Source organism: Eucalyptus grandis, chromosome 8 (assembly GCF_016545825.1).
Source record: "Eucalyptus grandis isolate ANBG69807.140 chromosome 8, ASM1654582v1, whole genome shotgun sequence".
NCBI classification, from domain to species: domain Eukaryota; kingdom Viridiplantae; phylum Streptophyta; class Magnoliopsida; order Myrtales; family Myrtaceae; genus Eucalyptus; species Eucalyptus grandis.
Genome location: NC_052619.1, coordinates 70,186,945 through 70,259,033, shown reverse-complemented (window position 1 = coordinate 70,259,033; position 72,089 = coordinate 70,186,945). Strand labels below are relative to the sequence as shown.

Genomic DNA, 72,089 nt, shown 5'->3' with positions numbered 1-72,089 from the left:
CCCGAAATTATTCTACTGAGACTCGATGATAGTTTCCTTAGAAAATTGCTGTCCCAATCAATCTGCAAATGAGCCAGTAAACTATATTGAACATGTTGAGCTGTCCAGTAAAATCAATGCCCTTCTGTCCGTTCAGGTCCCTAACCTGAGTAAACAATATTTTAGCCAACAATATGAAAATTAATTTGATGAAGACTTCATCGGTGCGGAGATGCCAAATAATCCAACTGAGACTCAAACCGTCTCTACCCTAGCATATTGCCGACCCGACAGTAAAATTTAAGTAGACATGGCCAATTGCTCTACAGAATGAATACCTTCTACAGTTCCACACTTTCATAACCCAACTGAACATATTTTGACCAACAATGTCTAGATCAACAAAGATTTAAGTTTTATTGGAAAGCACTTGAAAAGGTCACCCAGTTATGTCATTCTCGCTCTTCAAATCTGTCATGCAGAAGTTTCAATTTTGATGAGTATGCTTGGTCAGTTTGTTGTCAAACTGTACCAGCTTGAGCTTGGATGAACAATAGTGTGTATCGGTAATGCCACCAAGATAAGTCATTATTCAGGAAGAATAAACTCTCTAAAGCAAGTGATCAGATTCTCTTTCCAAAGTTATACCCAGCTTCTTACCACCGAATCAGTTTTATCATTCCTGTCATCAGTAAGAAAGCAGCTAGAATCAAGCCAATCATACCAAGAGCTTGAACATATCAACGATTGTTAGCACACAGTTACACCTTGGATGTATTATTCAACACACGACAGTCATGCAAATATAGTTTGCTGATAAACCAACCAGTTATTTTTTAATGCAAAAAGAGATAACGAATGTATAAAACGGTGAGATTTAAGTTTTCAAGGACTTCTTTCAAAGTCTAAAAATCATACATCTCACTTCCGCGTTCAAAATAGCCTTCCACCAATGGAAGGAGAAGGCCATATTTCAGAAAAGGCACAATAACTTATACATATGATACAGACTAAAAGCAAACTGAGGACATTGTTATGAAGGGGGGGTCCGGCGTATCCTTGGTGCCTTCCAACATCAATATTACATCTTTGATTGAAGGGCGAAGACTTGGATCATCTTGAGTGCAAAGCAGTCCCACTTTCACCATCTTTTCCAGGCTTTTCATGTCCACTTGTGCATCATCCATAATAAGTTTTTTCAACTCTCCGGCAACATAACACTTTTGCACCCACGTGGAAAGAAGCACTTCATCTGCCGTTGGAGCATCAACCACGATGTTGCTTCGGCAGCACACGGTTTCCAATAGCACAACTCCAAAGCTATAAATATCAACCTTTGTGGACAATAAGGCATGCTTGTGCTGTTCAGGTGCCACACATGTTCTCTTACCTTTGATGTTATAGAGGATTCCTGTTTGATTTGGCATTAAAACCTTTGCTAACCTGAAATCTGAGATCTTTGCCGTCCATGATTCATCGATTAGAATATTTCGAGTCGAAATAGCACCATGAATTATTTGAAGATCACATTCTTCATGTAGATACAGGATTCCTCTTGCAACTTCCAATGCAATTCTCACTCTCTCTCTCCAGGCCAGCTGGTTTTCAACATTGAACAGAAGATTCGCCAGGGATCCATTTTTCAGGTATTCATAGACAAGAATTTTCCTAGAGTTTTCCTTGCAAAACCCGAGCAGCCGAACTAAGCTTTTGTGATGAGTACGTCCAACTGTAGTCATTTCTGCTCGAAACTCCTGTTCTCCTTCTTCCACTTCTCTTTCTAGCCTCTTCACTGCTACAGGCCTTTTACCGTCAGATATAGCCCCTTTGTACACCGTCCATAGGGAGCCCTTGTGAAGCTTTTCCCTGAACCCAGCAGTGGCTTTCTCAAGCTCGTTATATGAAAAAGATTGCAGGCTAAACTCTTGCGCTGGACCCAAAGTAGGAACTTTTGCCAGCCTTTCATACTTACGAACTTGGTGATGATACATCAAGAAGCTGAAGACTGCTATCAGGCAACACAGAACTGCAAAGGAACCCAAGCTGATTGATAAGAGCAAAATAAGCATCTTCTTTCCCTTGGTCACATGTTGATTGGGCTCCTCTGGTTTTCCAGGAGGGGCAGGCATTAATTTCTTGATCAAAACTGTGGAAGAATTATCTGGAGTTTTAGCTGCATACATGATGGGAAGCTTGTTTTTCTCACAGATATCATTGACGTGCAGAGCAGCTTCACAATGGCAGTCGTCTGAACAAGACCTGCTGCATTCTTCAAGGGAAAGTGGTATCACAGAATAAGGATGGCCCCCCATCGTAGTACTGTTCATTTGGACAATACTAAAAGACAAGGCAGATTCTTCAGCCCTGCAGAGTTGTTCGTAGTTAGACCTCCTGTAACAGCCGAGGAAATCATGACTTTCATCCACAAAATCAAACCCTGGGAAGCAATGACACCCTGCCTTTTCGTCTGTGACTTTGCAGAAGCTGTTTAATCCGCAAAAACCTTTTATATCACATGAGGAATTCTGTGCCAACCACTTTACCGACACATTTGAGTTCAAGGCATCACCATTAATGAAACTGTGCAAATAGAGCCTAAAATTTCCATCATAATCCAGCGTTGCTCGGTAAAGTAGAATGCTCTTCTGATCTGGATCTGAGCTATTAGCTTGAAGCGTTACAAGCCCACCCACAAAGAACAAGGCTACTCTATCCTGGAGCAATGTGTATGTGGCATTGATTTTTTCTTGGGTATTGGTGGACCAATATGCATCGGTATCAACATTAGTGGAATTAACGCCGTATGCAACGAGGTTGCTATCACCCTGCATTACAACATGAAATCGCCCGCTCGAGTGGTCTACTGGGGATTTGCTTGAAACCAATTCCTTATAATTTAACAGATGTTGATCAATTACAAGGGTGTCCGTTGGGGAATCAAAGCTTTGCCAATTTACATTAGACGGATCATACGGGAAATTGTAAATGACAAAATTACCAGAATCAAGCATCGAGGCTGAGTCTGCCGGCTTTTGCCATGAAATGATCGACTTGGCTTTTCCTCCCTGATAGGTTCGAACAATGAGTGTATAGGGGGTGAACTCAATAGAAGAACTAGAATCGACAAGAGGATCATCTCGATTGGCTGTCCAAATGACAGTTTTATTTGGATTACCAACAAGCCAGATTCCCACGGCATATTTGCCGCCTTCCTGATAAAACCCAAAGGCAAAGAGACCAGAAGGCGAAAGCCATGAAGTCTGGTTAGTTCCCGGAGAAAGTGAAGAATCAACAGGTATCCTTTCGGGGGAGGTATTAGAGGTCATTTGTTGGGCACCGACAGCCATGGAAAGCAATAATAGGAGGCAAGCAACTTGCAGAGAGGCCATCAGAGAGAGAGAGAGAGAGAGACAGAGACAGAGAGAGAGGGAGAGAAAGCAGAAAAGTTCTATATGAATCTTGAAAACCTGTTATCAGTTTTGTGATTAAGTAGAGAGTGAAGGAAGAACAAAACATCTGGGAAGGACACTGGAAGTAATACTTCACGAAAGAAGACTCGACTGCATTTCAACGAAAAACAAATTTCAGTTTTTGCCCACTACAATTTTCATTGGAGAGGAACTTTCTTGGTACTTTTCCAAGTCAATGGCTCTTCAATGTCCTCGAATGCGCAAATACATGTTTGTAAGTCTTTATACTAGGAAGATTCAATGTCAGCATACGGGAACATATCCTCCTTCTGTACAACGCTTGCTTAGAGGCCCTTGTGTCGGTCAAGCCAGGTCAACGACGGGGTGTCCAGCGGCATTCATGGAACAATTGCTATAGAACAGAAGATAGTTTCCGAAGAACATTTTGCAGTGTAATCGAATACTATGAGTGTAACAATTGGCTAACAAAATGGAAAATAAAAAAGAAAAAGGAAGGGGAGAGGCGGAGGTCACTTAATTAAAAGATGTCAAACAGTTGACAACCAAAAACGAAAAAAGAAAAGAAAAGAAGAGTTGAGGCGAAAGAAAAATAGAAGAAGAAAAGAACCAAGAACAAAGAGCGTGAAAACAAGCAGAAAAGATAAGAAGGGAGGGAGACAAGAAAGGGGTTCGTGCACTTAAGTTTCGAACGTCCTGACAAGTCGGATTAATTTCAATTCACAAGCCCGGTAAGAATTGAAGTCATTCGTCTGTCTAATCGGATAAATTTTCCTAGTTTAGCCATAAATTCAAAAGTACGTAAATTTTCAAAAACCGGTTCGATTTAGGAGTTATTTAGCTATGAAATGATATAACAATAAAATTCTAGAGTGTCATGAAATCGTGGGATATTACAAAAGTTAATTTAGTCTCACAAATTGGTCGAAATGAATTTTTAAAGTTTAGCGCACAAGTTACGTGGAACTAACAACAATGAATATGAGCATTTCGTGGGTGCATAGGGATTGTTTGCAAAGCTGAAGTAACCTACATTATTTGGTTTCGCAACCTAGGTGACCAGTGTTTATCTCTCCTATGAATTTGTAAGCTTGTGTCTTAAAAGTGATAAGGATTCGATATATTATTAAAGAGCATATTTGCTACATAAAATTTAGATCAAACTTTTATTAATGTTGGTTATTTGTGAATGGTAAAATCGTTCTATGAAGTCAATGTGAAAAAGGTCCTATGCACTATAGTGAATGTATGAAATGAATTCTAAAACAATTTGAAAAATAAATTACGAAAGAATTGACTTAAGAATTGTTATTAGTTTTGCTTATGAAACAAATTTATGAAAATGTTCAATGTAGTTCTTCCACTAATTTAAGATCATGAACAATATTGAATAATTTTATAGTCTAGGGACTAAATTGAACATATATTAAAAATTCATGAACTATATTGAACAAATTAAAAGTTAAGAGATCACATTGCACAATAAGCTAAAGTTTAGGGGATCGCATTACACATTTAGACAAAGTTTAAGTAACATTTGTGTCATCTTCTAAATAAAATAATATAAACCATTTTGTCCTTAGTTGGGCCCTTGTTATCTTTTCCTTTTTGGCTTCGAAAGGAGGGTTCACCGCTCTACGAGGCCCCATTAATTCTCGCCAGTGTAATCGAGGCTAGTAGAGAAAGGAATGGAAGTAATAGTATTATGATTCAAAAGGTCGTCTTTTTATGTATATTCAAAACTGAAAGACCAAATAGGGGCATAAATTTAAGAAAGAATGGCATACACGAAAAATAGGAAAAAGCAACTGTTTGTTAACCAGCTCAAATGGCTTGAACCCCTTAATACCTGAAATTAGCTGGGGGAAAGTGATGCAATATCCAGTGGAATCTTTTTTTTTTATTTAAGGATCAATATAACCAAAAACTCTAAATTTGTACACTTATGCCACATTTACTCCAACCTAATATACCCACGCCACATTTATCTCAAACTAATCTGTATCACAAAAAACCTCAAACGGATACACTCAAATCACATTTACCCCAAATCAATATACATGCGTCATATTTATCCCAAATTATGGTAAATCTAGGATTTGAGGGGTAAATGTGATAAGAGTGCACCGGTTTTAGATAAATGTTATACGAGTTTATTAGTTTGAGATTTTTTATAATATAAAAATTAATTTTGATAGGTGTATTAATTTGGAGTTTTCAGTGGCATTAATCCTTAATTTTATTAGAATCCCGCTTCAAATGCACCTTAAGTTTTCTTCAACACGAAATATCATAAACTTTCACTACAAAAAAAGTATTGACGCGTAAATTCATATACATATTTTCTTATAATCTTTAAAATCTAATTTACATATCAAATTTTGATGGAAAAACTATAGGTTTGAGACATCTTAATAGTAATGTATGAAATCATCCAAAATTCCTTTCATAATTTTAGCACTTCAAATTTCTCGAGAAGTTTAGAGGTCCAGAGAAGTTGCTTACAGCTTGCATGGACGACTTTGCGAGGTCGTCTTTGACTTGCCGTCTCCTCTCCCGCTCCCTGCACACGGACCGACCGAATGTCTTCCAGTCTCCCCATGTGCACGAAAAGGAAGAAAAATCAGCACCACGAAGATCGTTCAATATCCTGCCCCACGCGGGGAGAAAAATGCTTGCAAGGAAAACCTACAAGTGATTTGACAGTCAGACCCAAATTGACCCATTTTAATATAATACAGATTGAACGAGTCAATGTCTATAAAATTGGGTTGTTCCCCTCCTTGAATGTCTTCTAGTCTCCACATGTACAAGAAAAGAAAGAAAAACCAGTACCACAAAGATCGTTCAATATCCTGCCCCACGCGTTAAAGAAATGCTTGCAAGGAAAACCTATAAGGGATTTGAAAGTCGATCCAAATTGACCAATTTTAATATAATGCAGATTTAAGGGGTCAAAGTCTATAAAATTGAGTTGTTTCCCTGACTACAATTTTTACTGGGGAGGAATTAACCTTATCTTTTTCGGTGCTCTTCCAAGTCAATGCAGAAGTCCTTAAATTTAAAATACGCGATTGTAAGTCTTACATTAGAAAGATTCAATGTCAGCATACAGCAACATGTTTCGGTCCTGCTGTACAACATTTTCTTAGATGCCTGGTCAAAGACGGCTTGTATGGGGGCGTTCATCGAAGAATTGCTACAGAAAATACTTTCTCGAGAAAAGATTTTGCCATGCAACAAAAGAGCGTCCACGCCTCTCCCAAGGCTCCGCTAATTCTCACCGGTATGCTCAAGGCTATTAGGGGAAAGGAATGGAAATTAATGCACTATATATGAATTAATCCAACATATAAACGTTTAAACATTATGAAAGTTTTACGAATTTTGCATTTAAAAGCAGCTAAAATGCATGAGTCGGAAGATTTTGTTTAAAGAAAAAGTATAAAATGAAAATCAATCTAGACCGGCAAAGGAAATCTTAAGCCTCAATGCTGATTTGAATTAAGATGGAATGGAAGATGGAAATTACTAACACGTCTAAACTAGGTACAAAATACAAATACTAATGTTCATCTGCTACACAAAATTCAAGACTCGAGAGTGATTCTGAGCACACTGTGACTTAAAATTATTGCAACATTACATGCATTGATGACTAGGATTGCAATGAGATCTGAACTCGAGTTCATACAGTGGTGGCGGCGGTCGGACATGGAGGAACCGAAATTTCAGTTGTTCCGTCCAACATCATCACCACGGATTTCATCAAAGGACGAAGAGCCGGCTCATCCTGAATTCCACAGAGGCTCACTTTCACCAGTTTCTTCAACAACCACTTATCGACTTCCTCGCCTAGGACCAACTTGTCCAGCTCTCCATCCCTGAAATGCCTGTATGCCCAACTGGAAAGGACGATCTCCTCAGAAGTCGATGCGTTGACATCCATGTGCCTGCGACAGAATACGATCTCCAGGAGCATGATCCCATAGCTATAGACATCTGTCTTCACCGATATCGGGGTGCCCTTGTGCCATTCTGGCGCCATATAGCCTCTCGTCCCTCTGATGACTGAAGGTCCTGGTTTGATTCGGCATCAGGAGCTTTGCTAGCCCGAAATCAGAGATTTTGGCTGTCCAAAAGTCGTCCATCAGGATGTTTTGGGGCTTAATGTCGCAGTGTATGATGGGCATGTTGCACTCTTCGTGTAGGTAGAGGATTCCCCGGGCAGTTTCCAAGGCGATTCTCATCCGCTCGTTCCAATCAGGACGCCTTTCAGATTCGCAAGGGAGCCATTGCTCATAAATTCTAGACAAGTAACCTTGTGGATGCCTCAGCACAGAAGCCGAGCAACCGAACTAAGTGCTGGTGATTAGTCGCGCCAATGACACGCGTTTCTGCGTGCAACTCCCTTTCACCTTCGTTGAGCAGCTTCTCTAGTCTCTTGACAGCAACAACTCTTTTGCCCCTGTACAAGGTTCCTTTGTAGAATGCACCGAAAGATCCCTTGCCCAACTCTTCATTGAAGCCGTTTGTTGCTCTCTTCAGCTCCTTGTAAGAAAATGGTCTTAGAGTAAGTTCCTCTGTCAAGCCAAAATTGTCACTTTCTGTGAAAATACTAGAGCACCTAGAGGGGGTGAATAGGTGCGAAAACAAATTTTACAGAGTAAAGATTATAATTTTACTTTTAAACCGACTCTGTTTAGCAATAGATTATGAAAATGAAATTAGACTCTAACAAACAAATATTGTTGCGATCAAAGTAAAGAGCTTAGGGAAGAGAATAAGAACACAGGGTTTATAGTGGTTCAGCTTGATCCAAGCCTACGTCCATTCTTCCGCACTGACAGCCCACCGGCTGGATTTCACTAAGAATCAAAAGAGTTGTTACAGTATAGCACTTCCTTGATTCCACAGTATAAAGACTCTGCTACACTTTCTCAAGGTCTCACAGTAATATAAACGCTCTTTTGAGTACAAATTTTCGCTCAACAATTGAATTTGACAAAGAACAAGGAGTTTTAGTCTTTAGAATTCTTCTATCACGCACACACTCAAATAACTGAAACGACTTCCTTATATACTCCTCCATGTCTTCATACCTGTTGGTACTTACCAAATGAGTTCTTCCAATCTACCCGTTGGAAAGAATCAATTAGGGAGATTTCAAGTTATTTAAAGAATATGATAATAGTCCACCAATCATGCTCGCCCATACAATCAGGATCTAGGTTTCCATAAGTAGAACCTTCCAAGTATGCTTCGTCAATCAACGGATCTAAATTACCCGAATTGAAATTAAACGAATAACAGATTCCAAGATGCTATCTCCAACTGAGAGATCTTCTTCAGTTGATAGAATTAAATCCTTAACAAGATACTCAATTCTGGATAAGTCTTCTTCGACGGTCTAGAAACTGTCAATGAGGATAGACTCTGAATCTTGAGTCTGGCGGTTTGACGATCTTCAGACTTTGACTAAAGAGTTTGCAAGTCTTCAGACTAGATTGATGGAAACGTTTTGTCAGCTTCAAAACACGCAATGAAGTTTTCTCCAACAATCTCCCCCTTTTTGATGGTGATAAAACTTTCCCGTAGATTTGGATATTTTTGACCTACAAAATAGTACTCAAGCAAACATGGATATCTCATAAAAATAATTGACTTAGTAAAGACAACATTGAATCTGCATTCACAGGAAAAAAGTTAGTCTTGTAAATAAACAACTATCTTTGCCACGAAATACCAATAGTGCTTAGAATAACCAAACGATCAGACAAACTAAACCAAATCCAGTTACAACCAAACAAACCAAACAAAAGTCATTCAAAAAGTAAACCAAACAAAAGTCAAGTTTCAAATCTGCACCATCTCTCCTCCTTTTTGTCAACATTAAAAAGGTAGGATAAAAAGATAATGGAATCATGGTTGCCTAGGAACACAAATGAGCTGGAAATCTCCCATTGACTGGACAATCCCTTCCAACTTCTTCAAATTCTCCTTCAGTTGAGCCACATCTTCACCCTTGGCATTTGCTTGAACTTGAAGAGCAAGGGCGTTAACTTGATCATGCAAGGAAACTGAAGAGGCTTGACCTGCATTCTGCAAGTTCTGAACTTCGCATCCTAGGGCATAAATTTGTCCTCGCATCTCCATAAGAACATTAAGAATTCTACGAAGGTCTCTTGAATTTTTAGTCGAGTACTAGCTTTTGCATGATCGGTAGGAGTATTTGCAGATGAAGGCAAGCCAGCATGATCACTCAGATTTGGCGATGAAACCTCATGGCCTTCCTCAGGGAATTGAGAAGCATAGATGTCTTTTGGATCTACAGGTGAGCGACTAACACCCTCATTAGTAACAACAGTTGAAGATGTACCTCTTTTCTCAAAGAATTCCCCCTATTTCAATGCCCTCGGGAGGTGAGTAGTACGCTTCATGCTCGTTTCCGCCTATTCACCACCGCCTTCTTCTTCTTCTTCCGCAATTCTTTCTTCCTCTGCTTCTTTTTGCATTGATTCTCTCTCTTCACTCTTTTCCTCTTCTTCATCTCTATCTTGACTCTCTCTCCCCTCAATCTCTGGAACAACACTTTGAAGATTTCTCAGTGCAAGAGCAGAAATGGTAACATCATCCTCATCATCTTCATCTTCCAGAATGAGTGCTCTTCTTTTCTTGGATGGAGCTATCATGGGCTCCTTTCCTTTTCGCTTTGCCACTGAAGAACTTTGATGTGATTTGACAGGGGTTTTCCCTTTCAATCGCTCCAAAGCTTTGTCCAACTCTTTCAAACGCATTTTGGAAATCATTTTCAGTTCCACTACCATTTGATCACATGATCGAACACATAAGATCCTGGGAAGCTGAATATTAAAATGTCTGAAAAGCTTTGTAACAAGCCCTGAGTAAGGAAGTTGCCCTCTGTCTTTCGCCATCATTATGTACATGTGAAACATGATTGTGTGAGGTAGAGAGAATTTCTTGCCAATGTTGATGGCATACATCAACTTTGCTTCTGAGTTGGAGACATCTATTTTCGAGGTTGACTTGGGTCTGAGGCAATTGATCACAATCTTTTGAAGCAAAATGTTAGAGGCATTCATTCTCAAGTACAAAATTCTTCCTTCAACCATTCCATCCCGAACAAGTTCTACTGTCGCACGACCAACAGACACACTAATCGATTGGAAAGCCCCTCACTCCACTCTAATCACAGCCGCCAATGTGTCCATGTCAACAACATAGTCCTGGTCTCGAATACTAAATGAAAATTTATTCGCATCCAAGAAACTGAGATTAGAATAGAAGTAAGCAGTAAGTTCTGGATATGCCTCAGTAATCTCGGAACAAAATTGCTCAAGTTGAAGTTTAGGGAATTGCTCTCTCAGTTTCACATTCACAGAATCAAGAAAATCAAAGTCTACACTCATTGGATTGATCACCCCTCTTTTTAGCAACTTAGAGTAAAGTTGCCTGTGTTCATCCAAGCGAAACAAGTCTATCATTTTGCTTTGAACATTCACTGCAATACCCATGTTGGAAAAAACTTTCTTGAGTGTTTTGAAGTTGACAAAATGTTTCCATCAGTCTAGTCTGAAGACTTGCAGACTCTTCCATCAAAGTTTGAAGACCTCCGGACTGTTAGACTCAAGACTCAAAGTCTATTCTCATTGACAGTTTTTAGACTGTTGAAGAATGCTTAACCCAAACTGAGTATTTTGTTAAGGATTTGATTCTATCGACTGAAGAAAATCTCTTGGCTGGATATAGCATGATAGAATCCATTATTCAAATTGAAATTGATTCAAGGATTTTGGATCCGTTGATTGGCAAAGTATACTTGGAAGGTTTTACTTATGGAAACCTAGATCCCGATTGTATGGGCGAGTAGGATTGGTGGGCTATCGACATATTCCTTAAATAACTCGAAATCTCACTAATTGATTCTGTCCAACGGGTAGATTAGAAGAACTCCTTTGGTAAGTGCCAACGGGTGTGATGGCATGAAGGAGTATATAAGGAAGACGTTCCAATTATTCGAGTGTGTGCGCGATAGAAGAATTCCAAAGTCCGAAGCTCATTGTTCCTAGTCAATTCAATTGTTGAGCGAAATCTTGAATTCAAAATTGAGTTTTTATCTTTGTGAGACCTTGAGGAAGTGTAGCAGAGTCTCTACAATATGGAATTAAGGAAGAAGCTATATTGAAAAAACTCTTTTGATTCATAGTGAAATCTAGCCAGTGGGCTATCAGTACGGAAGAGTGGACGTAGGCTTGGATTAAGTCGAATTACTATAAACCCTTGTCATCTCAAGATGGTATCCCCGGGGAAAAGGCTTATGTAAAGGCAGCAAATTTTGTTGAACAAACAAGTGGTTCCACTAAGACGGTTATATCATTTACCAGAGAGAAACGAGCAATCGCAGATTGCAACAAATTCCTTGTGAATGCATACAAACGAAGTGTCCACCAAAGCCTACTAAATCTTGGAGGAGTCATGCTTATCATTTTTTTAGTGTTTTTTCTTTGGCAATATGGTACAACATGAAGTTGATGTTAGACAAGAGATATAATAGGAATGCAGTGACTAATGTGATCATGGCAACATTGATTGGTTCCATGTCTCTTAGTCAGGCTTCTTCATGCATCGGTGCATTTGCTATTGGTTGAGCTGCTGTATAGAAGATGTTCGAGACCATTCGCGGGAAGCCGGAGATCGATCCTTTTGACACTAAGGGAAAGAAACTAGATCAATTCAATGAGATATTAAGTTGGCGGATGTTTGTTTCGATTACGCAGCTAGGCCCAATGAGCAAACATTCAATGGGTTCTCTCTTGGCATCCCGAGTGGTACGACTGCCACTCTAGTGGGACAAAACGGAAGTAGGACGTCCATAGTGATCAGTTTGTTAAAGAGATTCTATGACCCCCAAGCCAATGAAGTACTTATCAATCGTATTAACTTTAAAGAGTTTCAGCTTAAAAGGATCAAGAGCAAACTCGGGCTTGTTAATTAGAAGCCTATGTTATTCGTGTGTAGCATCAAGGACAATATTGTATATGGAAAAGGGAGGCACCATATTTGAGATCAAAGCTAATGTAGAACTTGCAAATGGCATGCCTACGAGATAAGGTCGGTTGCTACCTTGTCATGGATTTTCTATGTAAGGAGAAGAAATAAAGAAGTGAGGGAGATGCTGTAGAAAATGGTAAGGGCGGTAAATTATTACCAAACCAAGATTACTTATGATCGTTTGGTCAATGTGCTTGCCAAACATGGTCATGGAGACGAGGCTCTTGAATTTTGAGTGTGGCATCCCAAAATTCAATGTCAAGCCATAAGGTGTGTTAAAGTCCTTAATTAGGTGATAAAATTTCTAAGATTTATGCTTTAGCCATTAGTCTTTTTTTTTTAGAATAGATGATGTGTGCATATGTTTGTGAAGAATTTAAATTTGATAGATTATGATAATAATCTATGCTTGGCCATGCACTTTATAAATTAAATTTCAATAAACAAAATGTCACAAGACTTTGGCCATGTTGGAAATTAAAATTTAAAAATATTTATAGAAGAAATTCAAAAAAAAAGGAGGAAAAAGTTAATTTTTGGGATGGGCCTTAGGCCCATTGGCCGAAGCCTTGATGGGCCAAGTTAGTCGGCCCAATTAGGCCCACTAAAGGGGGCTGTCGCCGGCCCAAGAAGAGGAAGCCCAAGCCCAAAAGCCCAAGGCCCATGATGCATGCAATAGGACAAGTGGCAAGAAGAAGGGCATGCATTGGCTAGTTATGAGGCAAAGCAATCATTACAAATGATGAGCTCTAGGGGGGAATAAAAGGGAAGAGAGAGAGAGGAGTGGCCGGTCCGCCCAAGAGAGTGAGAGAGAGAGATTGTGCGAGAGAGAGGGAGAGCGGCCGAGAGGGAGGAGGAGCCGAGGAGGAGCCGTCGCCGTCCGACCGCCGTGCTCGCCGCCGTGTGCCGCCGATTCGTGTAGTCTAGAGGCAAGTGGGAGTCCTCTAGCTTCTCTTGCATGCTTGAATGTTGTTTGCATGTTAAATTTTGGGTGTTTAAGTGAGAAAAATCGAGGTGTGGTTGGCTTATACTTGAATAGCATGACTGTTCTTGCTCGGATCTTGTGAGTCAGAATGTTGTTTGAGCTTGAATGTGTGTTTAGAGTCCGATTTTGGCTTCGATTTCTTCATGAGAGTTGTAGCTAACATCTTGAAATACAACATAATGAACTTTCGTGGAAAATGATGGAGATTTGAGGGGTTAAATTCTCATCCTACGGAGACCCCAGATCTGGAAAGATTTTACTGACCTTTGATTGGATTTGTGGTTGCAAGTTTGTTTGTGTTGAGAATCTCACTTCGATTTCTTCATGAAAGTTGTAGGAGACATCTTAAAATATAACATACTCAAATTTTAAGTGAAATGAACAATTATAGCCTAGTAAATCAACTAGATCTTGAAGACGATGATTTTTGGTGATGTATTCCGAGACACCCGAGACTTCAAGGACCTAAATGATGACTATATTCTGGTTATTTGACCTATATCCCTTCGTGAAACTTGTAAAGGACATCTTGGTAAATATCATATACAAATTTCAGAGAAAACGAAAGAGAATAGGTAGGTGAAATCTCAATATTTCCGAGATGTGTACACTGGACGATGTGGTAATGGATCCAGAAGCTTCGTGGGACTGTAGAAATTTATCTAAAAAGAATCTGGCTTGGAGTTCTTCATGAAAGATGTACGAAAATGTCTTGGATATAACTCTGTAAAATTTCGTAACTTTTGGAGGCCGTATGGATATTTTAGTCGAATTTCTTCGGAAACCGTGCATTCTGGTTTCTTCCGAAAATCATATGATGTTTTGTGAAAATTGTGAGATTGTGTAAAATTCTATTTGGCCATGTATTTTGTATGTAATTATCATCCTATTGGCTTGTTTGATAATTTCTTTAATTTTTATAATTTTGGGAATTTATAGATATTAAATTTAATATTTATGAAAATGGCAAAAGTTGAAATTTAAAAAATAAATAAATAAAATAAGATGGATTATTTTATTGGCCACAAATTCCATTAAATTTATAAATAATTATACATTGTTGCATGTATGATAAGGTCTTGGTTTGTGCATGACATTTAATTGAGATGCATGTGTGAATTCTATGCCAAGTATGACTTGTTTGATGTCACGTCATATGCCATGCTAAATTAAGACTGAAATTGGTAAACATGGATAATGGTAAACGAGGAGGTGGTTGTGGTGGAGGCTGAGGCCGGAATGTATAGAGATGCATTGCCGGATTTCCCTAGGAGATTCAGGATGCCCGGAATGTGGGGGGCCGGAAGCCCTGTCGGAAGTTTCTGCCCGAAGGGAATGCCTCGTGATGCCAGGATTGGGGTGCGGGATGCCCGGGAGTGTAAATGCCGGAAGCCCTGTCGGAGGTTTCTACCCGAAGGGAATGCCTCGTGATGCCAGTTGGGATACGAGATGCCCGGAATGTGGGGGGCCGGATGCCCGGTGGCCTGGGATGGCTGAATGCCGAAAGCCTCGGAGGTCTTTGCCCGAGGGGATGATGAAATTGATGAATTGAGGAATGGGTGATGTGGTGATCAAATTAAAAGCTAAAAGTGGAAATTAAACCATGGCGTGATATGCATGATGATATATGATATGCATGATGATATGCATGATGATGATGATGATGATGATGATGATGATGATGATATGTGATGTGAAATAATGATGATCACCCATGGCATGACATGCATGATGATATACACGATGATGATAATGATGATGATATATCATATGGCACGGTGACATGTGTAATGTGATGATGCCATGATGATGATGACATGTGTAATGTGATAATGTCATGATGATGATGACATGCATGATACGATGATGATACACATGTATGTGTTATAAATTGATATGATGATGCATGATAGTATGCGCATGGTTTCAAGGTAAGTAACGCCTGCAATGCATGTATGATTTGCATGATGCATTGAGTTGTTATTGGATTCCTTATTTGCTGAGTGGTTGTACTCACCCCTTTTGGGGACCAACATTTCAGATTAGTAGTATGCCGCTTCCTGCCGTCGCGCGGGGTGCATTTTATGGGTTACCGTCTGACGTCGAGGTAGAGTGTGAGGAGTTCAGCTGTCCTTCTGTGTCTGGACTGACATATATACGTGTGCGTTGTTTTGTCTCATACGACATAGGCCTGGCTGGGGGCCCGATTGTCCAGGAGTTTGTCTCTGTCCACGTTCGTCGTGATGGGGTGATGAGAGGGATGCTGCCACCGCCGCTGCCTGACGCACCGGATTGGGTGTGAGACCTATGCGTGACAAGTAGGGCTGTTTCTTTTTGGGATAGTTAGCCGACACTTATGATGGGGGTTGTGCACATGTGATGTAGAGGGTCGAGGGTTCTTTTTGAGGTTTTAGGCTAGACATGGCTGAGTCCTAGCTTTTCCTTTTTGATGTACCGACCCAAAAGTAGTCCCATCTTGAAAATATATGTAAATAAAGTGTCGTGACTTGTCTATAAAAATTATGGTGATTAGTGGTGTGTATTGGTATCATGGTTGGTAGGGGGAGAGATGGTGATGCTTTAATTTGCTTCCGCTAGTGAGTCGCGCTGGGACCGCTTTAAAAAAAAATGCCTGTGAATAACGACGCTTCTTCTAAGTGTAGAACAAAAGGGTTGAAAGATGTAACATCGGTGCTTGTGGCGACCTGCAAAGGGTTCGGGGTGCTACATTGATGGAAGCAAAACGGAGAGGTTTCCAATTGGCAAAGTGGAATATAGTGCCATAGTTCATTCATTTTGTAAGGAGGGGAATCTAGCAAGGCAAAAGAAATAGTGAACGAGATGTCCTTGAAGGGTTGTATCCCAAATGTGTGACATATACCATTATTATCATTGGGTTTTGTCGAGTAAGTAAAGTGGATCAAGCTAGAAAGCTGCTTAAGTAGATGGAAAGGTATAGCTGCAAACTAAACAGTCTACCTTGCATAGCCTTGTTAAGTGGGCTTGGTAGAAGTGGTAAGCTTTCAGAAGCTAGAAAAAAAAAAAAGGAAAGAAAGAAAGAAATGGGGAATTACAAGGCGATGAAAGAGCTTATGCAATTCGGTATCAATCTAGCATGGTTAGAGAAACCATATTTCTACATCATTGATCCTCTTTTTCAAACTCGGCGTTTGAGTTTTTAGTGTACAACAAACTGTTTTATACCAAAGGACCATACATTCATGAAGCGAAAAGTGTGAAGTCAGATTGGCTAATGAAGTATAATGTCTAATTTTCTTCACTTGTCACGGCTTCTAGACTTTATCATGATCCCAAAGCTAACCAAGTTCTCTGTTGGGTGGTCTCTACCTTTGGCTGGCACCTTTGAGAGCATACCTATGGCACCTGATATTTCTACTTGATGAACCCTTCTTGTTTTTTTTTGTAGAAAGCACAATGACATTGAAAATGGGGGAGGATAGGAAGAAAACTCGGTGAGCTTCAGCTAGACCATGATGGTTTCCACGTGTTATTATCAACCCTATATGCTTCCAAAGGAAATTCAGATAATGTGCTTGAAATTAGATGAATTATGGAGCAGCATGAAGTGAACACAAACACAAAAAGAGAGAAAGAAAAAGGCCCAAGTTGTAGCAGGATTGAAGCATGGAGTAATTCATGAATTTCTAGTTGGTGATGAGATGCATCCTCAATGAAAAGATAACAAGAATATATGTGAAGATTCAATAGCGAAATCATATCGAGAGAGGGTCACTTGGGAATTCGAGGAAGAGGTCGACAGAATACTCTCACTTGTTTGGTAATGAATGTATATCTAAATTTCGAGGACGAAATTTTTTAAAGGATGAGAGAATGTAAAATATGGGTTTTGACCCAGTCAAAAAATAAAATAAAATAAAAAGGAGAAAGAAGGAGAGAGGAATCGAGAGTTTTCGGGAGAGGGAAAAGAGAAGAGAGAGAGAGAGAGAGAGGAAGAAAAGCCAGAGATAAAAGAAAAAGGAAAAAGAAAAGAAAAGGGAGAGATAAAAGGGAAAGAGAGAAAGAAAAGGAGGAGAGAGAGAAATGGAGAGCAAAGAGCTCTCGCTCAAAGAAAGGAAGAGGCAGAGAAGAAGGAGAAATAGAAGAAGAAAAAGGGTTTTGTGTGTTCTCGTCATGGGAGCCTTGCCAAGCCACATTAACTACGTAACGCAACGCCCGGTAAGCGCTCGTGCTCCCCCTTCGTTCAATCGGAGTAATTTCGGACCTAGGGCTTGAAATTCGGAATTTTGGAAGAATCAAGCAGCGAAGTATGATTTTGAGTCGTTAAGCTGCATATTTTTATAGAAATGGTACTTTGGGATGTTGTGAAGCTATAGCATCTTACGGATCGTGATTTGAGCTTGCGGTTTGTCCGGAACGGAATTTTGAATTCGGAGGCGCATGCTGGTACTGTAGCGAACAGTAAGCTTCGAGCTTCTTTTTTTTTGTTTTTTGTTTTTGTTTTCGGTACTGTTTTGGGGTGGCTGAATTGGGATTGTTGTTGTACGTTAAGAGAGCTTTCTAAAGACTGTAAGACGGCTTGAAACGGAATTTTGTGGAGGAAGTTATGGCGCAACAAAGTTGGCACATGGGCTGCGCCTTGTGGGAAATTGATGGGTTTTTGATAAATGCGAGTTTTCGTGGTGCATAGGTGTCGTTTTATCGACAAATAGGCTTAGTATAGATGAGTCGTTATGCGAATATCCTTTTTACTCATCATTTTGATAATATTTTTCCGTTAATTATTAGGGATTCGAGTGTGTTGGTTCGAGTGAGCGTCGTAGTTGATTTTCGACTTCCCAGGTGAGTGGTGCTATCTCTTCTAAGAATTTATAAGCTCATGTTTTTAAAATGATAAATGATTGATATTGTATGAGTCATGAATAAACATATTTGTTACATAAAATTTGGATCGGGCATTTACTGCGTTTTGATATTTAAGAATAGTGTGAGAATTTTTGGTGGAAATATATGTTCTGTTTGATTAATGAAGTTGAAAAATATTACATGTTTTGGATTTATCAAAACCATTTCACAAAAAGCTCTACTTTGAGATGATTTATGGAAGGTTATATAGATATTGATATGTGATGAACTTTTTGAAATGTATTTGATTTGAAATTGATTTATGAGACGGGTCTTGAAATTTTTTGAAAATGTTTTATGAAAAGTATTTATGGCGGATAAGTTGGGTTGCGAATCTTTTGGGGATATATGAAATGATTTATGGATTTGGTTCGAGCCGGCAAGCTCAGGATCAAGCTGCCGTTGTTGTCGCTATCACTACCGCTGTTGTCGCTTCACCTGCTGAGATCCAGAGTGGAGATGTGATTCGGGAGCGAGTCATTGCATTCAAGCCGAGGTATAGATCCAGTTCAGGCAAAAATGGAAATCGGTCAGGGAAAAGACCGAGGTCGAGAGAAAAGTATTCTATTCCACTCACGAGAAAGGGTGGGGTAGTCAAGTCAGCACCAAGTCAAATAGATCAGGTTGTTTTCGGACGTGATGATGGAGATTGGTCTTATGTCCTTCCTAGGATGCGAAATTTTTTGGAGTATAGCCAACAAGGATATCTGGTCGAGAATGGTCCTAGCAGACTAATGGGGCAACCAAAAAGAATGCATGCTTTCACCTGACACACCAGATAGGTGTCGGAATGGTAGAAGGAAGCATGTATAAATCCAATGTTCCGAGTATGACTAGAACCTGTTGTGATGATGATCAGCATGGTCATCAGGTGAAGGACTGTCAGTGGAAGTCTAAGGTAGCATAGACATCGCCACTACGGCCAGAACGCCACTAGGATGGTGAAAAGAATGGGAGTAGAATGGACCTTGCATCGATCAGAGAAAGAATCTGTTGGAAGTGATTTTATCAGAGCAGCGCAGCATAGTTTTGTGTTGAATTGGTAGAACTTAAATTGTTGAAGTAAAAGTGAAAGAGAGGAGAATCACTAGCAATAGTTGTGCTTGACTAGTTGCTGAGGTGTGAGTTTGATGCCACATGAATAGTGTAAGTTCATGGAGCATCTTGTGATAATGAAATATGGTCATTACGAGTTTACAGTGATGTCGTTTAGATTGACGAATGCTCCAGCTGCATTCATGGATATGATGTACAGAGTGTTCAAGGAATATCTAGATTAGTTTGTGATCGTGTTCATTGATGACATCTTGGTCTATTCGAGAAGTGATGAAGATCATGAGAATTATCTGAGAGTAGTACTCCAGACCTTAAGGACTCATCAGCTGTATGCTAAGTTTAGCAAATGCAAGTTTTGGTTGACTCGTGTTGCGTTCTTAAGTCATGTGATTTCCGGAGAAGGAATCTCCGTCGACCCGAGCAAGATAGAAGCCGTGATCAAGTGGCCGAGACCGACAACAGTGTTAGAAATCAAAAGTTTTCTGAGATTAGCAAGTTATTACAGACGGTTTGTGGAAGGTTTCTCAGTGTTAGCATTGCCCTTGACAAAGCTCATGAAGAAAAACGAGAAATTTGTATGGTCAGACAAGTGCAAGCGTAGTTTCCAAGAGTTGAAGGAAAAGCTGACTACCGCACCTGTACTAACGATTCCATCTGGTCCTAGAGGATTCGAGATCTATAGTGATGCGTCATTTAGGGGATTGGGTTGCGTGCTGATGCAACATGGCAAAGTTGTTGCATACGCTTCCCGGCAGTTGAGACCTCATGAATTGAATTATCCGATGTATGACTTAGCCATCATATTTGCGTTGAAGATTTGGAGGCACTACTTGTGCAGAGAAAAGTTTCAGATCTTCACGGACCATCAGAGTCTCAAGTATTTGTTCTCTCAAAAAAAGTTGAACATGAGACAGTGCCGATGGATGGAATTGCTAAAGGATTACGACTGTGATATTCTATATCACCCGGGAAAGGCGAACGAGGTCGCCAACGCATTGAGTCAGAAGTCTTCAGTGGCACGGATCTTGGTTAAGGAGTGGAACTTAATCGAGAGAACTCGAGATTCGGAATTCAAATTTGAGGTAGGCCACCTTTCAAGTTTTATGGCCACCTTCAGAATTGAGCCGGATGTCCAAGTCAGAATCAAGCAACTTCAACCGACAGATCTAGACGTACAGAGAATTCTTCCAGAGGATACCGATAAAAGAAAGGCTGATTTTCAAGTTTCTGATGATGGAGTACTGAGACTTCGTGGACGTTTGGTTGTACCTGACGATGTAGAGCTAGGAGAAGAGATTTTATCTGAAGCACATCGTAGCAGCTATAACATTCATCCTGGAAGTACTAAAATGTATCAGAATCTGCGTCAACACTACTGGTGGTCAGGTATGAAGGCGGACATCGCCAAGCATATGGCTAAGTGTTTGACTTGTCAGCAAGTAAAAGCCCAGCATTGCAAGCCGGGAGGAATTCTGTAACATCTCACGATCCCAGAATGGAAATGGGAGCATATCGCGATGGACTTCATGACTGGACTACCAAGGAGTCGAGGGGGAATGATTCGAAATGGGTAGTAGTCGACAGCTAACAAAGTCGGCTCACTTCATTGCAGTTCGAAAGGACCTCAGTCTGGATAGACACGCAGACCTATATGTGCGTCAAGTGGTTCGTATGCATGGAGTGCCGGTTACGATAACATCCGATAGAGACCCGAGGTTTACTGCCGCTTTTTTTTTTTTTTGGAAGAGCTTACAGAGTGCTTTAGGTACAAAGCTTCAGTATAGTACGGCGTATCATCCTCAGACGGATGGCCAGTCTGAAAGGACAATTCAGACTTTTGAAGACATGCTGAGAGCGTGTGTAATAGACTTCAAAGGAAGTTGGGAAGATCAACTTTTTTTTTTTTTTTTTGGTCAGTCCTACTCTATTCCTACTCTACACTCACTTGCAGACTTGTGCCCGCCTCTTGCGGGCGTGGGAGTCGCAACCCACTCTCAAACTTACGCGTCCCTACCCCTATCCCCCGAGAAGGTGGGGATTTGAACCCCTCACCTCCCCCTTCCATGTTGGAAAGGTGGCCACTGGGGCGAACCCCCAGTGGTTGGAAGATCAACTTCATCTGGTGGAATTCGCCTACAACAACAGTTATCAGCAGAGCATCAAGATGGCTCCATTTGAAGTGTTGTATGGCAGAGCATGCAGAACTCCAGTATGTTGGGATGAAGTTGGAGAAAGGAAAATAACAAGCCTAGAGTTGGTTCAACAATCAGTAGATGCCGTGGCAGTGATGAGAGACAGATTAAAGACAGCGCAGAGCAGGCAGAAAAGTTATGCAGATAAGCGTCGAAGGTCTTTGGAATTCCAAGTTGGTGATCACGTTTTTCTGAAAGTGTCACCAATGAGGGGAACTTCATGCTTTGGTAAGAAAGGCAAGTTGAGTCCGAGGTACGTAGGTCCGTTTGAGATTCTCGAAAGAATCGGAAACCTAGTGTATCGTCTTGCGTTGCCGCCAAGATTGGCACAAGTGCATGACGTCTTTCACGTGTCGATGTTAAGGAAGTACGAGCCTGACTCGACCCATGTGCTCAATTTCGAAAAATTGGACGTGGATGACCGTGTGTCATACGTTGAAAGCCCGATCCAGATTGTCAATCGTAAAGAGCAAGTTCTGCGTACAAAGACCATCCCATTGGTCAAAGTGGTCGGCAACATCACGGTCGAAGGAACGACTTGGGAGATCAAGAGTCAATGAGACAGTTGTACCCCCGCCTTTTGATCAAAGTGTAATGATTTAAATTTCGAGGACGAAATTTTTATAAGAGGGAAGAGTTGTGACATCTTGAAATTCGACCACGTTTCGATAAAGTGAAATGGGCATTTCGTCGACGTGCCTATGGCCCTTTTTCCGAGCGATCACTTATGAGTTAACTAACCTATTGGGTGAAGCCATTAAGGGATGTATCTGCATTAAAATCCCTAAAAGCTACTCAATTTGTTGGATTGGACTAAAATCACGTTTGATCGATTTTTAACCACCAAATTGAACTTGATTTCGGGAATCGAATTTTAAGCGCGTCATAATTCTTATTTTTAGGATCCTGTCTCATCGTCCGTCAAATTGTTGACGAGTCCAAAATTTCAATAAAGAAATTATCGGAGGAAAAATTGAAGATCGAAAGGAATTAAAAAGGGAATGAGAAAAGGAAAATAATACAGGTAATAAGAAAATGGTGTTTTCTTATTTAAAATATTATTTTCTTTTCCTTTTTCTTTCTCTCTCTCTTTTCTCTCTTTTCTCTCTTTTTCTCTCCTCTCCCCCCCTTCGTACGGATGCCCCTTCCCATGCCTACTCTCTCTTTCTTTTCCCTCTTTGACTAGTCAAAAGCTTATTCTCTCTCTCTCTCTCTCTCTCTCTCTCTCTCTCTCCTTCTCCTTCTTTCTTCTTCGAACGAACCGAACTAGAAAGCGAAGCTTGAGCGGAAGCCGCAGTGCACGAAGACAAGAAGCCCAGCCCACCCGTCGCCGCCGCACCGGAGCCGGGACTGCCCGTGAGCCCGCCGCTCGCCGCCCCCGCCGTCCACACACGCCCGCGTCCGTCGTTCACCGCAGCGCCCCGCACGACCCGGCCCCGTTCCGCCCCGTCCGGCCAACTCCAACCACCGCCCGGCTTCGCCGGACCTCCACGGCGTCCCCCTCACCCTCCGCCGGTCTCCCCTCGCCGCCCTAGCTGCCAGACGAGCTTCGTCCAGCCAAAAATAGTGGTTGGAAAAATGGGTTTCCAGCCCTGTTCAAGGCCGCTTTGGGCCGTCAAGCGAGCCTCGAACCCGAGACCCGCTTTGGAGTTTGTCGTTCCTCGTGTCGTCCCCGATTGATAAATTTTGCGCGCGATTCTGGTGAGTAATCTCACTAATCCCGGATTAGTTGGCTAATTATGCTTAAGGTTGGTTTAGTTTTAATTAATTATGCTTAGGTTGTTAGATTAGAATAAATTAGCAATTATTAGTCAATTGTGATGCGATTTAGATAAATTGATTGTGCAATTAGTAAGTAGATGTGGTCTACTAATTATTGGAAGTGCCTCGGAATTTTTCCCGACCCTTAGTGGGCTCCAATTAGGATTTTCGGGCCTAAGGGGATTTTTGCTATTTAAATATTAATTTTCGGAATTAAATTAAATAATTATTTATTTTCCGAAAATTCAACTAGGATGGCCTGAGACTGGAATATTATGCTGATGACCGTGGTGAAGTCTGTTTATTTAACTGAGCACCAATTTGAGCTAAATTGGATTTATTATAATTAATTATTAATTCTCGAAATTAATTAATTATTTTCCGGAAATTCAACTCGGATGGCCCATGACCGAATTTTTATGCTGATGATCGTGGTGCAGCCCGTTTATTTAATTGGGCTTTATTTTGGGCTAAATCGGATTTATTGTAATTAATTATTAATTTTCGAAATTAATTAATTATTTATTTATTTTTCGGAAATTAAGACTGAGGTGGCCGACGACCGAAATCTTGTGCTGATCGTCGGGGCATGGTCCGTTTATTTAATTGAGCTGCAATTTGTATGGAACTGATTTAATTATGAATTTTTATGAGTTATTCATATTGACTTGATGGTTAATTATTTGATTGAGCAATCGTTGGGTATTGGTTATCACCTAAAAGGAAATACGTGGGCTCGGTGAATCGGAATATCACCTGGAGAATGCACGTGTATTCAGTGGTTGAATATGTCATCTTGGCGAAGAGGTTGCCTTAGAGAATGCTCGTAAATTGTTGAAAGTTGATCATGCCTGTGTGGCGATAGTTGATCATGCCTGTGTGGCGATAAGTGATCATGCCTGTGTGGCGATAATTGATCATGCCCGTGTGGCAATAGTTGATCATGCCTGTGTGGCGTAGATTGTGCCTGCGTGGCCGTATTTCTGTGTATCGAGTATCGGTTTCTAGTGATAAAGGTATTGTGGTAGACTACCGGTCATACTAGAAATTGTGGAAATGAAAGTGAGTATGTAAGATGTATGCTGACCTGATGACTTGGCATGTCATCTAGAAATTTGGTCATGTGTATCGTGGCTCGATGATCGGTTCCATCACCTCAAAGAATGTACATGGCTCGGTGATAAATAATATCGCCTCGGAGAATGCACGTGGCTCGGTAATTGGTTTTATTAGTTGAGACTGTATAGCAATGACTAGAATGACCTAGAGATGGTCCGGCTGACATGTAATCGACTAAGTCGATTGATCATTGCCTTGAGTCTGATGTTGTAAATTGATTGATTGAATGGAAATGACCGTGAGTGGTCTTGTTGGCTTGTAATCGACTAGGTTGATTTGATCGATGCTTCGATCTGTGAATTGATTGATTGTGCATTGAGATATTTGAAGTATTTGTATATAACCTTGAATTGCAGGTTGAGACTAATGCCAAGGTACGTCTTCTGCCCTATGCGTGTATAGGTAGCCTATAGTATAATGGTTTACTAATCGGGCTTAGTGGGGTAGAACTTGCTGAGACGTAGTCTCATCCCAGTTTGGGGAAAACATTTCAGAACCCCGATGAGAAGCTGAGGAGGAGGAATCTAAGTGGGAGAACTTTGAGGTGAAACCTGAGGAGAAGAATTTTGGAGGAAGAAGATAATCCCGAGAGGGGCCTTGAGTACGGCCTGAATGGACTGAGATTCCATCTTCTTTTGAGATCTCCATTTTGATGTGAATAGAGATAGAGTAAAAAGTTGTGAAGTACTCTGGTTTGCGTTTTGTATAAAAGTTTGGTTATAAGTTTCAATATGAAAAATATGGCCCTGCTTTTCTATCCCATCGTTTTATTGTCTGGGGATTTTAACTGCTTCCGCATGTGCTTAATAAATGAAAGGGTCGGCGATATTAGTCCTGGGATATCGCATTATAAAATCGACCAAGTGAGAAGGATGTGTGCGTGCCCGAGGATCGGGGCGTGACATTGTGACCATGGTTTGATATTGAGCAATGGATTGGTCAATGAAGTGGACCATTGACTTGTGATATGAGTTGGGTCAATGGAATGGAACATCAACGTGTAATTTGAGATTAGTCGTTGGATGGACCATCGACGTGTAACTTCATTAGATTATCGATGTGTGGTTTGATGAGATTAATCAATGGAATAGACCATTGATACATTGTTTATGAGATTGACCAATGGGTTAGACCATTGGCATTTGCCCATTATTATCTTGAATATTTTTGCTTTGAACATATTGTGTTAAAGTAAAAAAAAAAAGTTATACTTTGGCCTTGAAGGTTTGTTAAATTTCTGGGTTTGGTGTGGTATGAGATTAACCTATGGAATGGACCATTAGCATGTGAATTAATGAGATTGATCAGTGGATTAGACCATTGATGTTTAGTTCGATGTTATTATGAAATGATTATTTTTGCTATAAATATAGCTATGTTGAAGCGTATGAAACTTATTCTTATTACTTTATGTTTATTATATCCTAGATTTGGGTTAAAAGAGTTGCGGTTTGATTTTATAAATATGCATAGTGGGTGCTCGATCTGCTTAGAAGAGATGCACTACTCACTCAGCCGTGGTTGCTCACCCCTCTATTTTACAATGTTTTTCAGGTCCCTCGATTAACGATAAGTAGGTACGAGAGCGATATGGATGTGGGGACTTTTAAGAGATGGATTTTGGGAGCTTTGAGGCTGCGTCCTTTGAGTGGAAGGACGGCCGTGTCATCCCCCATTCATGCTGTTTTGGGGTGTAACATGATTAACATGTCGCCCCGAGCAGACCTCCATTGACTTGGTAATCTCTCTCCTGTCTCCCAGACCAACCAGATGTTTTCCAAAGTCTCCCCAGGACTAGGAGCACGTGGGAAGAAAAGGCTTGCCAGGAAAACTGATCAGGAATAAAATGTATGTCTACTTGTCTCTTATGTTCTCGACCTTTACTCAACCAAGAAAGAATCAGACAACACATTATGGTATTTCTCCTGATGCCAAAAACACAAAAATTTAAGCTATTTCCCCAACCAGGCAATCGATATATAATTTGGTTTAAGTCAATCACGTATTGTGCATAAAGATCGCATCCATTTGAAGTTTTATGCCAGAAAACAGGACAGGTCGCTTCTTTTGCGGCCCCAATTGACAGGCAAAGAATTTCAACATTGGCACTGCCGATACCAAACTCGCCCACACATTCTAAATTGGGATCATCAGGTGTCCTGGTCCCATGAATCCCCATTCCTGCAAAGATGGCTCCATAGACATCCCATAATACAAGCCAATGCACAGAAAAGAATTAAACAATAGAGCTCATACAGACCTGGCACAAGCAATTTAGCTTTAAGAGCAGCATAGGCTTAAGGAAATTTTCGTATATTGCCCACTAAAGTTATGCACGATTAGTTTTTGTTTACATCTCAGAATATATACCAGCACGCACTCTATATAACTGTTGACAGATATAACAATCGACATAACAATCTGCTGATAATCACACCAGCAGCAGATTGAAACCATAAGTAAGAAAAACAAAGCAATAGGGTAAGGTCTCTGTACAAAGTAGGGTATACTTCCTCCATGGTGATTCGTCATGTTATAAAGCGAAAGCACCGGTTAGTATTTCCAATAGCAGGTATTAAGTATGTACGGATTAAATATGAACAGTAGGACTCAGCTGCTAACTCAATCTCATGATGCTTGTCTGTACATGTGTAAAAAGATTTGAGGTCGGTCAGCAGTGAATTCCACAGGTACCTCTGCTAAAATTTGACGGTACCTTCACCAGCAGATTCTACAGCAGCAGCATGATTGGTCACACTCTGTGACCTACCCCTACTCCCTTGAGAAAGCAATAAATTCTTCATCTCCTTATAACCCTTAAGTTCTTCCAAGGCATCAGCTGTCGTCTTGGACGCAAGAAAAGCAGAGGATGCAACGCTTGAATTGCCATCCTGAGCTGATATGGATTTAGGGGTCTGGCAATACTCATGAACGGTGTTGCTCCAGGTCTCAGATCCAGAGGCTTGTGAAGCTGTTGCCAAATTTGAGACGTCTTGGTGAAGAGGAGGAGCTTTCTTCAACATATCCACAAGAGCTCCAACAGCAGCACCCTGAGATTTTCTGATTGGCATAAATGAACCAGACTGGAGTGGATCGTGCGCATGTCTTCTTTTATCGAATAAATCCGCTCTGCAAACAATGCACTAATCAGATAACTCTTAACACAAGAAGTATGGAGTTACAAGATCGATTCAGAGGAGAAAGGACATTTATAACAATACATTAGAACAATAGAAAGTAAAAGCGAAAGCAGCATGAGTGAACTTGGATATACTGTTGCACTTCATCAGCAAAGTTTCTGGCAGAAACAATGCAGACATGAGTGACTTATGATCTTGGTAAATCGGTCAAGCTTAGAAGCAGTTTGCAGAAAGCTGCTTCAGCAGAATATTCATCCAATCTAACAACAGCTTATCAAACTACAAAAGTAAAATCATAACAGAGAGAGAAAGTTTGCTAACCTAAGAGAAAATCGATAAAGAAAGCTTTCAGAAACAGTTGGAAGGAATTTCCTCCACTCAAGGATGGAGGAAATTATAGCCCTTAAAGAAAGAAAAATAGTGTAGAAGTTACCGATTAAATAATGTGTTTATTGAATAGTCAAGATGAAGAGACAAATGAGCGTGACAAAGTAACTTCAATAAGAATAAGAATAATTAGACGTTAGTAAATGCATAGCCTATTCACCACATTGCAAGAAACTAATATATAGATCAACAAAAGAATCAAGACTAGAGAGGGCATCTCATCGCACAAGGCCGTCTGCACAGCGTTCTCTAAGGAGGGGTTTATGAACACAGCCTTGCCCTTGATTTTCCAGAAAGATTGTTTCCGCAACTCAAACCTATGACCTTAAGCTCACAATGGAGTAAAAGAAGAATGTAAGGACCGAAGCCCCACCATGTGATATTGTCCGCTTTGGGTCACCCGCCCTGGCTCGGATGAACCGTCATCCTAGTTACGGTATTTTCCCGGTTTTAAAACGCATCACACATATTAAGGGACCCAAACCTTATAAAGGCTCCTAGGACTCCCCCTCTAAGCGATGTGGGATAGGAGAAATGCACTTAGCCTCGTCGGCGTACTGCTGAGGTAATCTTAGTGCATCCCTCCGTATTGTCCCAGGTCTGGGTTGTCACAATGGCAGCTCCAACTCACAATCTCCTAACATTTTTCCAATCATACCTTTAAATTTCAGAAAACATGCATTATGAGAATACACACAGATATAGGCAACAGTAGTTCGCTGTGGGCATTTAAAGCAGATCGCCTATATGCTGAAGTAATGCAAGCAAATTGTTTGAAAACTTGAGGGGGTAGAGAACACATTTACCTGCTACCTGGATCAGTCACAACATCTTCAGCCACATCGAATGCACAAGTGTACTCGGGCTCATCAAAATCATCATTGAAAGACCAAGCCGGAGCTTCTGGAATAGGAGATATTTGCTGAACTTTCAGATGATTTTTTTAACCCAGGAGGTCTTCCTATGTCATCCCTTCGGACAAAAGACATCTACTAAAGAAAAGGGGGAATTTTCAATAGAGCTGCCGGAAAAGAAAAGCTCACCAGATGACTCTGCAGAGGTATTTAACAATATACCTTGTCAACCGTTGCACCATCACGGCCGGGACACATACTTTTATCAGCCATTGAAGGGCCATATCTAGTACCTTTGAGAGGAGGTGAAGGAGGGAGATTTTGGTTCTTGAACAACGTAGGGGAATTAAGAAACTTTGTTGCATGTATGTTAACCGGAGCACTCTCAGATAGTAAAAGAGCCCCCGAAAGATGACTCCCAGGTACATAATGGGCGGGGAGGGTGAGGGAGAAGGAGAAAATGTTGGGGACGGATAGTTTTCATCAAAGCTCGCATCATATTTATGTGCATGAGATACTTCAGGCGGGTGAGCTGGCAAACCTGGAGGCGGAAATCGATAAAAACTAGGGTGAGAAGTTGAAGCATAAGGTTCGGAATGGGTTGGTGAAGGCGAGAAAGTCACGGGAGGCGGAGAGGCGCAGTATTGTTCAAAACTCCAATTGTGTCCCCTTAGAATAGCAATGACGAGGGGGAGCCACGAGATGCAGGAAGCACTGGGAATCTCTTAAGCGGGTCAGCTAATGGGCTGCCCCCATGATCGTGTCAGCTAATGGGTTAGCTAATTTGATGCTTGAAGTTCGATCTAATTTATAATGTTATTTCTGAATTTTTTTAATTTATTTAATGTGATCTCAAGACTTTTGGTACTTGTTTAATTTAATTTCTAAACTGTATGAAAATGTTCAATATTGTTCCTAAATTTGAATTAATAAAAATGACGATTTTGAATATTTTCATATAATTCATGGACTATATTTAAGCGTGTAACAAAAGTCTAAAAACCACATTGAACAAATTAAAAGTTCATGGATAATATTACACATTAAATTAAAGTTTAGAGTCATTTGTGTGGTTTACCCTTCTTATTACTTGCTTTGCTCGTTTATTTACTTGTGCGGAAGCTGAAGGACAAGAAAGCACGTAGAATGGGTAAAGTGACTTGGACTTGGCCCATTGTTTTTTTTTTCTTTTTTAATTTTATAGGCCCAATTCTTACAATCAATGTCATGGTGACTTACTACTTACATTGCTAAGACTTAATATGGAGCGGTAAGTTCTCATAGAAGTTCAATAAATTCCAATTTCTTGAACGACGTCAGTTAGATGGTAACTTACATTCAAAGCGGACCTATGTTGGTATGTTGTTTATTTCACCAGTAACTTGTTATCTGCACCGCTAAGATTTAGTTTCAAGAGATGAATTTATAAAATGAACTTAAAAATTATTATTATATTGATGGTCTTAGTCATTAACAACGTGTGTAAATGACAACTAAGTATTTCATCAGCAAGTTACCAGTTGTACGAATTTACAAACTTAATTTGGATTTTACTAGTAGTGCAAATATTTACTATGTAAACAGTGTTCCCTTTTTTCTAAACGGAATTTCAGAAACTCCATTTGTAGGTGATTTCTTCTTCCTTATTTATTGCGACGTTTGGCCTAAACAAAATGGAAGTCAAACTAAAATACGGTGTCAAGTGGATAATTATATGAGCCTATTGCGCAAACTACTATAATTTTTTTTTTTTTTTTTTTTTTTAGGATAGACGTTAATATAAATGTGATAACATTGCGTCTATAAAAGCTATAGCTTTGTTCATTCACAAAAGTCTGACTCTTACACCATCAGGAGCAAACCAGCTGAAGGGTAAAAAAGGATAGAAAGGCATAGATAACAGAGAATCAATTGGATGATTCTGATCATTGGTCTAGAATGAGAGAGAACCTACATAATACCCATTGTTGCAGTCTTGCAGATGTCCTCTTCTTCCTGAGCTGATAATGTAGCATAGAACACACATAATCCTTATTTAATCCAGAAAATATCAACTTTAAAAGGTACGGCATGTCTCAAGTACCGAGAATGAAACTATGATCTCCTGGAGTGTTGTTAGATGAGACTCTTGAGTAGAGAAAGGTTCTACTTGGGGTGCTCAGTTACGAGGAAGCAGCAGTGGGACATGGAGGAACCGCTATATCAGTTATCCCTTCCAACATCATCACCACACATTTCATCGAAGGACGAAGCGCCGGCTCGTCCTGAATGCACCACAACCCGACCTTGATCAGGTTCTCCAGGGACTTCTTCTCTATTTCTTCGCCCCAAACCAGCTTCTCAAGCTCTCTCGCTTCGAAATGCTTGTAGATCCAAGAAGAAAGAACAATCTCCTCGGGCCTCTGAACGTTGACCTCCATGCTCCGCCGACAGCACACGATCTCCAGGAGCATGATCCCGTAACTGTAGACATCCGTCTTCACTGAAATTGGAGTGTTCTTTTGCCATTCGGGAGCCATGTATCCTCTTGTCCCTCGGACACCCGTGAAAGTCCGGGTTTGGTCGGGCATCAGGAGCTTTGCTAGCCCGAAATCGGAGATTTTCGCTGTCCAAAAGTCGTCCATCAGGATGTTTTGGGGCTTAATGTCACAGTGGATGATCGGGGCGTCACACTCCTCATGTAAGTAAAGAATTCCCTTCGCGATCTCCAAGGCAATTCTCACTCTCTCATTCCAATCTGGACGCCTTTGGGATCGGAACAGAAGGTCTGCGAGGGAGCCGTTGCTCATAAACTCGTAGACGAGAAGCCTCTTGGTTCCTTCAGCACAGTAACCAAGCAACCGGACTAAATTCTTGTGATGAGTCCTTCCAATCACCCGCATTTCAGCACAGAACTCCCTCTCGCCTTCATTGATCACCTTCTCCAGTCTCTTGACAGCGATGATTCTTTTGCCTCTCGACAAACTTCCCTTGTACACTGCTCCGAACGATCCCTTTCCCAACTCTTCCTTGAAACCATTAGTTGCCCTCTTGAGTTCTTTGTAGGAAAATGACCTCAGGGCGAGCTCCTCTGACAAACCGATATCTCCCCTGTCTAATAACCTTCTGTACTCAAGAAACCGCAACTTGAATGCAAAAAGACCAGAAATTGCGAGGGCTATGAATGACCACATCACAAGGCCTAGGGTCACTACGAGGAGGAGAACCGTTGCATCCTTGGTCCTTATTATGACCGTGGGCGGCTCCTGCGAAGTGTTATCACCTGTTTGTTTTTTCTTTACACCCTCAAGCCCCACCTTGAAGAATGCTTTTGATGATGCTTGTGGATCTCTCCTAGCATACTTCAGAGGAAGCTTTTGCTTCATGCAGTGTCCTTCTGAATCCAGGAGTGCTACGTCGCAGTCACAATCCTCCAAGCAGGACTTGTTGCAATCATCCTCTTGCATTTCTGCCTGGAAATATGGAGGGTCATCCCAATCCATGTTCTCCATAGGCACGATGTTCGGAGAGGAGGTGCTTCTTCCAGCATCTTTACACCACTCTTCAGTGAAATTCCTCTCGCACCCGTGAGATTTCTCGTCCATATCAATGAAATCAGTGCCAGGTAGGCAACGACAAACGGGTTGATCATCATCCAAAGTACAATAGCTGTTGAACCCACAAAAGCTCTTCACGCTGCATTTATCATCCGGTTTTGACCACAAGGGCGTGGTTTTGTTCTCATAAAAGCCGTTGAAACTATGAGAGTATAGTTGAAGCATTCCATTCCAGTCCAACACTGCACGGTACATAATTGAATTGTTGAATGCCAAGGAGCCATCATTCAATGTGACATCCACCGTTGAATCTGTAATGTTGATGAGAAGCAATGCGCCTGTCAAATTTAGATGCAAATCCAGATTCTTCTCGCTCCACCTATCGGAAGTATCAGTAGCCCAGTAAGCGTCCACTGATATGTTTGGAGTGTGAATGGGGTAAAGCACAAGATTGCCATCGTACTGCATTTCAAGGCGAAATCGTCCTGTTGAGCGATTACTCTTAGACACGCTTGAAAACAACGCAGCCCCGCGAGACAGAGATTGGCCTCCCATTAATGTATCAGTAGGGAAACTAAAACTATCCCAAATGACACGGTGATCTCTATTGTAGAGTATAAAGTTCCCGGAATCATTCATGGCAGCGTAGGAAGCTGATTCACGTACAGAAGCAATTGGCTTACTGTTCTTAGAGTCAGTCCTCAGGAGGAGCTTACCATCCATTGTTAATTCGAGTTTGGCTGTGGATGGCACTGGTGGATCATCTCGGTTTGCGGTCCATGTGGTTGTGTTTTCTATCTCACCCATCATCCAAATTCCTACTGAGAATCCATTCCCGTTCTGGTAGAAACCGAAAGCAAAGCGGCCGGAAGGCGAAAGCCATGAGGTGGGGTGATTTGTGGGGGAGAGTGAAAAGCCTAATTTGATGATGTTGGTCTGTTCTTGGTCGCATGTTGCAGATCGAAAGTGCAGTAACAGTAGGAGAAATAAAGTATATTTGGAAGCCATGAGAGAAATCTGTGAGAGGTGGAGTTCAGTTTCTTTGGCTAACTAGGAGTTGCTTTTGAATGTTGAATGCTCACCAAGACTTGAGGGGTTTGGAGAAGTTGCTCACAACTTGCGTGGATGACTTTGTGAGGTCGTCTTGACTTGCCAAGTCTATGCCTTTTTGACTGGAAAAGTTGGAGTCGCTTGGAGTGAAAGATGGGGTACGTTTCCGGGACCATTTAACCCCACTAGACGTAATGGATACGTTTGTAGTCAAAATGGCTTATTAGGGGAAATCTTTTGCTGTATCATACCGAGAACCCTTTCCACTGACGTGGTAGCGAAACGTGAATCATTTTCAAGAGCAAGAACAGATTAATTAGGCACCAGCGACTCATGGAGAATGTGCATCCTGGGATGTAATACTTCACAATGGAAAATCTCCCATCATAAAGCTTCATTTGAACATCTGGAAGGGCTGGTTATTTTTCGTTTCATTTAAATTTCTATCTGTTGGGAACCTCAATAGTTATCACCAACTTTGCTCGAATTTGAGTCCTAAAGGTTCGCTAAGCTTCACATCTCTTAACAAAAGTATCAGATTACAACTGGTAACTTTGTCCTCTGCAGATTGAGTCTGGCAGAAGGAATTCTGGTATTACATGGCGAAGCCTTGGCATTGCTCTGTTCTCTGTTCATTTACTGGCATTTTTCTCAATGCTGAAGTTTCTTTGTGGCATGCTAAGGACTCAAAAACCGTATGGAGATATTTTATTCGACCTTGAGTCGGAAAACAACAGTATTCTCATGAAAAAGGGAAACGAAACTCTCATACCTAATGAGAGGTATGGAGGCTTCGGCTACAACGATGCCTACTAAGTTACATTTACAAGATGTAGCTGCGGACATATGACCTGTTTATTCTTGACAGCAGAACAGATGCAAGGAGTACATAGCTGGAGGTGGTTTACTAAGTCTCATGAATGTGACCTGTCACAGTGAATATTTGTGGATGCTCAACAAGTTACTGAGAAGCACCAAACAAAGTCGAAAATCGTCCTTTGAGTGAGGTGCAATGACGTTGTCATATGATGAGTCATGCAAGTTAAGATGAACAGGACGATGGGGTTGGGCATGGCGGGCGTGGCACATCCATAATACCTTCCAGCATCAATATCACATCCTTGATTGAAGGGCGAATCTCCGAATCATCTTGCATGCAAAGGAGCCCAATTTGCACCATTCTTTCAACGCTTTTCATGTCTACTTGTTCATCTTTTACGAGCTTGGCAAGCTCTCCAGCAATGTAGCAGTTGTAGACCCATGAGCAAAGCAGCACCTCGTCTGCTGATGAGACGTCGACCACCATGTTGCTCCTGCAGCACACTATTTCCAGCAACACAACTCCATAGCTGTAAATATCGGCCTTTGTGGATACCATGGCGCTCCTCTGCAGTTCCGGGGCCACATAGCCTCTCGTACCTCTGACTTCAGTTTTGGTACCAGTTTGATTTGGCATTAAGAGCTTTGCTAGGCCAAAATCCGAGATTTTTGCGGTCCGAGATTCATCCATGAGGATATTTTGCGTCGTGATGTCGCAGTGAATTATTTGGAGCTCACACTCTTCGTGCAAATATAGGATTCCTCTTGCTACTTCCAATGCAATTCTCACTCTTTCACTCCAAGGAGGCCGCTTTTCAACATCAAACAGGAGATCTGAGAGTGATCCGTTCTCCATATATTCGAATACAAGAAGCTTCTTCGAGCTCTCCATGCAAAAGCCGAGCAATTGGACTATATTTTTGTGGTGAGTATGACCGATTGCAGCCATTTCAGCCTGGAACTCTTCCTCTCCTCGTTCGGTGGCTCTCTCTAATCTCTTTACCGCTACACGCTTGCTGCCATCGGACATTGTCCCTTTGTACACCGCCCCAAGAGAGCCTTTACAGATCTCTTCCGTGAACCCACCTGTTGCTTCTTCAAGCTCCTTATATGAGAAAGATTGCAGCGTGAACTCTCGTGCTGGACCCAAAGTAGAATCTGTTGACAGCCTCTTGTACTTATGAACTCGGTATCGATACAAAAAGAAACTAAACGCAGCTATCAAGGAGCATAAAATTGCAATAGGACCCAAGCTGACCCCGACAATCAAAACAATTGTATTCTTCTCTGTCACAATTTTTGGCTTTGTTGGGACCAGTGGCGTTCGAGAAGCAATGGGGACAGGCAAGAGTATCTTCACTAACACCGTGGAGGAAACGTTCCCAGTTGCTTTCCCGTAGACAATAGGTAGCTTCATCTTGCTGCACAATCCGTCTCGATGCACAGCGACATCACAATTGCAGTCTTCCAGGCACGAGCTCTTGCACTTGCGAATGGGAAGTGGTAGTATCAAATAAGGATGAGCCCCCAATTCTACCCTCGGCAATGGGGTGATACTCGAAGTAATGTTAGCGTCTTCCACACCACAGTGCTGTTCGTAGCTGGAGTTCCTCCGGCAACCCAAAAATCTCTTGCTTTCATTGATGAAAGCAAAACCAGGAAAGCAATCACACCATGCCCCATCGCTGCTGACTCTGCAGTAACTGTTATATCCACAGAGGCCTTTAACATCACATTGGTGCTCTGGTGCGGACCACGGAATGGACACTTCTGAGCTTGAGAAGTCGCCTTTTAAGAACCGGTGTAAATAAAGCCTGAATGTCCCATCGTCATCAAGTGTTGCGCGATGAACGGTACTGCCTTCTTTGCTAGAAAACGAGCTATGATTGGCGAGAATTTTCTCGTTAATGCCACTAAAGGTCCACAAAGCAAGAGTTCCTTGAGAATCGAGATGTAGCCGCAGAATGGATTGCCTGAGAGTACCACTCGACCAGTATGCGTCCGGGGCACTATTCGAGCAGTTGACAGAATAAGCGACAAGATTCCCATCACTTTGCATGGACATTCTAAACTGACAGCTTGAGAGGTCAAGCGATGATTTGCTCGAGATCAGTTCCTTTCCCACGGAGAGGTTCTGACCGCTCAGTATGGTGTTGGTTGGAAAATCGAAGCTCTCCCAGATGATCACACGAGAATTGTCGCCGTAGAGCACAAAATTACCGGAATCAAGCATGGAAGCCGAGGTAGCGGGCTCCCACAATTCAGAGCCGACAAGGGATGCCTCCTGATCTCCCAGACCGGTTCGGACGACGAGTTTACCGTCCTTAGTGAAATTAATTGTCGCGTCTGAGGAGACCAATGGGTCATCCCGGTTTGCAGTCCACACGACAGTGTTGTTAGGCTTATCGACAAGCCATATTCCGATGCCGTACTTATCACCTTGAGGATAGAACCCAAAGGCGAAAAGACCCGATGGCGAAAGCCACGAAGTGCGTTCGGTTCTCGGAGAAAGCGATGAACCGGTGGTTATCATGCCAGAGGTTGTTTGTTGAGTGTATAAGAACAAGGAAAGCAGCAAGAGAAGCGGGTGAGGACTTGCACAATCGCCATTGGAGAAGGCCGCGTGGAGAGGGGAGAGACAGAGACCAAGACACAAGTGTATATAACTTGGTTGGAATCTCACTAACCTTAGGCAAGTTGTTATGTGACCATTTCCGAGGAAATCCAGGAATTGGCGGGAGGCCTGGACAAAGAAGCAAAACCGACACGAGAAGAAAAGCTGTCCTCCGCTTTTGTTTCCGCGACGAAACATGTGGCCAAAAATGATTGCTTGCCAACTATAAACGTTAAACAAGCATAGACGAGAGACTTTGCTAGTCACCCTTCAGACCTTTTGCTATAATTGTCCATCTTCCTAATTTTCCAAGCACTTTCGGCAAGAAGTGGCTTAGCATCCAGATTAATTTTAAGGACTTGGCGCAAATGTGATTTAATATGTCGCCCCGAGCAGACCTCCATTGACTTGGTAATCTCTCTCCTGTCTCCCAGACCAACCAGATGTTTTCAAAAGTCTCCCCAGGACTAGGAGCACGAGGGAAGAAAATGCTGGCCACGAAAACTGATCAGGAAAAAATGTATGTCAACTTGTCTCTTATGTTCTCGTCCTTCACTCAACCAAGAAAGAATGAGACAACACATTATGCTATTTCTCCTGATGCCAAAAACACAAAAATTTAAAGCTATTTCCCCAACCAGGCAATCGATATATAATTTGGTTCAAGTCAATCATGTCTTGTCCATAAAGATGGCATCCATTTGAAGTTTTATGCCAGAAAACAGGACAGGTTCGCTTCTTTTGCGGTCCCAATTGACAGGCAAAGAATTTCAATATTGGCACCGCCGATACCAAACACAACCACACATTCTAAATTGGGATCATCAGGTATCCTGGTATCCTGGTCCCCTGAATCCCCATTCCTGCAAAGATGGCTCCATAGACCACCCCATAATACAAGACAATGCACAGAAAAGAATTAAACAATAGAGCTCATACAGACCTGGCACAAGCAATTTAGCTTTAAGAGCAGCATAGGCTGAAGGAAATTTTTGTATATTGCCCACTAAAGTTTATGCACGATTAGTTTTTGTTTACATCTCAGAATATATACCAGCACGCACTCTCTATATAACTGTCGACAGATATAACAATCGACATAACAATCTGCTGATAATCACACCAGCAGCAGATTGAAACCATAAGTAAGAAAAACAAAGCAATAGGGTAAGGTCTCTGTACAAAGTAGGGTATACTTCCTCCATGGTGATTCGTCATGTTATAAAGCGAAAGCACCGGTTAGTATTTCCAATAGCAGGTATTAAGTATGTACGGATTAAATATGAACAGTAGGACTCAGCTGCTAACTCAATCTCATGATGCTTGTCTGTACATGTGTAAAAAGATTTGAGGTTGGTCAGCAGTGAATCCCACAGGTACCTCTGCTAAAATTTGACGGTACCTTCATCAGCAGATTCTACAGCAGCAGCATGATTGGTCACACTCCGTGACCTACTGGTACCCCCTTGAGAAAGCAATAAATTCTTCATCTCCTTATAACCCTTAAGTTCTTCCAAGGCATCAGCTGTCGTCTTGGACACAAGAAAAGCAGAGGATGCAACGCTTGAAGTGCCATCTTGAGCTGATATGGATTTAGGGGTCTGGCAATACTCATGGAAGGTGTTGCTCCAGGTCTCAGATCCAGAGCCTTGTGAAGCTGTTGCCAAATTTGAGACATCTTGGTGAAGAGGAGGAGCTTTCTTCAACATATCCACAAGAGCTCCAACAGCAGCACCCTGAGATTTTCTAATTGGCATAAATGAACCAGACTGGAGTGGATCATGCACATGTCTTCTTTTATCAAATAAATCCGCTCTGCAAACAACGCACTAATCAGATAACTCTAACACAAGAAGTATGGAGTTACAAGATTGATTCAGAGGAGAAAGGACATTTATAACAATGCATTAGAACAATAGAAAGTAAAAGCAAAAGCAACATGAGTGAACTTGGATATACTCTTGCACTTCATCAGCAAAGTTCCTGGCAGAAACAATGCAGATATAAGTAACTTATGATCTTGGTAAATCAGTCAGGCTTAGAAGCAGTTTGCAGAAAGCTGCTTCAGCAGAATATTCATCCAATCTAACAACAGCTTATCAATCTACAAAAGTAAAATCATAACAGAGAGAGAAAGTTTGCAAACCTAAGAGAAAATCGATAAAAAAAGCTTTCAGAAATGGTTGGAAGGAATTTCCTCCACTCAGGGATGGAGGAAATTATAGCCCTTAAAGAAAGAAAATAGTGTAGAAATTACCGATTAAATAATGTGTTCATTGAATGGTCAAGATGAAGAGACAAATGAGCGTGACAAAGTAACTTCAATAAGAATAATAATAATTAGACGTTAATAAATGCATAGCCTATTCACCACATTGCAAGAAACTAATATATAGATCAACAAAAAAATCAAGACTAAAGAGGGCATCTCATTGCACAAGGCCACCTGCACAGCGTGCTCTAAGGAGGGGTTTATGTACACAGCCTTTCCCTTGATTTCCAGAAAGATTGTTTCCACAACTCAAACCTATGACCTTAGGCCACAATGGAGTAAACGAAGAATCAACACAATCGTTCATGGGCTATGAATCCGACAAAGCTCACAATCTCTTAACATTTTTCCAATCATACCTTTAAATTCCAGAAAGTATGCATTATGAGAATTAAAAACACATACAGATGTAGCCAACAGTATTTCGCTGTAGGCATTTAAAGCAGATCACCTATATGCTGAAGAAATGCAAGCAAATTGTTTGAAAACTTGAAGGGGCAGAGAACACATTTACCTGCTACCTGGATCAGTCACATCATCTTCATCCACATCGAACGCACAAGTGTACTCGGACTCATCAAAATCATCAGGGAAAGACCTGCAGGAGCTTCTGGAATAGGAGATATTTGCTGAACTTTCAGATGGTATTTTTAACCCAGAAGGTCTTCCTATGTCATCCCTTCCGACAAAAGACATCTACAAAAGGAAAGAGGGAATTTTCAATAGAGCTGCTGGAAAAAAGAAAAGTTCACCAGATGACTCTGCAGAGGTATTTAATAATATACCTTGTCCACCGTTGCACTGTCACGGCTGGGATACATACTTTTATCAGCCATTGAAGGGCCATATCTTGTACCTTTGAGAGGAGGTGAAGGAGGGAGATTTTGGTTCTTGAACAACGTAGGGGAATTAAGAAACTTTGTTGCAGGTATATTAACTGGAGCACTCTCAGATCGTAAAAGAGCCCCTGAAAGACGACTCCCAGGCACATAAATGGGTGGGGAGGGTGAGGGAGAAGGAGAAAAGGTAGGGGACGGATAGTATTCATCAAAGTTCGCATTATATTTATGAGCATGAGATACTTCAGGTGGGTGAGGTGGCAAACCTGGAGGGGGAAACCGAGAAGAACTGGGGTTAGAAGCTGAAGCATAAGGTTCGGAATGGGTTGGTGAAGGTGAGAAAGTCATGGAAGGCGGAGAGGCGCGGTATTGATCAAAACTCCAACTGTGTCTCCTTGAGAATGGCAATGATGAGGGGGAGCCACGAGATACAGGAAGCGATGGGAATCTCTTAAGCGGGTCAGCCAATGGGCTGCCCACATAATCTGGTATAAGCTGGGGGGACATTGGTGTAGATGCCTCAGAACTCACATCAGATAATGATGATCTATACAACACTGAAAGGCAAAGCCTACCGGATGAAGTATCCACAGGGGCAAACCCAAATCGCTGCATTTCAGCCTCTTCTCTACGGGTGAAGGGCTCAACAAAAGAAGAAACCCGATGAGCCAGAGAGAAAGAGCGAATTTGACCAGTTAAATTCAGGTCCCGAAATATTTTATATGCTGGCAAGAGCCGGACAGTTAGGTATAGGGATCTTAAGAGCAATATCGACTTCTTATAAATTGATGACAAGACATTACTGCTCGATCTTTTGCTCCCCTTGCCAGCATCCTTGGCCTTCCTCGCCTCATACTGCACTATCCATCTTTCTATTATCTTTTCACTCCTTCCATTTCCTAGCTCCTCCTGGTCAGAGTTCCAGCAATTTGAATACACTTCTTTTGACGACAAATTCCTGAACAGTTCCGCCTTGGGATAAAAATTGGCTGGATCCCAGTTAATCACTCTCTTCACCAAAACAACATCAACAACCATAGGTTCAAGATTGCTTTGGTGCCAAAAATCAAGATTCTCCAACGCTTCAGGGCATTCTCTAAGAGCTAAATTGAACCATTTATCTCTGGGCCTCACGCTCGATGAGGAAGAAGAGGACGAAGATGGGGAGGACACGATATGTTCACCACTGAAATTCCGCGAGGAAATGCAAGGGCTCCTCGACTCAAGTATTATGTGGAGACTCTTGGCAAAGAATTCAGTGATAATCTGCTCCATCTTCGCAGAATCCGAGTGGGACGATGCCATGTTTGAAGACACAACCTTTTATAGCCGCTGGAAACCACCCCAGAGAGAACAGAACATCCTAGACACTCCAGCTAGAAGCACTCCACCTGCCCCAGAATCCAGAAAACACATCACGAACACATCTCAACAAGAGAACCAGCAATCGAGCGAGAGCAAATTCGCCCGAGAGCACACATTCCACCGAGACGTACAGCAACTCATCACTAAAGCTAAAAAGCTGGCCAGCTCAGTAAAAGATAACTTCTTCAATCATGAAACCGCACTGCCCAGTGACTGATCAAGCAGGCAGAGAGGAAAGAAAGAGAAAAAAAAAAAAACCAGGAACGAACAAAACGCGAACAAGGGCCTAGGCAAAAAGCATGAAGCGGCACATAGACGGTAGGGTTTATAGGATTCGCTCGGCAGAATTCCAACTCCCCATGTCGCCTACTTATCGCCTACTTAAAACCCTAAAGAACACAGACACCATCGAGCAAAACCATCCCACATCAAACAATACCCAACGCTAGAGAGAGAGAGAGAGAGAGAGAGAGAGAGAGAGAAGAGAGAGAGCTAGAGAGTATACAGAGAACGCGACGAGCACTGCGACGAGCGCGGAGGGAGCGACTGCGGGAAGGGCTCGAGACCGAATCGCCAGCATCTCTCTCTCTCTCTCTCTCTTCTTTCTCTCTCTTTGATGGTCCGACCACCTTATCCAGTGGAACGACAACCCGCGACGACGACGACGACGACGACGACGATGATTGATGGATTATGAAGAGGAGAAAGGGGGAGGAGCAGGGGGGAGGGAGAGAGAGAAGAGAGGGGAGGGAGAGAGGGAAGAGGGGAGGGACTGTGTGGGCGCGCCTACGGGATCCCCCAGGACATGGCCCGGCCAGATCTCGCCACGTCAGTTCGGCCGCTGACCGGCTACGGGCCCCCCAGGGTCAATCCGAGCGATACGCTAGCCGTCCCTCGGGCCGAGGCGGCGCCTTCCTTATCCTCCCGTTCAAAACACGGCGGGTTTACTTTGATACTGCGGGGATCGACCGCGGGTTAGCGTGGTTTATACGTTCAATCTTATTATAAAAACGTATATAATAACTATTCTATTTATGATCAGTATTACCTTTCTATTTTTGTGATTAGATTTAAATTAGAAATTTACTTGGTAATATAATTTTATTTTTTATTTCTGAAAAAGGGTTTAGTCTAGAAATAGATTTGAAATGAAAATGGAAAGCAAAATTTCTCTACTTCTCTATTTATACAATAAAAATGAGAAATAAAAATTTTATGATTATCAAATGAATTTCTATTTCGAAAATATATATTTTATATTATTATTTAACGCGTATTTTTACTTCATTTAGGGAATAGAAAATTTAACAAAAAAAAATTATTTCTTTATATTGGATAGAGATAGTTGGGCAAGTGCGGCTCTGCTTGAAGAATCAATTGCTTGGCATAAGACATGTCATCCCTTTGACTCAATAAGATTGATGCTCAAAACAATAGGGGGATTACTCTAGTTAAACTCTTAGATTAGCCTCATTTATCATCTCCATTATGGCCCATTCCGCTGTGTTTGATGAATCATCTGCTATCGCCATCAATATTTCCTACACAAATCAAATAAATATATGCTCTTTTTAAAATAAGATTTACTTCAAATTATTATTTAAGAAAATGAGGGTATTTCAAGTTCTTATTTAGAATTTTTCCTAAAATTTTTTAGGTCAATGGTAAGAAAAACGCTCTGACTTTGATGATGATAAATAGATAGACGCAAGAAGGAACAGAGAATTTCTCACCGTAGCCTGTGCTTTGACCTAATGCGGCGTTGGCAACGGCTTCCCCTACGAATCCATCAACGTGAGAAGAACATCCAGCAAGTCTTGCTTGTCCGTTGATTGTTTGATTCTCTCGTTTATGGTGGGCTCGCGCAACCACCAGGAATGGGAAATAATCGGAAATGCAGAATGCGTACAGAGAGTTTAGGGCGTCGAACAGTGCGTCCACATGTTGTTCCTCAAATGGTTGGTCCTCCATCTTGCATTTGCCAAAGTACCTCTTGTTTAGCACCAACCTCCTTGTCACATTCCCACAATAGCGCCTCGAGTTCACTTGCATTGGTTGAAGGCATGCTTCACTAGGTTATCGGCTTCCTCAGCCCTCTAGTCGTAGAGCCAATTATGTCGTGTCGGGCATATGATCTCCGTCATCAAGACCTGCCTCATCTACTTCCACTGCTCCCCCGAAGGGCGAGACGACGGCGGTCGTGTAGCCGCCATTGAACACCCAAGCCGCCATCGAGATGGGCCTTGACACGAACGTGGCGTCTTGATTCTTGAGGAACTCCTGGGCGATCTTTGGGTTGGTGATTGGAATGACGTGCGGGGTCCCTATGTGAAAGCATGCGATATCGGTGTCCATCTCCTCCATCAAGCGAAGGATCCACCGGCCCGTGGGCTTGTTTCGGAGCATGTCCAGGGCGCAGCCGACCACTGGCCATGGGGCAGGCCCTGGAAGGAATGGGAGCAAGTCGGATTTTCCTTTGAGGCTTTTGCACCTAATTTGTTTGATGGTAAGGTATAAAATGACTAGTGCCCAGGAAGAGTAGGGCATTAGTGGCGTCTGAGGCGGTGAAACTCGCCATTATGGTGGCAATCGGACTTTCGTCAACACGCTGGCTAGTCTTGGGCCATGAAGGTTTACTAAGATTCGCGTTTTGGGATAAAGAGGAACATTGGGGGGTTGGGCACTAACATGCACGCATATATAGAGAGAGAAATGCCTATAAATGGAAGCTGAAATTGACCAATCCATTTAATTGCAAGCTAGCTATTCTCCAAAAGGATCTGATTCTATTTAAATGTGATTAAATGTATTAGCTTTGCAAGGAATCAACAACATCTGTGAATTAGAGTAAGTGTAATCTCTGTCTATGTTATGTCTATGTACATTCTGCCTTGAGCTAAATGGCGTGTGACGTGAACTTAAACGCAATCTATAGGTGAACTAATCCTAATGATGAGCAAGAGAATCATGAACTAAGTTAATATGGTATGCAATTTGATTTATATGAGCCTAAGCATTTATTGATTAGATGACATGGATATTAACTAACTAATTCTATATAAGATATACATGTTATACTTTTTGTGGAATTCTTTTAAAGCTAAAATATGAAATTACTTAAAGTGTATGATGACCTAACTTAAACTAGGAAGTAATTTATATAAAATCCTAATCTAAATTAGGTAATTTACTAAACTAGTAGATGGTTCCTATGATATGCAATTCTAATTTCGGTAACTTAGATATATGCAATCTAACCTAAATACAAAATGATTTTTTTTTATTTTGGTATTTTCATAATAGGAATGTCTTGTGATTAACAATATCAACCGGAGATGATGAATAGGTAATTAAAAAAATTGACAAATTTATGCAGAAATATAAGTGCCCAATTAGGTAGAAGCGTAAAAACTCGATGTTAGCAATAAATCGATACATAGAAGAATAGGTGATGATTGTCAATATTCTATTAGACAGTTATGAAAATAAGCAGAGAAATAGAAAAAAAATGCATGCAAAGCTATATAGTGGTTCAACTTAGTGCAAGCACACATTCACTCTCCTAGACTAGCAATTTATTGATTGGATTCGACTAATAATCTTCTAGAATGTTATGGCAATATGTGTTGCTTATACTAAAGCACTTCTTCCCAAAGTTGATACTACTTATACCCAAGTGGATAGATCTCATTATCGTATGCCTAAACAAAAACTATAACACTGATACACTTCTCAACTAGATTACACTTTCAATACACTCAGAAAATAGTATAAAGATGTAAGGCTTTCTCTATTGATCGGATTGCTCATCACTCTTGATCTTCTTTTATACTCCTCAATATTCAGTCGTCCCTTTGGACAATCATCTCAAGGATCAATCTCCAAGCCATCCGTTGGATAATTCTTGAGCAAATTTATTAGCTATTTAAGTAAATCAATTTGAGATTATGGAGATTTAATCGCCCACACAATCAAATATGAAAGTTTCTATAAACAAAGTAGCTCAAACTTTGGAAATAATCCCGTCTTTGGGATGATTTTCAATCAATCAAGATTTTACGACCAATTAAGATCTTCCTTATAGTCAATCTTTCCATGAAATCAATAATCAATCAACGTCTTCGCTTGGGAATCAAAGCCAGATTACTAGCTATTATAATTGTTAAGATATCAAAACGTCATATGATATTTTTATCCAAAGCACATGGTTGATATTGGCTAGTAATATCACCGAGTGGGAGTGAATAGGTGATTTCAAAATACTTGACAAATTTTGTAGAATTAAATTAGTCAAATTTGATATAAGCTTAACTAGTTGAAACGTAGTATTAATATAAGCACAAACTAGTTATCTCAAGCAATGTAGTGCAGTGCTTTTATCAAGCAGTGAATGAATATAAGTAGAGAGACAAACAATGCACACAGGGCTTATAGTGGTTCAACTTGATATAAACATATGTTCACTCTCTCACACTAAAGATTTACTTGTTTGATTTCAATAGAGACCTTAGATTAGATCGTGTTGCTTATACTCAAGTACTTATCCTTGAAGCTGGTGCTACTTATATCAAAACTGATAGATCTTATTATATAACACCTAAGCATGAACTATAACACTATCAACACTTTCTGAAAGATTGCAATTTTAAACTTTAAGAAGACAAATTTAAGAATGTAAAGCTCTCTCTGAAATTGGATTTTTAAATTCTTGATTAGTGTAGTATATTTAGCATCTCATTTATACTTAGCATCTTATCTCTAAGCTAGCCATTGGATGATTGTTGAGAAGATCGGGGTAATTGTTAGAGTTAATCAATCAAAATTCCCATAGACTTGGTCACCCATATAATCAAATTTTGGTTTCCAGAATTAGAGTGACTCTAGCTATGGAAAGTATATTGCCTTTAGGATGATTGTCAATCAATCAAAATATCTCGTGTGATTAAATATTTTGATTGTTCCAAGCATATTGGCAATCATGGCTCTATCTTGTCATTCACCTATCTACAATACCTCCAAGCTTTATACCGAACTCCTCGTTCAAGGCTTATTTACCTTCTACTCAAGTACCTTTACCTTGTAGATACCTCTACACCCAATGCCTTACCACTGATAGAGAATTCATAACTTCAAATGTCCAATTTATACTGTTTGGAAAATCCCTTATGATGTTTTGAAGATGACAAAATAAATCAAATGCTACTAACATGTTTAATGATTGAGTAATAGACTATGTAGATGATAGAATATGTAAATGATATTGTCAAAGTCTATCCTTGAAAGAATCAGAAGATAGACTCTATGTTGAAGCTAAATTTATTCAGACTGTGTTCAGACCTGAAGGCTAAATATGTTTAGAAGCAGAATATATTCAGACTTACGTCAATATTATAAAGTCTATTTTGGACGAAAGTCACTTAGACTTTACTTTAGACGGAAAACACTCAGACTTTATTTTTGACAGAACACACCCAAACTTTATATACAGAATGAGACACAAGTCCATAACGTAACAAGGTTTGGAACGAGACATAAGTTCAGAATGTAGTAGATTCAAAACAAAACATATTCAGAATAAGACAATTTGATAGAATGTAACACAAGCCCCAACATATAACGGCTAGTGACCTGGTTTAAATTCTACATTAAGATAGATTTGATTGACTCAATCTAATTGATTGACAATTGGATCTTGAAGACAATAACTTTCTAAATGAAGAAGCTCTACTTATGGAAATTAAGATTCTGTTTGTATAGGCGATTAGAATCAATTTGAGATTCTGCTTCTATCACTCAATGGCTACTAAATATTCTAGATACATAGATCTATCCAATAGATAGATTGAAGACGATCCTCTAGATACTATCCAACGGTTAGTTTGAAAGTTGAGGAGTATTTAAGGAGACCAAGGACTAATGTACATGTAAGAGACGGAGCGTAGAATCTATAATTTCAAAGCCTATGCGAATTTTGATCATACACTTGTCTTTCATGAGCTTAAATGTTTGTGATCGTGATAGAAATACCAAAATAATGACTTAGTGAGATAGTGTGATCAACCATTGAGTGTTTGCACTCAAAGTTGTTATCTCTTGTTGATTACATAGTGGAAACTAGCTAGAAGACTGTTAGCGTGGAAAAGTTGATGTAGGCTTTGTTTAAGCGGAACCACTATAAATCCCGTGTACAATTTTCTCTTCTCTTAAATGTTCTTATTTAAGTCTGTTGCGCACTACATATTATTTCAGAAGTTTGTTCTATCGCACAACAGATTCTAAATATCTATTAGAAGTCTGGTGACTCGCTTATCAAACTTTGATCCTTATTAGACTTTACTCACAACTTATTTTATTCTACATTTATTTGTTAAGATTTTTTTTAAACACCTATTCAGCCCCCTATAGGTGTTCGTACTAGCATTTTTAATTGATATCAAAGCCAAGTACTCATTTTATTGAAGTGTTTTTACTTCTAAGCTAAAGATCTTCTATGGCTAGTATCTTGGCATCAAGGTTGGTTGAAGAGCAAAGTAATACTAGGCCACCCTGTTTCAATGGAAATGAATACAATGTTTGGAAAAATAAAATGAAGACATTCATAATATCCAAAGATTCCTTACAATGCGATGTTGTGGAAAAGGGAATCAATTCCACTGCTACGTCTATATCAAATAAGAATGGCAAAGACAAATAAGCCAAACCCCCCGCTCCTATACCTCGGACGGAAATGTCCAAAAGAGAAGCTTTTGATGCAAAAGCTATTTATTCTTTATATTGCTCATTGTCTCCTACTGAGTATAATAGAATTTCTTCGTGTGAAATAGCTAAAGAAGTTTGAGATAGACTTCATGTTACTTATGAAAGGACTGATCGTGTAAAAGAAACAAAAGTAAACTTCATGCTTGGCCAATATGAATCCTTCAAGATGAAGCTTGGAGAGTCTACTGGAGATATGTTAAGTCGCTTTACGAAAATTGTAAATAGATCGGCATATCAAGGTCAACCGATTTCTGCTCCAATAAAGGTCAATAAACTACTACGAAGACTTTCAAAGGATTGGAACCTTGTGAAGACATCAATTTGGGAGATGGAAATAATCATGCCTCTTTCTATTGATGAACTTATTGATACTCTTCAATCCTACGAAGTGGAACAAATCATTAATGAAGATCTTAACGTAAGAAGTCCATTGCACTTAAATCTAATGTTGATTTTGATGATACAGACTCAGAAAATGACATAAATGACGAAGAATTTACTTTTATGATCAAGAAATTCAAAAAGTTGAGTAGAAAAGAAAGGAAATTCATTGGAAGAAGACAATACAAGTAGAATGCGCAGAAAAGAACAATGGAAGAAGATAACGAGCAACTAAATATCTTCTTGATGACACATTCAGATTCAAACTCAAATTCGAAATCAAAATTAGAATTAGACTCAAAGTCTAAGTCTGACTTAGACACAGACTCGGAATCCACTAAGGAAATCGAGGTAAGTCATTTAGAAATTCCTATTAAAGTTTCTAAGTATATAAATGAGATTTGCTTAAATCTCAAATCTTCTCTTAAAATGATTTCTAAACTTAAAAATGAGAATTCATAGCTTAAGCAATAGGATCTTTCTCAAAAATAAAATTTTGAAAATTCGCAAAAAAATAATTTCTACAAATAAAAGAAAGTTGAAATTTACTTGTAAAAAGAAATGATTCTTTAAAGAAAGAGTTTTCAAATATTTTAACAAAATTTTCGAAGGATTCAAAAACATTAGAGCATATCTTTTCCATACAAATACCTTACTATAACAAGTCGGGACTTAACTTCAATAAGGAAAGTGATTCTCTAATAGATTTTCCTAAAGTCAATATGAGACTTAGACAAAGACCTCATAGACTTGGAACAAGAAGCATTTTCAAAAGATCTTTATAAAACCTGTTGATCGAAATGCCTTCAAGTATTCAAATTATGGAGGCATAGAACACTTTGAGAAAGAATATCCTAAAGTCTAGAGACCTATTTTAAAAAATTGGATAAAACAACATACTCTACTAACTCTCATGGACCCAAGAAAATTTGAGTACTAAAGAAAAGATGAGTTGTTTTTGCAAGAAATAAAGGAAAATAAGAAAGAAAATTTGGTAAGGAATGCATTTTTTTTTTCTCAATTTGATTTGGGCAATAATTCTAATTATACTTGATATTCGATATATCCTCAGTTGATTTAGACTTTGTAATGGTCATATTCAATGATTTGTTTTATTAAAGGAAGAATTGTGTGATTTTTTTTTTTTTTTATTCGTGAGTTGAGATTTGATTTGATATCTTGCTTAGTGAAAATCTATTTTACGTGATATTAATTATGCAAGATATTCTTTCTTAGATACTGAATGATCTTATTCCCTCTGATTTTATCGTACTTTGACTAAGTGAGAATTTCTTTTTCAAGATATTGTTGTGCATAATGTTCTTTCCTTAAATAATATGTTATGATAAATTAAGAAAGACTATTTGATTATCTATGGAGATTTTATATTTTGTTTTAATGAAATTGAAGGATCCAAATTGATGGATACCAAAAATTAATTGAGTTCATTGCAGGAAATTCTATAAGGGAAGAATGATTACAAATCTACATAACTTTTGATGCAATCACAATGGTATATTTCAAACATATATCTTGAGTAAGTGAATAATTTTTTTTTTTATCATCCCGCATTGCAAATTTCTATAGGCATTTATCATGATTTTGAATGATTGCTTATTTTCTTGTCATAAATATAAGGCATTGCAATTTTTTTACTTAATTTGGTGCGTGATAGAATTATTTACTTTCTTTTTGCAAAATGCTTCAATAATATATTTTTGAGATTTATGCTTAAGGAAATCCCTTCGATATTATTGCATATTCATGGATACTCTTACTATATTTTTAGAAGATATCTTATATCTAGCAAGTTTGATTTAGAAATTAGAGGAAGATATTACGTGTTATTTTTACAAAAATTGTTATCTATTATACAAGATTTTGTAGGTGAAAAAAGAATCTTTCATATGGATTTTGGAAAACTCAATTAAAAAATTGTGGAGATTCTGTACTATTTTCCGGAGACTAAAAAATTCTCTTCATTGCACAAAGTTTTTGCAAATTATTGAGCAAGCCCCTAACGTGTCATATGAAATGTTGAGTAGCTCTGAATTTAAATATTTGATAATTTTATATATGCTATTCAATTTATTTATTTATAGAAAATGCATTATATATTATGTGAATATTATAACAGCGTATTTGTGCAAAAATTTTGTTGAGTTGATGCATGTTGAATTCGAGACGGGCTTGATTAAAGAAAATAAATTTCTACCTTGAATTTCAAAAAGCAAACGACCATTGCGGATGTTGTTGCTATGAAGGAAGTAATGGAAAAATATTATGTTCAACGTGCACAGGCCGCAATTAGTGCTATTATCAAATTTTGTCCTGGTAACAAGGGGAGAAAGTGAATCCAAAAGAAATGAAAAGAATCGTGATCACCTTAAAATGGCAACTAATTGAGGGGGAGCATTGATCAATTATGGAAAAATATTTTTGAATTGATAATGATCTTGATTATTATGGGAGGGAGAAAAAGGTAAATGTGTTAGAACTTGTCAACTATTAAAAAAATCCGGTTAATGCATCTTTTATTACCTTTTGTTATTAACAAATCTCTTATTTATTTGTTATCGCTTTATATTCTCTACGTGATACTTTTTCCATTGTTATTGCTTTTTGATTATGACAAAAAGGGGAAAGAATATAAATATGCATGTGTTGATATTAGTCATTGAGTTGCGATTATCTTTCCATACATAATTATGCTCAATTTATTTGCTATCTTATGCTATCTTTTGATTTGAATTACATTATCCTTTAAGATTGCCTTGATTTATTAATATTTTTAAAAGCGTGTTTACACATCTACATATTTCGAGATTATTTTGTCATCATAAAAAATAAGGAGATTGTTAGTGAAATCCATTATGATGTTTTGAAGATGACAAAATAAATTAAATGCTACTATCATTTTTAATGATTGAGTAATAGACTATGCAAATGATAGAATGTGGAAAAGATATTGTCAAAGTCTATATTTGAAAGAACTAGAAGGTAAACTCTATGCTGAAGCTGAACTTATTCAAATTGTGTTCAGATCTAAAGGCTAAATATGTTTAGAAGCAGAATATGTTCAGATTTATGTTCAGATTGTGAAGTCTATTTTAGACAGAAGTCACTCAGACTTTACTTCAGATGGAAGACACCCAGACTTTTTTTCCGACAAAACACACTCAAACTTTACATACAAAACGAAACACAAGTCCAGAACGTGACAAAGTCTAGAGCAAGACACAAGTTTAGAATGTAGTAGATTCAAAATGAAGCATGTTCAGAATGAGACAATTTGACAGAACGTAACACAAGCCCAAACATATAACGACTAGTCATTTGGTTTGGATTATATATCAAGATAAATTGATTGACTCAATCTAATTGATTGATAATTAGATCTTGAAGACAAGAAATTTCTAAACGGAGAAGCTCTACTTATGGAAACTAAGATTCTATTTGTATGAGTGATCATAATCAATTTGGGATTCTGCTTCCGTCACTTAATGGCTACTAAATTTTCTAGATACAGATCTGTCCAATAGATAGATTGGAAGAAAATCATCTAGATACTGTCCAATGCTTATTTTGGAAGTGAAGGAGTATCAATAGATAGATTGGAAGAAAATCATCTAGATATTGTCCAATGCTTATTTTGGATGTGAAGGAGTATTTAAGGAGACCAATTACTAATGAGCAAGTAAAAGACATAACGTAGAATCTATAATTCCAAAGTCTAAGCGAACTTCAATCATACACTTGTCTTTCATGAGCTTAAACATTTGCGAGAGATAAATACCAAAATAGTGACTTAGTAAGATCGTGTAATCTACCACTAAGTGTTTACACTTAAATTTGTAATCTCTTGTTGATCACATAGTGGAATCCAACTAGAAAGCTGTTAACATGGGAGAGTGGATGTAAGCTTGATTTAAGCCAAACCACTATAAATCTCATGTGTTAACTGTTCTTATTTAAGTCTGTTGCACACTTACACATTATCTCAGAAGTTTGTTCTATCGCACAACAGTTTCTGAACATCTATCAGAAGTCTGGTGACGCACTTATCAGACTTTGATCCTTATTCAGACTTTGCTCGCAACTTATTTTATTATGCATTTATTTGCCAAGATTTTTTTTAAACACCTATTCAGTCACTCTAATTGCTCGTACTAGCATTTTTATAGGCATCATCTGCATAATGGCTTGTCATCTTTCATCCGAATTACTCAACCATTAACACATTAGTAGCCCTCGATTATTTGCATCTTCAAAACATCATAAGGAATTTGTCCCAATTGTGATAAGCCGTCAATAGTGATAAGCTGTTGTGCACTGATAATACAAGCACTTCACTTGTACCAGCAGTTCCCTATTTTATAAGATTTCCCGACGATATTATGTTGCTTTTCTTTTGGCAACTTTGAGTATGATAGCAATATAGGTTTTATGGTCTAGTTCACCCTAGTACCTCCAAGTCTGTACTTCTCATTACTTTAGACTTGTTCACCCATACATCCTTCTAGTATTTATGAATCTTTTTAATTTGTCTGTCTAAGCTCCTTAGCTATGGATCTAAGTATTTCCTAAAATATAAACAACATTTTCACTTATCAAGCTCGTGAGATATTTATGGATTGTTTTATCAACTTCACAAAAATATAGGAGGTTTTCTTGATAAAAAATTTCATAAACTAATGAGATGTTATACCTAAGCCCCACATAATCAAATATTCACTGAGACCTAAAATAGGAAACGGATTAATCGTGGATATAATCTTTAGTCTCAAAGATTAAAACCTCAATTATCACAAATATGCACGACTAGAAAGATGAAATTTCGTACAAGGAAAAAGCCTAAAATCACACCAAATCAAGTTAGAATTGAATAATTCGACCAAAAAAAAAGTTAGAATTGAATAAACTCAATTTTAGGCAATTATGTATTCAATTTGGACTTAGTTTAGCCAATTACCTAATCCAGACTGATCTAACAATGACCGGTAGCGTGATTCACGGCGACCAGCGAGGCAAGGATGGGATCACCGGCAAGGAGTTCACGGCACGGCAAGACGGGAAGCTGTTGGAAATCGTCAAAGGAACTAGGACACACCAAGGCAATCGCTAGTGGTTATTGTTCTGGTGTTGGCGCCGTTGGGGTACTACGGAGTTCATTGGACACCGGAGGGAAAACAACAGTTTGACTTGGTAATGCTGCACCGGCATTGGGATCACCTGCAGAAGAGAAACTAGGCACAACGAGGATGACAGGACAGCTAGCAGTGGCGTGCGGTACCGGCAGATGTGGACGAAGTACCGCTTTGGTCTGGAGCTTGCCCGGGATCGCTGGTTTCTCGTCAAAAGTGCAGCTGCACATCGGGGTGTTGGATGACGGTCACAGGACGTATCAATGTAAGGCAGAACACGGGGTCAGGTTTGTTATTGTGGGAGGTGTTATTCGGCAGGAACACCGGAGCTAGGCTGCAATCAAGGCGCGTCAAGATAGCGGTCGAGGTGCGGCAACAGCTGGGCGTGGCAGGATGCGGAGTCGAGAGCCTCGTTTTTGTGCTCAGTTTCTGTAAACTTTTCCATAAGGTGTTCTCTCTCAATTGTGAACTTCTCAAATTGTGGACCCTCCTAATTGTGATGTGAACTGCTCTATGTATAGGCTTAGTTTAGGGCATCCTTGCAAGAAGCTACCTTCTTATTTCGAAATCGAGGTATGTATGATATACTAAACAATAGAAAACCTCTTTTATTCGCAAGAACTATATTTTGAGGATATAAAAATTATTTGCACTGCTTGTTTGCCTTAATAAATCAAATTTCCCAATTTGAAGCACCCCATTTTTATTAGTTTCGGCTACTACATGATTAATGGGCTTTTGCCAAATTTTTAATTCACATGGGCTTAGTCCAACAAACTCAATTAAGTTCAGATCCCCCCGCCGGAGTCTATTGATTTTGGTCCAATTAAAATGCGGTTTATGTAGTTTTAATACTATGAAAATGCTCCTAATATGCAGTGGCAATTTGAAAAAAAAAAATTGTTTAGGGTCGAGACCAACTCCTAATTTATCTATGCAATGGCTAATTAAATAGGTTGTCAAAATTTAGATGTCGACAACCATGTTTTTATCTAACTGTTTAGGTTTTTTTAAAATAGTTGATAGTGATTATATAGAATCTCACAGAATAAATGGCTATTTTTATAAATAAAGCATTACCATTAATAATGCCAATTGTCGTGAATGATAATGTCGACAATTTGGCAACACTCGGGCCCTAAATTGGCTCCTCCATTGAGGAAGAAAAGAAAGATCTCATTGGTACACAATTTCAACTCTGCCATCACATTCCAACACTCGATGAGTTCGAGGGCCTCGAGTCGAGGCATGCCCCCAAGCCGAAGCCAAGGTCGTTGCAATTGGCAGGAGCTTTTATTTCATGAGTCACGGCTCCATCAGCTGCTACATTGGCTAGGGCTAGAAAAAAGAAGCAAGTAATATTTCAAGGCTAGAGTCGAAAATCGAATTTGTAAATTGAAAATATGAAAAGAAACCACGAAGAGTTGGTCGATTAGGTATGATTCATTGGTGAGGGAACGATGGATTTTGCATTGCATGCCTGTATACTTCTAATTTAATGTTATATATAATCATTATTTCACTAAACAATGAAAATTTTAAATTAGGAACGAAATTGATAGATTTTGAGGATGGACAGAAAAATAAATGTTTGAAAAACCCATAAAAAAATTTGAAATGCAAATGCTGGAAATAAAGGGTGTGGATGACAACTATTTTGTTCCTGAAATCAATTTTTAGCCTCTTTTGACAACTTTGTGAGCAAAATTACGCATTAATAACAACACAAAAGTTTTTCCTCCCAAGTGATCGGCGATTGGTGACGAGCGGTGATGGGTGGGCAGTTGACCAGTAGTGAGGGCGAGCAATGAGAAAGGTTCTTATTTCTATTATTTTGTTTCAGAAATAGAAAATTAGAAAATTTTAAATGATCATTTTTGTTACAAACCTATTTTTTTACTAAAAATTTATTCTGAAAATAGAAAAACGAAATTGCATTATCAAACGGATTTCTATTCCAAATCTGTTCCTGAAAATTTTAAAAAAAAAAACATAATGATTATCATGCGCGTTCTAAAGGTTGCAAGAAAGGTAATGGCATGGGAAATTCAAATTTTTGGAAAGAGAAATTTGCAAGGAATTTACGAATAAATTTGCTGGAAGAAACCATGAAGAGTTGGTGGATATCTCAATACATTTATGTATATGTATACAAAGGAACGATGCATATGCAAGGGAACGAAACGACTTTGCATTGCATGCCTAGATAGTTCTAATTTGATGTTATATATTATTAGGAAAAATTATCTAATTGATTCTAAATCTAGTGCATTAATGCCAATTCAGTTATAAACTTTTCATTTTTGTAAATTTAGCCCTGAATTTTTTTACGAAATGTCAATATACCCAATCTACAAAATTGTCATTAGAAGCCGATGATAAGGCAATCGAGTCATTGTCAGCCATCTTACATAGCATACAGTCACATCATTGATTCTCAATAAAAATTGGCCAGAAAGACTACATCGAAATTTTGAATAAAGGTTTAGGATTAAATTGACAAAATCGAAAAGATTATGACTGAATTGACATTTGTACAATAAGTTTATGATTGATTGAATAATTTTCCCTTATTGTTATTCAATTTCAATGCAAATGAGAGGTTTTTCAAACTAGTATATATGCATGTTATTATTACTACTAATAATTATTTCTTTTTATTTATGCATCTTATTAATATAATTATGTCTTTGAAATAGTAGCGTGCAAAAGAGATTGCCCAAACTGGGAATTGCTCGAACCAAACCAGACTAGCTTGTTGGTCCAATTCCCAGGAGTGTTGGTCCATTTCTTGATCCCTAAAAGTAAAATCGGTGTCCAACAGTCCAATTCCTAATTCAAAGGGAGAATTAGATCGGAATGGACTGAACTGATTAAATATACTCTTTTTAAATTTTTTAGTCTTTCAAAAAATTAGTAAAATGTGAATTAAACACTATCTTCATCCGATTTCAAGTAGTGGAAAAAAAAGTAATGAGAAAAAAAAATAAGAGATCGGTTTCATTGGATTGGACCAATGGTGTGGTCCTACTCCTAGTCTTAGGACCAATTGGAAATCATCGGAGAATTGTGTTGTGTTTCCCAAGCGAGTTCTATCCCAGACGGCGGGCGGACAAATGCGGAGAACCAATGTAAGAGTAGAAATCGTTTAGCTCTTCTCGAGCCAAGAGAGAGAGAGAGAGAGAGAGAGAGAGAGAGAGAGAGAGAGAGAGAGAGAGAGAGATGCGAAGGCAGACTGACGTTGGCGGTGGTGGTTACTGTTGCGAAAGGGCGAGCGATTGAACACTAATATAGACACAAGAAGAAAATAAATCGGATACTGAATTTACGTGGTTCAGTCGTAAGGACCTACGTTCACGGGGAAAGCAGCAGCAAATTTTACTATAGATCAAGCGATATAAGAAGCTTACACACTCAAATCACTCAAACACTCTCTTGGTATTTCCCAAGCCTTAATTACACCCAATAACGTACGCAGTGTTTAGCCCCGAAATTCCTCAAGAAACAATCTCTTAATCTCATGAAGGAATTACACGTAAATCTTACCACAAGATTTAATTGGCTACAAACGCAAATATTTCTTGGATGTAATTCACGGACAAGAATGACAAAGAAAATCCCTCTCAAGCACTCGCCAACGAGACAGCGCTTCAAGACCAATTCTTCACGATCAACCCTCTTCCATCCATGGCCACAAGTCTATATATATAAGTGAGACCTTTATTCTTTTGCCAACTTCTCATAGAATTATGTTTCCTATCTTGCTCAATTTTATCCAAAACATATCTCTGTATATTTTAAACAAAATCCAAGTCAAAGTCAAAGTTGAACTTTCTTATTTTAGCGGCCAAATTCTCCAACGCAAATTCAAACTTTGGGAAGTTGATCTTCGGATCTTCTTTGCTCAATTTCGAACGTCCGCAACATATTCAATTCAGAATATTCAAAACTTTCACATTGGACTTAAACTCAAGACATATCTTAACAATCTTCACCTTAGCTCAACGTTTGAGCCAAGTTGCAATCGCTTCGCAAAAATTCAAACTCTGCTGCTATTCTTCCATAGCCCCCGATGGGCTCAACCGCCACTGATATTATCCAAGTCCAAGTCTCGCTTGAACTTCACCATAACCGAGGACCTCATCAGAATACCAACTCCACATGCACTTTTAACTGTTCTACAAGGATTTTCCAACGCAACCTCCTTAACCACAGACAAAGTAAAACCATTGTCGCATCCATATCTATTAGGAAATTGAATACGTACCTTGTTAATTTCAACAGTTATGGCAACCATTGGCTCTATAGGCTCCACCTCGCTACAAGCACCATATGTGTCGATTACTTTGCTAGTATCCATATACGCTACCTCAGGAGTTTCTAGTCGCAACTCCACCTTAAGTTGAACACCGTCTAGATCAGTATTAACATTACCACAAACACTCATTGCCAGAAGTATCGGAGACTTGTCAAGGATAACTTTTCTACTGTTAATAGGTGAATTTATATTTGGGCACCACAATCGATCGCCCCGCTATGACACCCCTTGACGGCCCCCAATCCGTTAGGGTCGCCACAGATTACTTGTCACTCATCCTACTACATACCAATAAGGTAACTTTTTAATTTAAGTGAAACCATAGTTCATAGGGGTTGATCAGTAAAATACTTTTTCATTTTTTTTTTTGTAAAGGTCCTAGCGCAGTTCATCAGCGGAAGCATAAACAAGTCTCACAATCTCTCCCTCCAACAAAAATAATGCAATGCACACCAACTACACACCAGAAGAAAAGATAAAGCCGATTCACATTTATTTATATTTTCATGATGGATATTTTGGGTCGATACAAAAATGCCAAGATTTTTAACTATACTTGGCTACACCCAAAAGAGAACTTGACCCTATATGAAACATGTACATCCCTCCATCATCAAGTGTCGGCTATCCCCAAAAAGAAAACATCAGGTCCCACCAGTCCTACGTGCCATCACACCTAACCCGGTGCATCGGGCGGTGGTGGTGGTAACATCCCTAACATCACCCCATTGTGTCGAACGTGAACGAACAAAAACTCTTGGATGATAGGGTCATCAACTGAACCCACGTCGTACATCACCAATACTCGAACTCGGACATACTCTAGACCAGGTATACTAATACAGGAATGCTCGGTGCACTCCACCTCGACGTCAATAGGTATGTCATCGAAGGTACCACGCACAACTGGTGAAAGAGGCATCTTTCTAATCTGAAATGTTAATCCCCAAAAGGGGTGAGTACAACCACTCAGCAGTAAAGATCCGCCACACTACACATAGTGCATCAAATAGAACAATCAAGGTATCATGAATAAAACACATATCATTCATATATTCAGGCATACCTTACCTTGCAGCCATGCATATATCACCACGCCATATGTGCATATACCACCATGCACTTATCATCAAGCAGTCATGCATATATCACCATGCCATATGTGCATATACCACCATGCACTTATCATCAAGCAGTCATGCATATATCACCATGCCATATGTACACATCCATGCGCATGATACAGTCTCAATTTTTATCTTTCCAGGGACCCGTGTTTGCATCCCTCAATTTATCGCTCGCATCCAACCTGGCATCACGAGGAACCTCCGGCACACACCTCCGGGCATTCGGCACACACACTCCGAGCATCTCGTACCTCAACTAGCATCACGAGGTATCCCCCCCTCGGCACACACCTCCGAGGCTTCCGGCACACACCTCCGGGCATCTCGAAACTCCCGAGGACATCTGGCACACACACTCCAGGCATCTCGAAACTCCCGAGGCATCATCGACTCACACCTCCGACGGTTTTGTTATTATCTCAATTTCAACATGGCATTTGATGCAATATAACATGCCATATGTCACCACATATGCAACATAATCAACCACTCAAAACATCATATCACATGGAAAATTTCATTTTTTTTTTACAATGCATCAATTTTCGGATAAAAACATAATACACTCCTTTAGTTAAAACTCTAGGAAAATTAGTGAATGGTATAAATAAATTCTGAAAACTTGACACATTATAGACAAGACCTAAAGGCAGATATCTCATGCAAAACACCATACCAAAAGAATCTCACACAAAACAGTACAGTCCATGCATCACAGTCTTCAAAATTTTAACACTTCAGCTTGCACGGTTTCGGAAGTAATTTAAATTAAATATCCAATTGAACTCTGAAAATTCTGAAATTTTGATATGTTATAGAAAATTCCTAAGGATAAATATCTCATGAATAAATTTAAATCAAATCGTTCTAGATTAACAGATATAGATGATTAATTCCCTCTGTTCTCGGTGTCATTTTTCCAGATTATCTTCTTTCAAAGGAAACTCGTTTCACCAATCTACACATGTCCGTTTCTTCTCAATTTTCATTATGTTATACCTCAGAATATTATCTACAACTTTAATTAAGGACACGTGATCAAATTTTAATTGTATGATTTTATAAAAATCACAGAATCATACTAGGTTGAGGTAGTATTTTCCCAGATCCAGTTTTTTCAAAGGACAACGATTTCACCAACCTATTTTTGTTCATTTCCTATAAATTTTTTATATGTTTTACCTCAAGAAGTACAATAAAACTTTCATTAAGAACTCAAAGTGATATTTTCGCAAGAAAGCTACTTTACAGTCCACGAAATCACTAAAGGTCAGCACAACAAATTCGAGATCTGATCTCTCCAAAGGAAAATCGTTTCATCAGGAAATCCTTGTCTCTTTTGTCTCAAATTTTAGTATGTTATTCCTCAAGATGTTCTCTACAACTTTCATGAAGAGATCGAAACGATATTCCAACTAAAAAGTCACATGCAGCTCACAAACTTGTGAAGGGTCGGACTAATTTTTCCATAAAACAGCATGCTAGGCCAACGAATTTCTCCCCATAGCTTCGACCTTTCATCACATCTACCACAACCAAAATTCACCATCTTCTACACACACATCACAGCAAGCAAAGGGTAGGTTTTAGGACTCTACTTGCCTCTAATCCAATCACAAATAGCAACAAAGATGGCAGGCAAGGCGGCGAATGAACGGCGGCGAGCTGGGCGGACGATCGGCGGACGGACCTCCCTCCTTCCTCTCGCACGCACGGTCTCTTTCTCTCTTTCTCTCTTTCTCTCTTTCTCTCCTCTTTCTCTCAGATGACTCCCTCTCTCCCTTTCCTTGCCTAATCCGCCCCCTCACTCTTTCTAATTTCTTCCCCTCATGATTAACAATCATGATCTTGCATGCCGGCGCCACTTGGCAATTGCCATGCAAGATGGGCTTGTATCCGGCTGGGCTTGGGCCAACTTGGTTGACGGCAGCTCCTTCTCTTCCTTTGGGCTTCGTGGGCTAGGCCCATATGGCCGACTGGTGGGTGATCGTGGGCTAGGTTTTTGGGCTAGCTTGGCCTAAGAATTTCGGCCCACTTCCCCTTTAATAATCTACTAATATCTTCCACTTAAATAAATTCCTAACTTACAAAAATAATATGGCCATAAAACTTGAAATCATAAATCCATAAATTCCAATTATAACACACATGGCCAATGATAGAATTTTCTTTCCTATCAAATAATTATTCATTAAAAGCTTGGCCATAAATCTTATTGCAAATTATGGATTAAATGGCTACAATTCAACTTAAGGGTACTTTCATCATCTTTCCATAGGTTGTAATGTATCTAGAGGTTGCCATGAGATTTTGGGATGCCACACCCACTCGCGTTGTGCATAGCCATGGAATATGTACCTCGCCCTCCCATCGAGCTTACCATCACTCACTCGAAAATAACACGGACAATCAAACATTCTAATAATAGAATAACCGGCAACGTTACCTGACCACACTTCTTCAAGAGTCCACCATTCAATAGCAGTTGATGGATATTTATTCACCAGGCAACTTATCGTACTAAGCATATTAGCTAGGATTCTCCTAGCAATACCAGCACCATAGATCATTTTATGGGCCGTCTTTAGTAATAATATGCTCATCAATTATGCAAATTGTTGTGATTTATTGGCACTGGTGCGATGTTTCACTATGTCCTCTTTCATGTAGAATTTATTTGTTAGCTCTGAGTATAACTCCATGCTATTGTCAGTCCGCACATGCTTAATTGACTTACCAGTCTCCGTCTCGATCAAAGCTCTCAACCGCGTGATCCTGACACCAACATCAAACTTGTGCATTGGCACAAACACCCAAGTCTTCCTTGAGCAGTCAAAAGACTCTCGAACAGATGCATCCGACGTCTCCGCAGTAAAATTTGTCACTGTCTCACCTTGAAGTTTATACAAGCCTTCATGCTTGATTCCTTTCATTATCACCAAGGCACCTCGAACAACCTTCAGAATTCCACCTTTTGAAGAATACATGCAACCAACTGAATCTAGGACACTCAAGGAAATTAAGTTCTTTTTCAATTTCAGAACGTGTCTTACTCAAGTCAATGTCCTCACAATGCCATAATGCATTCTGATTTTAACATCACCAATACCCACAACATCGCACTCAGCGTTGTTCCCTAACTAGACTTTACCACTACTTGTGCACTGATAAGTGATAAACCAGTTTCTATTTGGTATGACATGAAAAGAACAACCAGAATCCATAATTCATCCATCAAACGATTGATCATTAGTGATAGATAAGACATAATCAGTATTATCTGCTACAGCAGCAACATTATCTGCAGAATCAATTATAATTTCCTTACTCTTCTCATTTTTCAGCTTAAGGCAATTCCTTCTAAGATGCCCTCTCTTGCCACAGCTCCAACAGACAACATTAGCAGTGCTAGATTGATTACGTCTGTTCATATTAGTACTACTCTTACCCACACGTGTTATAGATCTTCCTCTATTTTCACTTACTACAGCAGTAGATACAGATTCGCCAAATTCTTTTCTATGAATATCCTCGCTCAGAATCAAGTCTCAAATCCCATCAAATGTCAAACTTGTTGACCTAGAGGAATTACTAACAGCGGTAACAATAGTATTTCAACTATCAGACAATAAGGACAACAGAATCAAAGCACGTACCTCATCTTCAAAACCAATCTCAACTGAACTCAATTGACTAATAATCACATTGAATCCATTGATATGATCTGCAACTGATGCACCTTAGCTCATCTTCAAATTAAACAGACGTCGCATCAAATAGACATTGTTGATCGCAAAGGGCTTCTTGTACATATCCGACAGGGCTTGCATTAAATCAGCAGTGGTCTTCTCCTTCAGGATGTTAAATGCGACGTTACGAGCCAACGTCAACCAAATAACACCCATAGCTCGTCTATCCAACAAATCCCAATCAGCTTGCTTCATCGTCTCTGGTTTCTCCACAAACAAGGGCAAATGTAGTTTCATCTGGTAAAGATAATCTTCAATTTGCATCTTCCAGAAACTAAAATGCTTCCAATCAAATATGTCGATTCTCACTTTTACTTCTTCTATCACCATCGATTCGCTTCAACTTAGCTAAGCCTAGCTCTGATACCACTTGTTGCGAAAGGGCGAGCAATCGAACACTAATATAGACACAAGAAGAAAATAAATTGGACACCAAATTTACGTGGTTCAATCGTAAAGATCTACATCCACGGGGAGAGCAGCAACGAGTTTCACTATAGATCAAACGATACAAGGAGATTACATACTCGAGTCACTCAAACATTCTCTTGGTGTTTCCTAAGCCCTAATTACACCCATAACGCACGCAGTGTTTAGCCCCAAAATTCCTCAAGAAATAATCTCTCAATCTCACAAAGGAATTACACACAAATCTTACCACAAGATATAATTGGCTACAAACACTAATATTTCTTGGATGTAATTCACAGACAAAAATGACAAAAAAATCCCTCTCAAGTACTCGACAACTAGACAGCACTTCAAGACCAATTCTTCATCCATGGCCACAAGTTTATATATATACTTTGCCAACTTCTCATAGGATTCCATTTCCTATTTTGCCAGATTTTAGCCAAAACATATCTCTGTATATTTTAAACAAAATCTAAGTCCAAGTCAAAGTTGAACTTTCCTATTTCAGCGGCCAAATTCTCCAATGCAAATTCAAACTTTGGGAAGTTGATTATTGGATCATCTTTGCTCAATTTCAAATGTCCACAATATATTCAATTTGGAATATTCAAAACTTTCAATCGGGCTTAAACTCGATACATATCTTAACAGTTATGACGATGGAGGAGGTGGGGGTGGTGGGTGAAATAGAATGAAATAGGTGGTGGTACCACTTTAAAAGGCAAGAATTTGGATTTGTTGGCGAAGGGTTTGCTTCTGCATGGATCCGCATATACACTAGCAATTCCTCGATGTAGTGCATTTTTATCTTCATGTCCAAACACACTATATGCCTTAATTCCCAATATATCGATTTTTCGTCCTCTTTGAGAATGTTGGGAACGGACTGGCAATGTAATTACTATTATTGACATCATTATAAGTTTCTCATACCCATTTCAAAATAAGATAGAAGGTTTACTAATTAGTGGTTTCTTAATGGGGGCTACATTAATTGATATTATAATTTACTATTTTACGAAATTAGTTTACGATAAGATAGAAGGTTTACTAATTAGTCTAATATTGGGCTAGTTAGTGTAAGCCGAGTTGAATCTAGCCCGTAATGAGAGGATCTGGCTAAAAACTCTATAAATAGTATTCAAGTATTTCCTCTAATCCTAATTTTCACAATTATCCTCACAAATGAGCGTTTATCTAGTGCTAAAGGGTGAAGATGTCATTTTATGAAGCCAATGATATAGAGGGCAATAGAAGAAAATGACTTGTACTTGGATCATTACTTTTATGCTTCTGCATCAAGAACGATAGATTTCAAAATAGCTGCGTTAAATTTTCAATTTTTAGAGCCACCATAGATTAGAACACTAACGTATAGCTTTTTTTTTTTTTGCCTTTTTTTAAATGATTTTTTTGTGCAGCAAAAATCGATTTTTATTATATAAATAGAAAGAACTCGACTAAATGAGCAAATTCTTAGGTGGCGTGCCACCGACGGAGATTCCAAGAGCCCCCACACGTGGCCACACAACGCTAAGGGTGTTGAGCAAGTGCCACGCACCCTCATGCGCTCAAGTGCGGGCGCTGCTGATGCGTGCACTACATGCACCGAGGCTAACATCAACAATGTAACCTTTGAGACCTAACCTGATCCGGTGACCCAACCCATTAACCCTAAACCCGACCTAAGATCCGACCCATTGACCTGCCTGAACCGAGTTACCGTTGACTAAACCGATTAACCGGTTGGACCATGCAGTCAAATCGGGAACTAGTCAAACTGTCATCAGCTGGATCAGAAAGCAAGCCGAGTGAGGCTACTTGCGCGTGTGCTCCGTGCACCACGCACTCAAGTGGAGCGTGTAGGCATGTGGAGGCTCTGATGGGCACATGGTCAACGGCTACGTGCTCGTACATTGATACTCTACCTTGTGGTGTATTTATTTTATATGTTTGATGATTTTATGAATGTGAAAATACATACAGAACCTTAAATACGTATATTTTCTCGTTATTTTATTTTATTTTTCTATGATTTTGGAAAATAGGTACCGGTGTACAAGTTTGTCATCACATAGATATTGTGTAGAGTATAATTCATTGATAATATATATATATATATATAAAGTTTAATTTATATCAATGAATAAAGTAATATAATTGACATGATATGTGATTTAATGATTAACTGCCCATGTCACTAAAGTTAAAATCACATGAATATTGTATATGTGAGTAGTAAAGTCATATCCTCAGTATGAGAAAGTTTTAAGGATTCAATTAAGTTATGATCACCAAAGTAGCACACTTGATTGGATAAAAGAAATATCGGTATTGTATAATGATGGGATGTCTCATGTTCTAGTGGATGGTCATACTTTCAAAAGAGGTGATTGTGTATTAATTCATAGAGGGATACATAATGAAGAAGTGACTGATTCTAGTGATTTATACATCCAAATGCGATGAATTCACGAATGTTAGAATATATTCTCATAGCCACTGTCATATAGAGAGTATACGACTACAAGTCATGTATTCTGCCCAAAAAGTAATTTTATGATTTATATGTAACTCTCTAGATGTGTAATTATACATCAAGTTACATAATACTAACGTGATGCTAATTATATGCTAATTGTCTATATATATATATATATATATATATATATATATATTACTTATTTTTCAGTCACTTTTTCTGTAAATAGTAACTCTGTTACTATTGAGGTTCTTGCTGGTTCAAATTTTAAGAGATGTAGGAAAGATTTTTTGTTTAGTATGAAGATGACAGATGTTCATATGGCTCTTACCGCCAATAAATTGACATATCTTATTGCCAAAAGTAGAAAAATTCAAAAAACATATTTTGCTGCTTGGGAAAAGAGCAATTGAATTTGCTTACTATCGATGAAACATTCCATTCAAAAAAATTTGAAAAGTGGTTTGTCTACAGACTGTACTGCTAGATAGATAATGGAAACCTTAGTGGCTAAAAACCGTGTTTTGTCAAATGCTGAGATAGAGGCACATTTGCAAATACTATTTAATATAAAATATGATGGTTCTTGTGGAGCTAGGGATTATATTTTGAGGATGGTAGATTTGTAGACAAAATTTTAGGCTCTTAATATTGCTATTCCTACTACTTGCATTGTAACGACTCGAGCCCCACAGTATAATATTGTCCGCTTTGGACACTGAGTCCCCACGGCTTTAAAATGCGTTATACAGATTAAAGGGACCCAAGTCTTTTTAAACTAGCCCAGGACTCCCCCCAAAGCGATATGTGGGACGGGAGACATGTCCTTGGTCTCACCCGCGTATTGCCAAGGCGATCTCAGTCCATCCCTCCGTACTATCTCGGGTCTGTGTTGTCACAATGCATGCCCGTGATTTTTGATGTAATTTCTTTGTCTAAATAGTTAAGCACGAGAACATATTTTCCGTCAATCTCCTAAAAATGTAAAGGGTCATAATTTAAACACATCCTATCATTTAGGTGATAAGAGTCACTTGCTACGAAATTATTGTTCACACTCATATCTCACAATCGCTATGAACGGATATATCCAAAACATCATGTGTCACTCTTTAATCCACCATTGTGATTTTTGATATAATTACTTTGTCCATTAGTTAAGCATGAGAAGATATTTTCTGTCGATCTCCTAAAAATGTGAAAGATCGTAATTTAAATGCATCCTATCGATTAGGTGATAAGTCACTTGTTACAGAATTATTATTCACACTCAGATCTTACAATTACTATAATTGGATATACCCAAAACATCTATGTGCAATTACTCATGCAAACGGACAAAATACAGCTGCTCAAATGTCCTAGTTGCTCTAAAAAAAAATGTCCTAGTTGCGTCCGGTAAAAGCAGGTCCATACGTTAGGTGATAAGAGTCACTTGCTACGAAATTATTGTTCACACTCATATCTCACAATCACTATGAACAGATACATCGAAAACATCATGTGTCACTCTTTAATCCACCCATGCTCGTGATTTTTGATGTAATTACTTTGCCCATTAGTTAAGCACGAGAAGATATTTTCCGTCGATCTCTTAAAAAATGTGAAAGATCGTAATTTAGACGCATCCTATCGATTAGGTGATAAAAGTCACTTGCTACAAAATTATTATTCACACTCACATCTCACAATTACTGTAGTCGGATACACCCAAAACATGTCCGTGCATTTACTGCAAACGGACAAAATACAGCTGCTCAAATGTCCCAGTTGCGTCCAGTAAAAGCAGGTCCACACATTAACAATCCAGCGACTCTATGGAATCCAATGAGCTACACTTCGTTTTCTGGCTGTTCTTAAAACGCATCGAGCTCGTCGAACGACGTTTGGCGATGTGGTTCGAAGTCCATCCCCGGAGAACTCGATCGTAGAGACAAGTCAAAAGGGCAAAGGGTCGCGTCTTTACGTGGCTTTTGGCATGGTTCATGTCGTACTACGACAGTTGGGATGCGTCAAGGAGGAGATGCAATCTGTTGGAGAAATCTTCTTGAAGTGTTTTGAAGTTGACAAAACGTTTCCATCAGTCTAGTCTGAAGGCTTGCAGACTCTACTGTTTAAAGTCGAAGACCTCCGGACAGCCGGACTCAAGACTCAAAGTCTATCCTCATTGACAGTCTCTAATCCGTTGAAGAAAGGTTATCCGGAATCGGATGTTTCGTTAAGGATTTAACCTTATCAACGGAGAAGATCTCGTGGCTGGAAAAGACATAACGGAGTCCTTTGATTGATCGAAGATTGACTCGATAATTGAAGATCCGGTGATTGCTTAAATATTATTGAAAGGTTCTACTTATGGAAACCGAGATCCTGATTGTATGGGCGAACAAAATTGATGGGCTATCGACACGTTCCTTTAATAGCTCGAACAATCTTCCTAATTGATTCCGTCCAACGGGTAGATGGGAGGAATTCCTTTGGTAAGTGCCAACGGGTATGATGGCATAAAGGAGTATATAAGGAAGACGGTCTTAGTTGTTCAAGGTGTGCGCGATAAAAGAATTCCAAAGTCTGAAGCTCCTTTTTGTTTAGACAATTCCTTTGAGAAAATAGTTGTATACAAAAGAGAGTCTATATTTGTGAGAAATCTTGAGGAGGTGTGGTAGAACATCTACACTGTGGAATCAAGGCAAAGCTATGCTGTAACTTCTCTTTTGTTCATAGTGGAATCCAGCCAATAGGCTATCAGTGAAGAAGAGTAGACGTAGGCTTGATATAAGCCGAACCACTATAAACCGCGTGTTCAATTTTCTCTTCTCTCAGTCTTACTTTGATTATCGTTTGTCTCAAATCCATCAACTGTCTAGTATTGTGCAATTGTTGAAGAAAAATCTTTTATATACCAATTCACCCCCCTCTAGGTACTCATACTAGCAATATTAATTGGTATCAGAGCCTGTGTACTTACTTTATTTGAAGTGTTTTACTTCGTAGTAAAAGATCCATGGCTAGTATGCTAGCACCGGGCTGATGGAAGGGCAAAGCAATACCAGACCACCCTACTTTGATGGAAAGGATTACAACATCGGAAGAACAAGATGAAAGCTTTCCTACACGATCGAAAGATCCTCCGGAATGGGACGTTGTAGAAAAAGGAATTACTCCTACCACTGCATCAGTCTCTGAAAGAGGGAAAGAAACTTATGAGACCAGCGAAATGATTCAGGAAGAGATAATCAAGAGACAAGCACTCGATGCAAAAGCAATTTACTCCTTATATTGTGCTTTGTCACCAACTGAATATAATAGAATATCTTCTTGTGTTACAGCAAAAGAAGTTTGGGACAGATTACATATCACCTATGAAGGAACAGATCGAGTGAAGGAAACAAGAATCAACATTCTTCTCGGTCAATACGAAGCCTTGAACGAAACCGGGAGAATCTATAACCGACATGTTTAGTCATTTTACAGATATTGTGAATGGTCTTGAAAATCAAGGTCAACCAATTTCGATCCCATGAAGGTAAACAAGCTATGCGTGGACTCTCCAAGGATTGGAATCACATAAAGACTTCGATAAGAGAGACACAAAGAATTATGCCACTATCTCGTCGACGAGCGATTGGAACTCTTGATCTTATGAAGTGGAACGGATCAATGAAGATGAAGATCCAAAAGGTAAGAAATCCATTGCATTAAAATCAAATGATGATTCGATGATACAGATTCTGAAGATGATATGGACGATGAGGAGCTTGCTCTCATGATAAGAAGATTCGAAAACTGAATAGAAAAGGAAGAAGGTTCAACTCAAAGAAACAAAGCTTTCAAAGACAGCAGACTAAGTACGTTGATGATGAGGAACCAAACAAAGATGTAGTCTGCTTTGAATGTAAGAAAAAGGGACACATTAGACCCAACTATCCTCTTCTGAAGAAGAAGAGAGGAAAAGCTGAAAAATTTCGAAAAGCTCTCAAAGCTGAAACCTGGAGTGATACAGAGTGTGAAGAAAGTGATAATGAATATGCCAATCTATGTCCGATGGCACAATCAGACTCGAGACTCTAAAGAAAGTAATTTTAAAATTCCTGTCAAAGTTTCTAAATACATTGATGAACTGTGTTTTAGTCTTAAGACTTCTCTCAAAAGAATTTCCAAACTGAAAAAAAGAAAACTCAGCTCTAAAACAAAAGGAAAACGTTTTAGTAGAAAGAGTTAAAAGTCTAGACTTGATTGTTTCCACTCTTAAAGAAAATGAAGATAATCTTTTAAAAGAAAATTCTCTTTTAAAAATAGACTTATCAAATATTTCAAAGAAATTTTCAATAGGGTCTGAAAAACTTGAAGAAATTCTTTCAGCTCAAAGACCTTACTTCAATAAGTCCGGTCTAGGTATGACAGCAGAAACAATTCCCTTGATTGATTTTCCTAAAGTAAAAGAAAGAATTAAGAAAAGACTCTCGAGAGAGGCTTACAAAAATCATTTCAAGAAAGTTTTTTAAAATCTGTAGGTAGAAATGCTCTCGGATGTTCAAAGTGCAACAAGTCCGGATCACTTTGAAAAAGAGTGTCCTATGGTTTGGAAACCCGTTAAGAAAATATGGGCTAATACACGCTTATGTTACTAACACCAAAGGACCCAAGAAAGTTTGGGTACCAAAGAAAGCTTGAGACTTTATTTTAAATGCAGGTCACCGTCAAGAAAAAGGTAAAGTGGTATCTTGATAGTGGATGCTCAAGACACATGACAGAGACTCAAATTGTTTTATAAAGCTTGCTCAAGTAAATGGTGGAAAAGTTTCATTTGGAGGAAACAACAAAGGAAGTATTGTGGGATTTGGAACTGTGAAAATTGGAAATCTCACAATAAGTAATGTTTCCTTAGTGGAAGGACTCAATTACAATCTTCTCAGCATTAGTCAATTGTGTGATACTGGTTTCAAGATCTTCTTTCAAGAAGGAATATGTTCTGGAATCAGTAAAGACTCTACTCAGTCTTTCATGGGTCGAAGACATGGAAACATCTATCTTCTGGATGTGAAACCAAATGAATCGCAATGTTTTATCTCAATTCAAGACGAAGCAAGCTTATGGCACGAAAGCTTGGTCATGTCAACATGAAGCGATTAGCCAAAATCTCATCAAAGCAGCTTGTTCGAGGACTACCCAAATTACCTTATCAAAAGACTGATCCATGCACTCCATGTATTCTGGGAAAGCAGGTAAGAAATTCATTTAAGCCAATAAATCATGTCTCTACTAATCATGTACTACGGTTGCTGCATATGGATCTCTTCGGACCAACAGAACACGAGTATTGGAGGTAAGAAATATTGCCTAGTAATTATGGACGATTACTCCCGTTTTACTTGGGTATATTTCATTGCAAGTAAGTTTGAAACCTTCTCGTATTTTGAAAAATTTGCTAAAAATGTTCAAAATGAAAAAGGATGTGTTATCTCAAGTATAAGAACAGATCATGGAGGTGAATTTGAAAATCAAGATTTTACAAAATTTTGTGATGAATCTGGCTTTAATCATGTGTTCTCCTCTCCATATACTCCTCAGCAAAATGGAGTTGTGGAAAGAAAGAACAGATCTCTTCAAGAAATGGCTAGAACTCTTTTAATTGAAAGTAAGATTTCTTCACGATTTTGGGCTAAAGCTGTTTCAACAGCATGCTATATCATCAATAGAGTCTTCTTAAGACCTATTCTAGAGAAAACCCCTTATGAGTTATTCAAAAATAAGAAGCCTATTGTTTCATACTTTCATGTATTCAGTTGCAAATGTTTTATATTGAAAACTGCAAAAGATCGAGTTGGTAAGTTTGAAGAAAGATCAGATGAAGGTATCTTTCTTGGATATTCTACATCAAGCAAAGCCTTCGAGTCTATAGCAAGAAGAGCCGCCCGTGGAGGAGTCAATGAATGTCAAATTTCAAGACTCAACGCAAGATGAATCAAGTCGACTCATCAAGAAGAGTCTCGAACCCGCTCCGCACCTTCCAAAGCTTACAACTCAAGAAGCATCTCGACTACGGAAAACCAGCATCGGGTTGTTCGTGAAGATCCAAATAAAGAGAGAGATCATCAACCGAGACAAATCAACAAGTAACCTGGAAGCATAAGTCCAGTCATCCCAAAGATCTTATAATCGGCGAAATTAATGAAGGAATTCGCACTGATCCAAAAGGGGAGAAGAGTCTAGTGTTGTGGCTCTCGTTCTGAAATTGAACCAAAGAGCATAGAAGAAACTTTATCTGATGAAAGCTGGATTGAAGCTATGCAAGAAGAGCTCAGACAGTTCAACATTATTGATGTCTGGGAATTGACATCCAAACCAAAAGGTAAAACTGTTATT

General features: G+C 39.4%; 4 protein-coding genes, 1 long non-coding RNA gene and 1 pseudogene across 6 annotated transcripts; all 6 read right to left on the bottom strand.

Moving 5' to 3' along the window:
- Positions 1–989: 989 nt before the first annotated feature.
- LOC104417848 (G-type lectin S-receptor-like serine/threonine-protein kinase LECRK4) lies at positions 990–3,326 on the bottom strand. Its single transcript, XM_010029055.1, has one exon. It carries the CDS (start codon positions 3,324–3,326, stop codon positions 990–992), a length of 2,337 nt encoding a protein of 778 aa, XP_010027357.1.
- A 23,564-nt stretch (positions 3,327–26,890) lies between these two features.
- On the bottom strand, positions 26,891–29,256 carry LOC120286875. Of its 2 annotated transcripts, XR_005545591.1 has the most exons (3): positions 29,080–29,256; positions 28,810–28,992; positions 26,891–27,605 (listed from the first exon to the last, which is right to left on the bottom strand). It is a non-coding gene; the product is annotated as an uncharacterized LOC120286875 (long non-coding RNA). The 2 variants fall into 2 exon arrangements; XR_005545590.1 differs by lacking the exon at positions 29,080–29,256 and having other exon boundaries at positions 28,810–29,057.
- A 1,395-nt stretch (positions 29,257–30,651) lies between these two features.
- Positions 30,652–33,475, bottom strand: LOC104415861 (G-type lectin S-receptor-like serine/threonine-protein kinase LECRK1). Its single transcript, XM_010027247.3, has one exon. The coding sequence runs from the start codon at positions 33,399–33,401 to the stop codon at positions 31,020–31,022; it is 2,382 nt and encodes a 793-aa protein (XP_010025549.2). The 5' UTR covers positions 33,402–33,475; the 3' UTR covers positions 30,652–31,019.
- A 699-nt stretch (positions 33,476–34,174) lies between these two features.
- Positions 34,175–36,979, bottom strand: LOC120286528 (G-type lectin S-receptor-like serine/threonine-protein kinase LECRK1). The gene has a single exon (XM_039298803.1). The coding sequence runs from the start codon at positions 36,793–36,795 to the stop codon at positions 34,486–34,488; it is 2,310 nt and encodes a 769-aa protein (XP_039154737.1). The 5' UTR covers positions 36,796–36,979; the 3' UTR covers positions 34,175–34,485.
- Positions 36,980–37,838: 859 nt separating this feature from the next.
- On the bottom strand, positions 37,839–42,046 carry LOC104415860 (autophagy-related protein 13b). Its single transcript, XM_010027245.3, has 4 exons — positions 41,858–42,046; positions 39,934–41,378; positions 39,663–39,844; positions 37,839–38,691 (listed from the first exon to the last, which is right to left on the bottom strand). The coding sequence occupies exons 2-4, from the start codon at positions 41,290–41,292 to the stop codon at positions 38,262–38,264; spliced, it is 1,971 nt and encodes a 656-aa protein (XP_010025547.2). The 5' UTR covers positions 41,293–41,378; positions 41,858–42,046; the 3' UTR covers positions 37,839–38,261.
- A 1,057-nt stretch (positions 42,047–43,103) lies between these two features.
- LOC120287488 lies at positions 43,104–43,994 on the bottom strand (annotated as a pseudogene).
- Between the last annotated feature and the right edge of the window lie 28,095 nt (positions 43,995–72,089).

Excerpts from the sequence above, each read along its gene's own strand:
- LOC104417848 (XM_010029055.1), bottom strand. The coding sequence starts at position 3,326 with ATGGCTGTCGGTGCCCAACAAATGACCTCTAATACCTCCCCCGAAAGG.
- LOC104415861 (XM_010027247.3), bottom strand. The coding sequence starts at position 33,401 with ATGGCTTCCAAATATACTTTATTTCTCCTACTGTTACTGCACTTTCGA.
- LOC120286528 (XM_039298803.1), bottom strand. The coding sequence starts at position 36,795 with ATGATAACCACCGGTTCATCGCTTTCTCCGAGAACCGAACGCACTTCG.
- LOC104415860 (XM_010027245.3), bottom strand. The coding sequence starts at position 41,292 with ATGGCATCGTCCCACTCGGATTCTGCGAAGATGGAGCAGATTATCACT. Across the intron at positions 39,845-39,933 it reads ACAGTGCAACGGTGGACAAG|ATGTCTTTTGTCGGAAGGGA; the intron begins GTATATTATTAA and ends TTCCTTTTGTAG. Across the intron at positions 38,692-39,662 it reads GTGACTGATCCAGGTAGCAG|AGCGGATTTATTTGATAAAA; the intron begins GTAAATGTGTTC and ends CGTTGTTTGCAG.